Consider the following 72,089-nt stretch of genomic DNA (forward strand, 5'->3'; position numbering starts at 1 on the left):
TGCAAGTGTTCTTTATTCACTGTTCTCCAGTATTATTATTCCAACACATTTACATGGTCACAGCCTTATTGACTCGGCCTGTAAGCCAGCATACCACTGGATCATCACCCGCACTCTTGTCCATCTTAATTTCTAACTGTTTGGAATAATGTTTGCTCCACTCTTCCGCATTCATATCCAAATCTTCTTGCTTGTCGCCATAAAACACCCCCCCCCCCCCTCAAAAAACAACAACAAAGAAAGAAAGAAAGAAAGAAAGAAAGAAAGAAAGAAAGAAAGAAAGAAAGAAAGAAAGAGACAAACAAACAAACACTGTTGTATAAAAACGTTCATGAACAAACCTGCTGGCTCCCTCAGATCCAGGACCAGAATATTGTGTATGACAACCTGCAACACAGATATATTATTCATTAAATGTCAGTAAATGACTATGACACTTTGAAAACTGATAGTCCTGCTACATTTTTCTGAGAGAATGATGCTGAGTTCGTTGTTAGAATGAAATGCAATGGAGTGAATGTGTAGACCATGAGTGGTGAATAAATGGCACATGGCTGGTGGGTGAACATGAATTCGTACAGCAAGGAAACTTCCAACACAAAAAACCACTGTCTGCATGGGACCAAGCACGTCCATCACAGTTTTTACACACATAGCTCTCCATTTTCACAGTAAAAGTGAAAATAATACAGTTACACTGTCACTGGGTGCTAGTTTTGAGGTGTACAAGTAAACTTAAGGATATATTTATAGGCCCACAGTTAGGACGAGGGGAAGCTAGGCAGGGTGAGGGCTAGGGCGTAAGTTACCATACTCGGTCTAACTTTAGACTAACGTTATAGTTCTACACTAGCTTAGACTGGGTTAAATTTGAGCCTTGTTCATCTAGGCAGCTAGGGTTGAATTTGGGGTTAGAATCTGATTTTGGGCTGAAATCTTACTTTGGGTTGGCATTTAGGGCTATGGTTTGGATTAGGGTTAGGGTTAGGTTAGGGTTAGGGTTTGGGTTAGGGCTAGTTAGGGCTAGTTAGGGCTAGTTAGGGTTAGTTAGGGTTAGGGTTAGTTACGGTTAGGGTTAGGTTAGGGTTAGGGTTAATAGGGTTTTAGGGTTAGGGTTTTAACAGCTAGGGTTAAATTTGGGGTTAGAATCTGATTTGGGGCTGAAATCTAACTTTGGGTCGGCAATGGATTCAACTTTAGGACTATGGTTAGAGTTGGGTTAGGGTTTGGGTTTGGGTTTGAATAGGGTAAGGGTTTTAAAAGCTAATGTTAGGGTTAAATTTGGGGTTAGAATCTGATTTGGGGCTGAAATCTAACTTTGGGTCGGCAATGGATTCAATTTTAGTTCTATGGTAAGAGTTGAGGGCAATGGCTACCTTAGAAATAGGACTACACTTGTTTACTAGTGGTCTGACTTACCCCTTAAAGAATATTTCCGAATTTAAGCTAGCAGGTACCATGGCAGTAACCCCGGGAACCTTCCCGTACACTCTGCACGCCGTTTGCTGGCGAGAACATCGCATTCTAGCAGACGACTCTCATGCCCACTGCCTACCAGTCTCACAGTATAGGCCTCACGCTCCTTTTCCGGGCTCCCATATAAACCTGTGTTAAATGCAGCATATTCCATGAATCATGAAAAATCAATCGAATCATAGAATTTTTTTAAATTGAAGTAGATGAAGGGAAATTTTCTCTGCTTTCAAGCAAACAACATATTTTGGGATGTTGTCCAGCTCTAAAAAAAGTTAAGGGCCTCCATACGAGACTAGTCATCCAGTCACTCTCAAAAATGATAAAAATAGCAAATTACCTCATACATCAATAAAAAATCATTAAAAATACAAAAACCCTGATTCATTCAACTTCTTTATAACCTGCAGAAGCTCCTGTCCTCAAGCAATGTCAAACACTACCAAAAGTGGCAATTTTCTACTTGACTGATTTTTAATGATTTTTTTTGGTAAAAAATAACATTACCTCATCTTTGTACTGCCTTCCCGGTAGGCAATGCGCGAGTTGAATTAGGAGCGTGAGGCCTATAGGGACTATAGTCTAGACGAATTAGCAATGTCGTGGTGTGCCCTCAGATCTCCAAGTGGATGCGTCCAAAACCAGGAACACAAAAGCAAGCAATGACCGATCTGTCGAAGTGGCCAAACACTGTGGACTGACTCCTCTAATATAGGGTTACCGAAAGAACAACTCATATGATACAATGTACACTTAACAACAACAAGAACAACACTAACAACAACAACAACAACAACAACAACAACAACAACAACAACAACAACAACAACTAGATCTGTCGTCTTTGGGACACGATACATACATGGTTTAGGTTTGAACTTGATAGGCATAGCACTTTCTGATCTAACCTCTGCACAACTTTTGGGGAGAAATAAAGAAAGAAGAAGATTAAAGAATCAGTACAGATACAGAAGGTGATCCGAGAGGATATTCGGATCACCTAATTAACAACCGAACGAACCAAGTCAGTGGCGGATCCAGAGGGGGCGCACCGAGAGCGCGTCCCCTCTTTTTTTTTTTTTTTTTTTTTTTGGTTAAATCAAAAGAAATATAAAGAGAAAAGGGGAGTGCGCGTGCGCTCCCTTTAATTTCGTAAAGGCGCCTAGCCTTTACGGAATTCCTGGATCCGCCCCTGCAAGTCATACACTGTATGATACACGGACCAACAACAACAACAACAAAGAGGAAGGGGAAATGTTTTAACTGTAGGATAGTTGCAAAGGTAATTATAGGCCATTGTTTTGGTGATAGGTTGCTTCGTGTGTAAATATAGTTATAGGCCCTACTTCCTTTTTTAATGTTGGTAATTTTGCTGTACTGTTTTCATTTCATTTGTTGCAAAGAAAGAAAAAAAATGAAATGTGTGTTTTCAGCCATTAACTTGTTAATTCTTTTTTATTTCCAAGTGCGGAAATGCTATTATATTAAGGATTTTGTTGTTGTTGTTACGATGTACAGTGATACCAAATTGATTACTGTTTTTTCATAATGTTTAAATTGAAGTGAATAAATAGTATTGGGGGAAGCCGATCAGCATGGTGATGAAAATGGAATGGGGAGAGGTTGTTGGTTCTTCACGAGTGTACCGCTTTTGCAGTGTCACTTCTTTTATCTCATCTTTTTGAGTGTTTTGTGAACAAATAACTTTTGACCAGCAGATAGGCCTACGTAATTTGAGGCCTCCACATTATGTCTTTTCTAGGATAAAAAGTTTTAAAAATCTACATTTTTGGGGGAAAGAGAACTATTCGCACAGACATACACAGATTATAAAGTGCACAAATGTCAATGATAATGTACACTTGTACTTCTCACATGCATTTGGAATACACAGAATTATCTGGAGTAGCGTTTATTCTCCATCATGCATAAATGCAGTCATTTTCCACGACCGCGCTTTAAAACGAAATGAAATCGACAAGGTACCAATTCAACCATTACCAATCATCAAGTTATCTATTATGCAGGCATATACAGAGGCTATAGTACATGTAGTAATTGTGTCTCTGTGTGTGTGCGTGTGTGTGCGCGCGCGCTCAAGTGTATTTAGTGTCAGACTTGTGCCAAGGAAGAGGCCAAATTAATCGAATAAACGTAAGAGGGGAAAAAATATAAGGGATAAACATGTCAGATACTAGTGGTTGTAAACGTCAGCGGTAAAACATTTTTGCCACTAGGATTTTTTTCCTCTGAAGTCAAACAGTAGCTGGATGATACTGTTGCTAACTTATCTTACAAAGAATTCTGGATTCTTTTTAAAGAAAAAGAAATAATCCCATTGGCAAATTGCACTTATATCGGCAATTAAGGTGACACTTGCTCAAGAGGACGGCTGCACCTTTTGCTGAATCATACTAATGTCATCAATTGATATTAGATCAAAATCTTCCCCCAAATACTACAGAGGCTGATTCTATCTCTGTCCAAACACCGATTGAAATCGGATTTTAACTTCTGGTGGTGTTGGGAGCAGGAACGAAGGGCTAAGGAGGTATAGGGACCTATGGGTCCTCCATGGTATACTGAGAAGTGCTGGCACGATGCTATCACCAATCCACGCGACTAAGCAGATATTTTGTTCCTCTGTTTCTCAGTTTGATTCAGCTCGTCTCAGCTTTTTTATCCCTTAAAAAAAAGAATGCTGTAGAGGGAATTATCATGGTTGAGCATTCCTTAACTCCCAGATTACCACGTGGAACCATTTTGTTTTGTTGTATTTTTCATCGTTTGATTCCATCTCCTTTCACTTTCTTTTATGGCTATATTTTTCTTCTTCTTCATTTTGGATCACAAGAAATTCTAGCCATTTAAATCAATTAAAATACGATTCTATGGACATTTAAGATGCATTCGTATAATCAATGCGTCAGAAAATTGGAAAATATTTCATGAATGGGCATGAGGCGCTCCACGCCAGCAATATGCGTACACATATTGACCCTTCACAATTAGTGATCGCATGATCGGGTCAGTCGCGACACATACCCTTCACAACTGATTGTTCGTCTATGGTCAGTTCTTGGTCAGTCGTATGGTATGCTGCATGTCATCGTTGTTTAGCAGCGAAGAAATCACGCGTGACCCGAGAGACCCGGCGTGCAGTGCGAGTCTCTGCGATGGATCATTGAAGAAGGTCTGAAACACAATCGCATGCAAACAATGCCACCGAATATATTGCATGAGGTTCACTCCACACTAAAATAGGGCATTATACATTACTCTAAATCAACGTAATGATGTAGAAGATATCGGCGACGTTCGTGAATGCCATCCTCTAAAAAGCTATAACTGATATTGCAAAGACTGCAAACTGCGAGGTCAGTCGACGCATTCTTATAGACAGAAAGATCCGTCTGTCCGGAGGAGTCTTTTATTTTTTTTAACGTTATCGCTCTCCTATTAATAAGGAGGGGATCCGTGAAGCCAGACGCAGTCTCCGCGGAGCATTTCCCCGACGACCAGATACAGACCGACATCTTTCGGTCAACATGTTCCTACACTAGCTCTAAGCGGGCGCTGTGATGGTGAGTGTAATCACGTACTTATGACATCTCGCTTGGCTTTTTGAAATGCCAGAATAGAGTATTGTGTTTCACATACGTATCTTACTTTTTAATTCCCTGAAATTCATTCAATTGTTTTATTATTTCCACATTAAGTATACAAAGCAATATACATAACGCTTACATGAGTACATAATATTTTAAGGAATTTTGAATCACATATAAATTTCAACAAAACATGGATACAATTATAATAATATAGTGAAATATCAGAATGTGTTTGATATTGCCAATATAATTGGCATTTTTCACCGCCACACGGAGTTTTTAATGAGACGTTGCTAATGAGGATGCTTTAGTGTATATAGTGACAATATTAAACCTTTATCGTTGGCGTGGTTTTTTGAACGGCGGCGGCGGCGCGATAGAAGAATATTATGATGCGTATAGATAGATTGATGTGCACTGTATAGGACCTGGATATGGAGGCGTGGGTCAACTGTAACACGACATTTTTATAATGCCTCGAATCGACTGCCGTATTCTCCAAGGGCCTACTTTTATACCACTTTGATTCTTGATTTGATTTGATTTGATTTATTGATTCCTGTACTACTCATTGTACATGAACATACATGTACATGTATATATACATACATTATTGGAGCCATACATATACATATACATATACATATACATGAACATTGGATTGTTGCTAAAAAATATTTTTTCTTCATTGCCTTTACACAATTAAATATACAGCAGAAACGTATCAGCAATACAACCGTACAATGAATAATACAGTATAGGGCTTGATTTGCGTGCAGCCCTCGTACATAATACACATAAAAATAGGAGGTAGGTTGTTGTTGTTGTTTTTAAGGAAGAGGTGAAAGTGGGGCCCTATACATCAAATAATTTGCCCCAAATTTGCCTCTCCAAAAAGGAGGGAGGGATGACTTGCGTAGAGATAGAATAGTAGAAAGAAGAAAGGGAAAGGAGCTTAAGGTTTGTCTGCTTTCACTAAAGGCTTACACAAAGACCCCGTTTACAGTGCGAGGCTCGGCCGCGGCCGAGCCCGCCTTCATTTCAGTGTCAATGCGCAAAAGGCCAATTAGTCTAGCTTCTGGACTCTTTTTACTCGTAGCCGTAATTGTACGCGACAAGCCGTATGAGGGCGTGACACCCGAGGATTGCGATACCCTTGGGCGCGCAGTCTCTCGATTATCGCAATAAGAAAATTTGCGCCCTCTCTTGGTCGCACCAAGGAAAAGGGGACGGAGCCCAGACTAAAGGCCAATGTGCGGGGCCAAAATTGGCCGCGCATTTGGCCACGCTCTGGAGGTGGTCTCGGCCGCGGCCGAGCCCGGCCTTTTCTCAGTGTAAACGCAAACTGGGCCAAATGCGCGGCCAATTTTAGTCTGGCTTCCAAACCTTGTGCCCGTACTATTTCATTATTCAGGATATTAACCCCCTCAACGTCGAACACTAGTATAACTTAAGGTGGTTTTATCCTGCAAAGGATTTTTCCTTCGGCAAAGGCTTTCGCCCGAACGGCGACTTCGTCGCCACGGAATCCAGTTGGTAAAGGGTCTGAAAACCAGACTATACCAAATTGCGTTTGTTTACAAGCAGAGCGCCACTACGACAAAATATTGAAAGGTTTGAATTAAAAGCGCGGCCGAGCCCGGCAGTGTAAACGGACAAAATTGCGGGGCTCGGCCCCGCAATTGAGGCTGGGCTCGGCCGCGGCTCGGCCCAGCCCCGCACTGTAAACGGGGTCTTAGTCTTGATATCAACCAAATCCATTCGTCCCTGCTCATTCATACCAGCAACGATTACTCTACTGCTCCTTCATTTACACCCTGTCATTGTGCACCGCCTCCCAGCCATTCTCGTATTAATTTATTTTCTACTCAACTCATATCGATCATCCTCTTCCACAAACTTGTACAAATAATGTACTCCACCGAAACTGGCTTCTTAGATTTTCGCGACGCGGATATTCAGAGGAAAAAACCGAACAGACAAAACTTTCTGCGCATGCGCAAAATTGATCAACATTGATCTCGTCTAGTTTGCACGGTTGGTCAATATTCACGACGCAGAGAGTTACTAACTAATGCAATGATCCTATGGGGGCGCCATTTTACTTTGAATAGGCTGCGTCCTAGCGTTATATAGTATACAAATAGTGAATGGTCACGAGTGCAATGGTACGAGATTTCGCACGAGGTGAAAGATAGAGGCGCTCTATATTCAGCGAGGCGAAGCCGAGTTGAGTAGTGCGCCTCATCTTTCACCGAGTGCGAAATCTCGTTCCATTGCACGAGTAAAGACCATACACTATTTGTTTTATATAACGTCCAAGTAGATCTTTTTGGTTGGAGGATTGTTGGGTAGGTCTAAGTAGGCCTAGAAGTCTATATATGTATACAAAATATAGCCATACTTATATGTGGATCCACTGCGATTCTCTTTCTGGCTTGTGCAGTCAGTGTAGATACAGGTCACAGCTAGCGCTCATACACGTACACTAGCACTACGTAGGCCTACATACGCGCATGCATGTACCGCACACGTACACTGCGCTAGCTGCATGCGATCCTCAATATGCAACACACTGTACATGCAGTACCGTACAATTTCTCGAACCGTGGAATAGAACGAAAAAATCGAACCAAGTTGCACACAAAAATAGAACCAAAATTGCACGGCGCGTTGAATGGAGTACTTATTGAATATCACGTCACCAACAATCCTCCAATCATATTACAAGGATCTACTTGGACGTTTTATAATATAAAATAATCTAAAGCTACTTTGCACCACGAAAGAGGAGAACGCAAGACTGTACCGTATAATGCCCCCCCCCCAAAAAAAAAAAAAAAAAAAAAAAAACAACGGGAAAAGAGAAGTGACGATCTTTGGATAGAGCATTTTACGAATCCCTTCCCTCCAAGTTTTGCCCATTGTGTTCACAGTCCAAGAGCATCCAAGTGCTGAACTTGGAAGAAACATCCCCATGACATGCTTTACAACAATCCATATATCTCTGTGACCACGTAACCAAATTTAATGGGGTTTTCTGCAAAATGTAGGTGAGAAATTATAGTTCCATTCCCTGAAATAGCATTGAGATTGCTCAATCATTTTGAAAGTTATCAATGCGAAAATCTATTGTATTTTTTTTGGGGGGGGGGGACATACTGTATACTTTTATAGACAATGTCTACCAACAAAGTCACATTTTGTTTCTTCTCTTTTACTTTCAGCTTTGTCTTTTCCTTTTCAAGGCTTTTTTTTTCTCCGAAAAAATAGATTCACAAAACTCATCTTATCGGACCATTTTCTCATGCACTCCTCCAGACAAGCAGTGATACATGTAATCAATGGCGATCTTATAGTGGTATCCGTGTGAGATCTTTAACGCAAGTGACGTCACCCTAATGTGACATAACAAGGACAAATGTTTAACAATCTTCAGAGGACATCGCGTTCAATGACTCACCGTCAAACAAGCTGTAAATATTATACTTTCCATTATCATTTCCGTCGAGACGTCAAAAAATGTGTCTGATGGTTCATCCCAAACTTGGTTATTTCCGTACTATCATAGACCTACCTGTCCATGCCTCTACCAATACTATACCATCCCTTCAAAGGGCTTTGTAGCAAGTCCTTGCTGGCTAACAATGTTTTCTGTGACCTTGATTTTTGTTTAGCAACGATATCAAAGGGCAAAGCACGTAATCGTGCCTCTCCGTCTGTGTTTTATTGGTTGTTCAAGCGTCGTAACGACTTTATGCCGTATAGTGTAGAAACTATCAACACCTGTTTTCATCAGTTATAAGGATGGTTGGGTATCCTACTGATTGTTTGAGCTTTGCGTTAGGAAAATAGGCTGACGTGGGTGGCTGGCTATTTCAAAAAGGTATATCTATCTGTCTAAATATTAAACTAGGCAAGCGTACGAGTTTACTCAACCGCATCGGTTTTGATAAAAACATAGTTGCCTTCCTTTTTCCTGTGTGTCTATGGTTCCTTTCCTCGCCTATGATCCCTCACAACGAAAAAAAAATGTGATTATAGAATGATAAAAGCGGTTAGCTTATCTCCTGTATTTGCTGCACAAAGGGGAATACTACACATCGTGATCAGCATGTGATCTTCATTCTGTGCCTTCTTCTTTTATTCATTTCGAAACCAGTTCTGTTGTCATGAGCATGAAGTTTCAATCTATCCTTATTCCTTCCTCTTGGTCTAAATTTCTCTCAGAGCTTCCCGCGCTTGGCTAAAAGGTAAAATCTCGCCATCGGTCACGTCTGCCGCGATGACTCGTGAGAACTGTGAGCGAGATGAGGCCCCGAAGGAAGGCTGGCGATACGTCGTGCTTCTGGCTAAGCTTGGAAACCACTTTCTACAACAAGGGGTAATGAAATCTCTGGGAGTTCTCATTCCATCCCTTGTGGTACAGCTGGATAGTACCTACTCTACCGTTGGCTTTCTTCTCTCACTGCAACTGACTATGACCTTCATGGCATGTGAGTTATGTTAAGCTCTAAAGGGATGATATAGTTCTAGTTGAGATGGGGGCTTCCGATTTCCAACTTTTTATGTGAGATAATGAGAAACCTCTTATGAAATAATAAGAGCATACAATTCCAAGAGGAATTCGAAGTTTCTTCGATGAAAATCGATTTTGAAATGGCTGAGATATAAAAGAGAGGTCCTAAAAAAGGTGGGATTCACCTTTTCTTACGACCACTTTATTTTACTTTGATTTTAGATATCTCAGCAATTTCAGAACCGATTTTCATCGAAAACACAAACTTTGAATTCCTCTTGCATGGTTTCTACTATTCTAGGTATTTTGCAAAAAGGTACATTGTGAATCCTACATCTCAACCAAAACTATACCATCCCTCTAATGACTTTGTTCCATCAACATAATTGCAGAGTATGATCAAATCTATAAATCATATTCCGTATGCCCCGACTCCTAGGTTTATAACTTGTGTCTACAGGCCTACCTGTCAGTGATCCTATCGTCGAGGAAGATTCATATTATGTGATTTAAAGAAGAAAGAAGCTGTAGCTATGCAGTTTTTTTCCCTATTTATGTGAATGTCTATTCACAGCAAGGTGTGAGAGATTGAAGAAAATACGATTTTACAGAAGATTCTTCATCTTCCTCCACTATTTTTAGCCTTTATTGATCTTTAGGTCTTTAAAGATATTAAAGAGATCAAAGGTTTATTTTTGCAACTAAATTAATTTCCTTTTACGTTACGTTTGTGCAGATTCTAACTATTCTCCTTCTCTGCTTCACGCACGTTTTCTAAGATATACAATCTAAGCAATGAAAATAACGTTTTATTCATTTATTGCCAAGGTCACCGCGATATTTCTTCCTGATTCTTTATTTCATTCAAAATAATGAATAGGATGAAATACATTCTCTTCACTTAATCATGCTATATCAATTACCATATTATCTTTGAAGGAAGGGTTTGCATGGTGCATGGTACATAATATGCTAGGTTTGCGGTTCACCATGACGTGAGTCCTGAAAAGGACTGTTGGAATGAAAGGAGGAATAAGAAGATAGGAGAGGAAAAGCAAGAAAGTGAGAGGACGGACAGTCAACTGTCAGAAACGTTGAGTCCTTCTTCTTGCTCCATACTCCTCTCTGGTTCACAGTCCTTTTCAGGACTACACACACTCTAGAAAGAACTAATACTCTCGCTCACTTTCTTGCTTTTCCTCTCCTATCTTCTCATTCCTCCTTTCATTCCAACAGTCCTTTTTCAGGATTCACACATGGATTCACACAGGATTCACACAAACAGAGCATAATGTTATGATGTATTCATTACGTACAAGCATTTGATATGATGTGAATGCGGAGTTGAAGAATGCTATAATTTGTCGGCACCTCTGCCATATTTTTTCCTCTACTTATTGTCTCTATACTTCTGATACATGCGATACCTTTAACATTTTGTCTCTTTACGTCTGCTTTAAATTTCACTTCTGACATTCTTAATCTCTGATATTTTTGCCCTCTACATTTTTTTTAACCGCTGACATATTTAGTCTTGCCATTTATCCCGTGCCCTGACATTTTCCCATGACATTTTACTGCCGACTATAGGCCTATATTTACCGCTAAAAGCATTTCTATATCCCCTGACAGTTTTGCCCGCGATATTTTTTCCCTAACACTTTTATTTTAGGCTCTATACCCTGGACATTCTAATTCATGACATTTTACAACTGACGTTATTACCCTTGACATTTTTAACCGTAACATTTTTACCCGTGACATTATTACTGCTGACATTTTTACCTGGCACAAAGTGAAAGACTGATTGTGTTTTGATACTGATATTCGGACGAACGGACGGAAAGTGATAAACCACGGATATCTTGCCCGCCCGACTCCCATGAGATAATGATTTTAAAGGTGAAAATCTGTAAACAGAGCAAAAACTTGTCTAAAAAGGTTCCATGGCATTTGCTCCGATAGCAATTGCTGTCATGAAATATCTGCACGATAAGCCAAACGTAAATTCTACCCACAAACCATGGCACAAACCTAACCCTCACATCAAACTAAACCAAAAACCCCATCACAATCCTAACATTAACCCCAAACCCCTGGAGAAAATAAGACCGGAGCAGTTGTCGCAGGAGCAAATGTCGTGTCGCCGTCTAGAAAAGAAGAACAATAGAAAGTATATAAGAGGTAAACTACATTCTTAATTTCATCAAGTGAATCTTGACTTCGTCATCAAACATTAACCCAGAAATATTATTTATTGTTTCCTGCTTCGGAATGTTCAATAACTGTAAAATGACAGTATCATGACCGCAATTCACTACGGACTGACGGATGTCCGTTCTAGAGCGGTGCGAGAAGTCATCAAGATTGTAGTGATAAGCAATGGCTCTGGCTAAATGAACCTCAGCTTGTGCTTTCTCGTTGCAGCCATTTCTCGGCCTGAACTTGTTCAAAAACTCGCAAGATGTCAATCCATTTGAAATTCTCTTGATCACTCTAGAAGTATTCTGATGGTCATTTAGTATGGGTTTTGTGTGTGTGTGTGTTTTTTTGACTTGGTTTGGACCCATGACATTACTCCTCCGACAATTGTTCCCATGAAATATCTGCTATATAAGCCAAACATAAATTCTACCCACACCACAAACATAACCCTAACCCTAATCCTAATCCTCACACCAGGAGGAAATAAATCTTATTTATGTCGTATTTCCATTGCCTTATGCAGCGCTTGTTCATATTGTATTTAGAGCTGTCATGAATAATACAGCGTGTCCGAGAAAAAAAAAACGAAACCGAGGTTCCGTGCAACTTTTTACGATCAAGATCATACATTTGCTGTATGAGATGTATATGAATGGAAACATATACTTCTCATATTTTTGATGTGCAACTCAATGTTAATGATTCATGCATGACTGAGTTTGAACAATGGACAGAGGTGCTACCAAATCTTTATTTGCAGGCGCAAATGGTGACTTTGAGTGAATTTTACCTTTATGTTTTCGAAAAACAAATTTCACAACCCAAATATCTATAACTTCTTCTTTCAAGTGACATCTTATGCGTCAAATATGAATAACGCGTTCCAGAGGAAAACTTGCATGAAAACATGCTTCATTTCTACAGATGGTCGAAAAACAAGCATTCAGCTTTCCCGACTTTGATAGCACTAGACAATGGGTTAATCTGAGCGATTGAATTCACACAAAAAAAAACACCAACAACAACGGCAGTGCTATGGTGAATGTTGTTCGGGGGGGGGGGGGTATTTACAGAGAATGCTGTATGGGAACGAAAACGACCTTTGTTGAAATTGCCATTTATATGGAAGTATAGTAACGTGACTATTCTCAGGCCGCATGGAGTCCAATGGCAATGGGAAATCAACGTCACAACAATGGTACAAATTTTGATGATTTTGTACCTTAACCTTATCTCGGTGTTTTCATACCTCGCTACATTTCACGGGCAAGCCTGTTTCATCCTTCATTACTGACAGGGTTTTGAAGTTTTTGAAGTTTTTGAAGGGGGAGGCGATGCAAAACAACAACAACAACAACAACAACAACAATAACGCTCCCTTCTACCCCCCTTCTCTTCATTGTGTAAATTCACTGAAGCATGAAGACCATTGTTATCTGTCAAGTTTGGATAGCTATACTGGCTCCTTATATCCATCTATATGGGTGAAATTGAAGCATATCTTCAAAATGTTTTCTCGAGCAGGCGTAGATTATTATTGTTATTATTTGTTTTTACGCATGAGCTGTCCTATGAAAGGAAAACTTCACAATGAATATTAAGGCCATGATTTTTATTTTTTATTTTTGCGAAAGATTGCAGAAAAGGCCTGAAAACTCACTCAAATGCAAATACAAATTTGTTAGTATTGCACTGTCTATTGTTTTAACTCATTCATGCATGGATATTATGAGCATTGAGTTGTGCATCAAGAGAAGCGTAGATATACCCATCTTTCCATTCATGTACATCTCATGAAGCAATTTATGAGTACGATTGTAAACTAATTGCAATGATAATCGGTTTCGGGTTTTTTTTTTCTGGGACATTCTGTATGACCTGTCAGAGAGGTTCAGTCCAAACTGCATGTCAGACCAAGCGAAATATAACTCGTCAGGCACTTTTAATTAATGTTTGTTCATGTAGCAAAAAAGGCTGCTGAAAACTGCTTATCCAATAAAGGCGAGCCAATGGAGTAAAATGGAGTCAAATGTTTGTTCATGTCACTTTTGATATTCATGCTTTCCCCGTAGGTCCCATCGCACAAATACTAATAAAGAAGTTCGACGTCCGACGCGTATCGATTCTGGGTGGAATCGGGACTTCACTGCCGGTTATTGGTGCTGCTTTCACGCGGAATCCGGCCGTTCTCGGAGCGATTTTCTTCGTATCAGGTTAGTCAACAACAGAACTCGCTAATGCATCACAGATGATCCAAGTAAATGCAAACATTTTGATTGATTGGTTGATTGGTTGATCGATCGATTGATTGGTTGATAATTGATTTATTAATTTTTTGTTTCAAACAATATTTTATTTCGATTTCATCATCCATCATTGATTACAATTCAATATTTAATTGTGTTGCTTGCAGCGTGACATTTCAAACGTATATCAAAATATTACAAAATGATTCTTAGGACTGTCATTGTGTAAATTTCCGATTGTTCTACTACTAGTATACAATACACAGTAACTGCTTCACAAATATAATCATCTCCGCAATAATTATAAAATCAATTGTTAATGCCTAATGGGTCAACAAAACCAAAATGTATGTACAATACACATTACAAAATATACCCATTGACTGCGTCCGTATACTCGTCACAGCAGTGATTATGAGATAATGAAATCAATATTGTTAAGGGGGTCAAACACAAGGTCTGCATACCTATGCATCAGGTGTCAACAAAAAGCCTACATACCTATGTACACACAATCCAATATACAAACATTTTACAAATCTTCATGATCAATGTCTGTACATAATTCATACCTATAAACATTACCCCTTCATCGCTCACCCGTATAACCTCAACAACACTTCCCCCTCTAAATAGGCATACTCCAGGTATACCTCACTCCAGCACAGATACACACACATATTTGCACGCACACACACACACACACACACACACACACGCCCACAAACATCGAACCTGTTCACCAAACACTCAACAACAAAAAGCACAAAAAAGGTATCAAATAGTAGTGCAGTAAGTATCCCGTGCCATTAAATGATTCCATTTCCTGCTGTGCAGGGCCAGCGTACCTCGTTTCATTGCTAATTTCCTTTCTTCTTCTCTACTTTCTAACATTCTTTCTCTAATTTCTCTTATCAAAGGGGGCCTGCTCTTTTCCTTCGAAAATACAAATATCATCCATTTTATCAATAATATCAAATGGTTTATGAGTTGTCCTTTTCCAATATCCTGCGTTTTAATACCAACATGAACAGATTGCCAATCTAACTTTTGCATCTGGGGTAAAACAAAAACTTCACTACACAATTTCCAAATCTGATTGACTTTCCTACAATGAAAAAACAAATGTTCATAAGTCTCAACCTCAGAATAACAAAATGTACATTGATTATCTCCTACAAAACCAAAAGAAAATAACTTAGCTTTTGTATATATTAAACCATACAACATTTCATATTGAAATTCACGCAGTTTACAATCAAGAGTAGACTTCCGAGGCCTCAGAAAAATCAATCTAATATCTATTTCCTCAAAATTATATAAACCAACTAAATTATTATATGCTGATGATGTTTCAATTCCATCCCTCATCAATGCTTTATAAATACGTTTTGATGTTATATCCTGTATATGATATATTTTATTCTGCAAATATAATTCAATTTTCAGTTGAGTATCCTCCATATTCATTTCTCGCTTTAATGTACCTTTCCATGATGACGGTAAAGCTAAAAATATTTCAAACATTTTTCCAATCATTTCTTCACTAAATCCTAATCTTAAAAACTCCCTTCTCCCTTTAAAGTCCCCATTTACATCTACCAAATGATGAACTTTATAAACATTCCTAAGAAATAACTCTTTATCAAATATTGTATGTCCATCAATCAAAATAAATTTATTATTAAAAATTACCTCATTCCTTTTTGAATCCTCTTTCAGAATCAAACTTCTACTTCCCATCCAAATCTGCAACATATCATTATAAAATTCTGGTAAAATTAGCCTCAACAACCCTAAAATTGCCTTACTATAAAAAATCAAAATACCTCCCACCGATTTAGTGAAAAACTTAAAACATAACTTCCACTTCATACTATGATCCCCAGAAATCAAACGCTTAATCCACATAATTCTTTGTGCTTTAACAAACACTCGAAAATTAATGAACTTTAATCCTCCCCTATCATAATCTAAATACAAAATATTCCTTTTTATTTTATCTCTACCCCTCCAAATAAAATCAAATACCACCCTATCTAACTCCTCAAATACCCAATCAGGTGTTACCATGAGTGAAGAAATATAAATCAACTTTGGTAAAACAAAAACCTTTACTAATTGAACTTTCCCCATCAGCGTTAAATCTCTCTGTTTCCACCATAATAAGAATCTCTTTATCTTACTCAAAATCTCCTTATAATTCATAACTTCTTTAACATCAGGGTTCAAAGAAAAATGTATTCCTAATATTTTTACCACCTGTTCTACTCTACCAAAAGGCAACACACAATCCTCCCTCGGAATACCTAATAACAACACATACGTTTTATCATTAATTGATTTCTTTGATCGATTGATTTGAATTTGAGTTACGATACCATGATACGAGCGCTAAATAATCGAATAGCGAGAAAAGAAGCAAACATAAATAAAACAACTGGTAAGTGGAAACATGATAATTGTGAAGTAACAGGTCCGATTCTAATGATCCAACAAATTCATTTCATTTTACTCAATTTTAACGTAGGTTGAATTTTCACTAGACATAGCTCAATATCTCCTAATTTTTTTTTCCAATTTGCATAACATACAACATCTTTACTATTCTATATATCAGAAATGTGGAACGTTAAGATAAGCACGAAATGTTATTTCATATCATCTTTAAGAATTTCTAATTTTCATCTCACACAAAAATATTCCATCCTTCTTTGTAACAATTATGTTTATACCCATCGATGTTTGCAACAAGAGAATTTAGCACACCTATGATGTGTTTCAAGGAATCCTGAATCAGTCACAAATTGGACATAAAACATGTAAAAGGGAAAGAAGTAAGGAACATTGAAATGAAAAGTGGAATTATAATTTCAGTTGTGTATATGTATTATGTGGGAGCTCGTAGAGCTAAACTCATCACTTTCGATAATAATAATAATAATAATAATAATAAGGTCTTATTTACCCAGGGAAGCCTCTTCAGTGTTGCCACTGCTCTAACAGAGGGCCCTGCTATTATTATTACTCTAGCGTCGCCAGGTACCCATTTATACACCTGGGTCGAGAGGGACAGTGTGGGTAAAAACATCTTGTCCAAGGATGTAAGCACTGGGCGGGATTCGAACTCACGGTCCTCCGTTCGGGAGTCGGAAGTCTTATCCACTATGCCACAGCGCCCCCACTTTCGATGCTGAGTGTCCGGGTGCCATTTGTTTCAAGTCAATATCATACCATAAGCCAGGGACAACCTTCCTTACTCCTAAAATTCGTTTGGATGTTTGAGTTTCTGCATGTCATTAATATACATTTCCAGCAAAGCTCCACAGCCAAGTTCGTAACTTGCTATAATTTGTAATTCTTCTCACGCACAGGTGTGTGCAGTTCTACACTATGTCAGGCATCCGTCGTGCTACTGCGCCAGTATTTCGGTGAGCAGTTTGGCTCAGCCAGCTCTGTCAGCCTAATAGGATCTCTTGTTGGCGGAATGTTGGTGCCGTTGATAGGCGGGAAGCTCCTGGAGTCCTATGGTCTATTCGGTGCCCTTCTCTGCCTGGGCGGACTGTTCCTCAACAGCATTCCAATCGGTGCAACACTGAGACATCCAAAGAGTTCCCGGTACACAGAGATCAAAACTATTGCGCTTGTTAGTCTGAATAGTCCTAGCGACGCCTTGGAGGTGGAATGTAATGGAAATGATTCGGAGTGCAAGGTGAAGGACAGAAAGGAGGGCAGACGATCATGCAGGATGATCCTCGACCAAGTCCTGAGAGTCCTCGGCCTAAAAGTGCTTTGCATGGAACCCTCCTTCACGTTGTTCTTTCTGTCCAGCCAGATACTCTACGACACCGTCTTCATCGGTTGGGCACTTTTCATGGTTTCTTACGCCATCGACGTCGGGATCGACGCCTCGTCGGCTGTGTATCTCCCGATAGCCGGGGCACTGGGTGGCTTCGCCTCCCGTGTCATCCTTGCCTTCGCCATGCGGTGCAAGCCCCGATGGAGCCCGGAGGTACATGCGTTGAACCTTGTCATCGCCGCTGTGGCGCTCTTCCTGTATGAACTCGGCAACAGTTTGTGGCATCTTCTGCTGTGCTCATTTGTATCTGGCTTTGGGCTCTACGGTGGAGCGTGCACCTTCCCAGCCTGCATGGCGGTGATCGTCCATCCAGATAATTTCTCAGGAATTACGGCCCTGTCCTTTATGCTCTCAGGAATCGGATCAGTCAGCGCCGGATTCGCGACAGGCAAGTTTTATATTTTCGTAACCAAGAGTATCCTCTTTAGTATAAAGCGTCCCCGTTGTTCTCATAAAGGACCCTGCCGTTGTCAGTACCCCAGTTCAGCAAGGAATTGCCCTTTATAAACCCGGGGAAAGGGAGGGGGTGTCCAAAGGTGTAGGATTCAATCTCCTGTTTGCGACAAGAGCTTAATCCTTACTCAACAGGTGCCCGTCACGAGACCGACACCCGCGAGTCATATAGCCCACGAGTCATACAGCCAATGAGTTCGAGACTAAGCAAACAAGGCCCACGAGACCGCCACATTAAACCTTGTGTTGTATCTGTAAAAACTCGTGGGTTGTTTTTATCTAGTGTCGAATTCACGGGCTTTATTTGCCTAGTGTCGAACTCGTGGGCTGTATGACTTATGGGTGTCAGTCTCGTGGGATGACCCCTACTCAACATGGTCCACATAGATATGAAAGCTGGACGTCACGTGACATTTATTTTTCTTCCCTTTAGACTAGGGTGTGTCTGTTTGCGTTAAAGGGATCGTATAGTTTTGGGTGAGACCTAACTTCAGGTTTCTAATATTTTTTTTGTGTGTGAGAAACTGAGTAACCTTTTATGAAATATGAACAAATATGTAATTTCAAGAGGAATTCAACGTTTATTTGATTAAAAAATTGGTTTCGAAATGGCTTAGATATCCAAAACATAATAAAAGGTGTGATCCACCTTTTATTAGGCTCGCTTTTGTTTTACTTTGTTTTTGGATGTCTGAGCCATTCCAAAACCGATTTTTAACAAATAAACTTGAATTCCTGTAAGAATGGTTTGGTCTGTACTATTTGATAAGTGGTTTCTTGATATGTCGCAAAAAGTTAAAAGCCCACTTCTCATCTCCACCAACACTATACCATTCTAAGGTGTGAGGTAAGATAAAGAATGCCACAATGAAATGGAATTCTGGTTTTAAAAAAAGTGAATGAAAGACACAGAAACAAAGTGGATGATGATTAAGATGAAGATGCTCAAAATCATGTGATATAAAGTAATCACTTCTATCATGACATAAATTCAGATTACTTAATGATCTCGCTTTATACCAACAGGCTACATTTACGACATCACACAGTCATTTGGAATGGTCTTTCGTATTTTTGGCGGGCTGATGTTGGTCGTACTTCTCCTTGTCGTCGTTTACATTTTCTACGACAATTACGTCGAAAAGCGACAACGATCTCGGCCGTCATCTTCCGAACGACGTGCATCTGTCTCGGAAGAATTCCAGAAGCAGGTCGCGGAAAACTTGGTCCCATCGTTGAACGTGTGATTTGAGTCATGGAGTGCTTGTTGACAGTTTCTTGTGACACTTCGAGTGACCAGCCAGTGACCAACATACCCTAGCTAGCTTTCCAAGAAGCAAACTAACAGAGGAAAACTATTTCCGACTGAATGCAAGACTATCGGAAATAAATCATGCAATATCGGCCTCTCGGCCTATCATAACGAGATTTGCGCAAGATTTTCTCAAAGGTGACCATCTCCTGTAACAGGGCGTGACAGAACCAGATGCTGCATTTGAGTCCAAACAGGATAAAATAATTCCTGATTCTCATCGCGTACATCTCATTGACTCTTTCATAAAGATAAATTGTTCAGAAATCATGACTAAAGCATGCAATGAGACACTTTGTAGACTTATGAAAGAAATGTGGTGCTTATTTTGGGGGTATACTTAAACCTGCCGATAGATTGAATTATGTACATGACATTGTCAAAAATGTCAATCTAAAATATGTACTTCTCATTTGTAAAGGTGCCAAGACTGTAAGAATGTCTATGTGGTAACGTGTAGCTATAACAGTCTCCTCGCTCAATAAAACTATCAGAACAGTATTTATACTGACAGTAGAGAAATCGGTTTTAAAAGGAAGTTCATTGTCCAAGAATATTTTTTTTTCAAATATATATATACATATGGGTCCAGGGGAAAAAAAGAGATTTTTAGCTGGTTGCTCGACGTATCTGATATATTCTTTGAATGAAAAAGTTGTATGTCAGGTAATCATGAAATATCAGTCATGAAAGAAGGGAATAGTACTGGTGCAGGGGCGGATCCAGAAATTCTGTAAAGGGGTGGGGGAGCAGCTAATATTTCTGGTGCCACTTCCGGGTTTCATTTCTGGTTTTTTTTTTTTTTTTTTTTTTTTTAACGAAAAATAAGGGGGGCGTGCGCCGGTTGCGCCCCCCTCTGGATCCGCCGCTGCTGGTGGCAAAGGATGATGAAATTAAATACGAAGACACTGCTTCCAACAAAGTTATTGTGCTTGACTGTATCTATTAATCATTTGTATAGATTTCAACTTTTCTAAACAAGCTATACTCGGTTATAGAATAGCCTTGTAAGGAGTTACAGGGTTATAAACAGCAACTTGTGTGTGCGAATGTAACTGGTAGTACCTGCACGGTTAAAATCTTTTTATTACAATGTATGTTGACTTCTAGATGTCGTGAGAGGAAATAAGTTATTTTGGCTCAGGATAACCAGCTATAGTCTGAGCTATGTAATGATTACCAAATCAAGTTGTTTAGGGTGAAATTTCATGCAATTTCTAGTTTACAGTCATAGAGAAAAATAAACAAACAGAAAATGTGAAGTTTCATGAATATCCAACCCCATACAAAAGGAGGAAATTTCCTTGTTTAATGAAATAGCGGTATCGGTGACAATTTCATGTTGAAATTCCGTAACGATGTCATTGCATCACGTATGTTGTTCTTGTGCATATCACTTTGTTATATGCGTGCAAAAGTTATTTACTTTTCTGTTACTGATGGAGATGAAATCAGTTCAATTCAATTCAATTTAAGTCAATTCAAATCAATTACATTGCCTCACAAGTGCCCTATTGACCTGCACACATCATTGATTTTCCAATTACTTACTTACACGTACTTACGTACTGTCCGTTATGCTGGGCGGCATGTAAAATAGGGCAGCAACGAAGGTTCTCCACCTCTGCCTGTCTTAGACCATCCTTGTCATCGTTCAATCCTTGTAATCGTTTCCAATTACATGGTGTATGAAATAAATTTAACAGACGAAATGGCATTTTCACGTCGAATTATTAAAGAGTCACATTGTTTATTCTCTTTCAAGCTTATATAACCTCCCCGAACGCATTCAAAATGTGCCTCCGTATGACTGTGGATGCATAATGTTCAGAAGGAAACGGCCATATACATACACACTAACACGCGTAAACACACACACACACACACACACACACACACACACACACACACCCTCGCAAATGGCTTTCATTGGTAGAATAGATGTCTATATTTCAACATAATAGGCCTATCAAAGAAAAATCATTAAAAGGCAAGAATGTATTTTTTTTTGTTAAAAAGATACAGAGCATCTTAAATCTTCGATGAGATAAATTGTCGATAAATTATTATTCCCATTAGTTGTGGTACGCCTAACACACGAATTGCATGCAACAGATGTAGGCCTATACAAGAACATCATTCTAAACTTATAAGAGAATGCAGTTGTATCTTCCTAGCAACTTGTACATCTCTGCTTTCAGAATTTGATGGGAATATTGTGGAAGGTTATTATTGTCATTTTCGGGTCCCAGAGGTCGAGAAGACGAGATTTCATATCTCGCCATCACGATTTCTCGACAAAAAAGGTCGAGGAGAAAAGGAGTTATCGCGTCTTCTCGGTGGCACTTACTGGCTTTCGTGTAATCATAGTACATTGTATCAGATTATATATAATGATCGTCGCACAACAACTTTTTAGCTGGGGCCATTATAAACAGACAGTGGATCTAACAAGGACAACGGATTCTATTGTGAATCACACTCGATAAGCATGATAAGTCTGCTATCTTACCCCGGTATATATCTTACAGATAATGCTGTTTTTGTAATATCACACAGCCTCGCCAGGCTCATTATCACGTACTCGAATTACTTGCAGGAGAAAATATACAGTAGTTTGCAAAGATGTACGATGAATAGATTGAAATAAAATGGGACACATTTATGGCCATACGCAGCTGGGGAGGTGTGTGACAAGAAGGGCAGTACATATATATATATATATATATATATATATATATATATATATATAGTGTGAGAGATAGTTCCCTGGGTCCCGAACGTGCGCGGTGCCTCATTTTTGGTTGCATATTATAATTACATTGAAAGAAATTGGACTGAGGCGGGACGTTGCTCTCGATCTTAGTCTCCCTTTTATTTGTCAAGCTTTCGGCCCGTCATTAGGCCTTCGTCAGGACCTACCAACAGAATAATTATTATATGAATAACCTGATGTGTCATATAATATATAATGCAATTTCATATATTACCAATCTTCTAAATCATTTCCTTTATATACACAAATCAATCATTCAATTCAATACAAATATCCAATCTAACCTCAAATCATCATCAGAATAACATCATATATCCAAAAAAATACATATATATAGATTCTTATAGGATATGTTGATTTAGATAGTATTATATCAACCGGAGTTGTGTGTGTGTGTGTCTGTGTGTATGTCTGCTTATGTGTGTGTATGTGAATAGGCTCCTATGTATATATGTGCGTATGTATGTGGGTGTGTGTGTGTGTGTGGGTATGTGGATGTATACATTACGCAATGCAAATAGACATATGAATATGATATATATGTATATGATTCTGTTTGTGATCATCATGCTAAGAATTATAAGACGATATGATTATTATATGGCAGTATTATGATACTACTTTAAGAATCTATTCATATATTTTTTTGGATATATGATGTTATTCTGACGATGATTTGAGGTTAGATTGGATATTTGTATTGAATTGCATGATTGATTTGTGTATATATAGGAAATGATTTAGAAGATTGGTAATATATGAAATTGCATTATATATTATGACACATCAGGTTATTCATATAATAATTATTTTGTTGGTATAGGTCCTGACGAAGGCCTAATGACGGGCCGAAAGCTTGACAAATAAAAGGGAGACTAAGATCGAGAGCAACGTCCCGCCTCAGTCCAATTTCTTTCAATATTGGGCCGTGACGCGAGAAAAGGGCCCTTAGAGCCGCTGCGCGCAAACGCCACAAAACGGCGCGGAAGTTTGACAAAGCAATACGCGCAAAAAGAGATCAACAAGCTAACCGTGCGCACATGCATAGACGCATCAAAAAGTGACAGGATTTAGACAAAACATGTTTTTTTTCAATGTCGTAATTGGGGCATTTAGGACTGGAATTTTAGAAAAAGGTCTGCATATCTAAATTCCTCAGAGTTCCTTCTACAATGTGGAGGTGAAAAATCATTTTCCGTATTTAATACCCTAAGGGCCCTTTTCTCGCGTCACGGCCCAATATATATATATAATATTATATATATACATATATAATGAACTTTTTTTTTTCTTTACACTCGGAAATCACAGATTTTAAAAGAATTTGATTAGTACATAGAGAAAATCTTGTAACAAGTAAAGAATTCTGTTCTCTTTACATCAGTAGTTTGTCATTCACATTTCTCGGTAACCAGATGTGAGAATATAAGGCATTATTATCATGATATCTGACACCACTGCAATCATTGCCGTAATTTTGTCATAGCAGGTAAGCAGTCCACATCACAGATTTTATGCACAGTGAAGACATTACACGCGAGCAAGATGTGATATCCACCATGACTTAACAGCCTTCACGTTTTCCCTGAACAATTATTGTTCTTACTTCTTTTCTACTTTTCCGAATATTCAACCAAAAGTGTGCACCATGATAGTAGTATTTCAATTCTAAAGATACAAACGCTCCCATTTATTGTGTGGGAGAGGGGATGCACCCCTCCCACACCCTCTCCCCACCCAGTCCACGTCGATAGACAAAGTACGCTTTTTTTTTAAAAAGATTGAAAACAAATGAAGAGTTTGTTCGCAAAAACCGATAAGTCCATGTTTGCCAAATGGAGATATTTGCGATTATAGGTCAAGAAAATTATAGAGAGATAAGTTTTTGCTTCTTTTGACCGTAACTTCAAAAATATACCTTTATATGTAGTGACCAATACATCATTTAAAAGGTATTATTTTGTACTTTATGACAGAGACCGTACTGAGAAATCTTCAAAAATGGACGTATCGGTTTTTGCGAACAAACTCTTCAAATATTAAACCCAAAGTGTCCACCAGTTTGCTACAATGTAAAAGTTTCCTCGCGTGGGAAGGGAATACCTCCGGGGATACCTCTACGCCCCCTCCTCCCCCCCCCCCCCCCCTCGCTTTCATTTCCATAGACGTAGTAACATTTTGTTACAGATTAATTTTCCAATCAGTATCCCCCAAAAGTATGCTCCAGATCGTTTGATTTTAATTTTGCAAACCCAAAAGATTCCTTGTGTGGGAGAGGAGAGGGTACCTCCAATCAAACCGCGCTCGGTCGCTTCGATCCGAACCCTCACATCCTCTGAGTCTCTCAGCACTCCCCCCCCCCCCCCCCCCCATACCTACAACGGATCGATGCCCCTTATTTCTGACAAGCTGTCATGAATACCCTGCGTGCTATATAAATCAGATCATGGCCACCTATCACTATCTCTCCATGACCGGGTGACTTCCAAAGCCACAAGGATACGGAGTGGGGGGAGGGGTGGGGGAGGGGGGAGGGGTGGGAGTGTGGAGAGAAGATATACCCCATCTCTCCCCCCCCCCCCCCCCCCATATGAGCTCTGATGTTCGCACTGTCGTAAAGTTTCCCTCTAGGATTGTGTCGGGTTTTTTTTTATCAAAGTGTCCAGGGTATATATCAGAAATATCTATCATTGTTCCATATTTCACATTCTCAAAACTCTAGCAATTTATTTAGGATAAATATGCTCAGTCTATTGTAGGATATTTCGTCCTTGAGTTCCAAAGTGACTAGAAAACGTATTCAAAGCGAAAATTGGTTTACTAACATGCATTGTACGTGCCAAATGTTACCATACAGCGGTGTTATATTATAGTGTTTGAAGAATATGATCAGACGCTTACTATACACTTTATACCTTGGACCAAGGAGGTACTAGGCGAGCCTCGCCTAGTACCTCCTTGCTTGGGCACAACGGACCTTCCTAATCATGTATTGTCCCCGTTTTTCGGGGTCTTATGATTTTCCCCCTGCAATACCGCCAGCGGGAATGTAAACAATTCAGATCATTAAGAATACGATAACACGGGGCAACCATGACCGTTGGTCTTTAATTGGCAAGAGTAATAGTGGGGAGGGAACAGCAGTCGAATTAATGGAATTTAATTGTATCCAACATTGCGAACGTCGTTTTCTCCATTTCTTCTGCGTTGGAAGTACAATACATGATTGAGGTAAGTGTAGAGTAAGCTGGAAACATTACATTGCACCAGGGAGGGGGCTCTTCCCTCCTCCCTGATTGCACGCTATGGTCTAATCATAGGCGAGCTCGCATAGTACCTCTTTGGTCTAATTGGATCACGCCTATCCAATGCAGTGAATGACTTGTATGTCCCGTCCCTACTGCTCTGCAGGTGGCCAATTCAAGTTGATTTCTTTCCGTGTTTCGCTGCTTTTCAGCTGATGGTAAGAAAGTGTTGTTATACCATTGACCTGCAGGTCAAAGATGGTTATACCAACAACCAAATGTGGTCATGTTAACCTTGAGCTGAATAATACCCCTGATACACTGTAGTATCCATCGCGCATAGCACAAGTCAAGGTAAATGTCCTCCAAATATTTCAACGTCCTGTTTCTCTGTGTTGTGCGGTACTACTACTGGTGCTTGTTTTGTTTTTGTTTAAAGAGGTTTTGCTTGTCAAAAACATCGTGGCATGATGTGTGTTTTACCCGTAACTATTGTTGTTGCAGCTGCTGTTGAAGGAACTTCGTGATAGGTAGAGCGTTCCTATACCCTTGCCTCATTGTAATGGAAACAACACCGTAAATGAAACGACCTTTTGGACCTCCACCTGCCGAACAACATACGACTTATCACAACGAACATTGCCCCTGAAATCACTGGACGTAGTCTACATGTTGTAAAGGTAGTGCCTACAGCCCTACAGCTCTCCGTGATGATCCCGAGCTACGGGGTCTGTTCAACCATGGACCTAGCTAGGTCCATGGTTCAACCAAGGAGGTACTAGGCAAGCCTAGTACCTCCTTGGTTCAACGGGGCAGCTTCGATCAGTGCTGTTGTGTGCAGCTGTGACCGCTGTTGATCCAATTTGCCCCGCCCACTGATCTCGTCTCGCTGTGTCAGGGGAGACTCCCATAATATGTGAACCCACGTGCATTACTTGCAGTTATTCACGAGTCGCCCATTACTGCTAGTCAATCAGTTATTTCGTTTGAGAGGCGACTTGAAAGACCAAAATAAAATAAGGCGTCTCTATAAGGCGTTTCGAGACGTCTCCAGGATCTATTCGTCTCGGCGACACCCACACGTTAATTGGTTCTTTAAAAAAACACGAAAAATATGTAAAATATTCCAAAAACACATACAACAAAATGACCCAAGGTTCAGCGGGGGGGGGGGGGGGTAAATAGCTACAAGCACTATACCCTTTATAGGGAAGATTTAAGTCTTGGTTAAAATGGGGCTTCGGGTTTCCAACTTTTTTGTGAGATAACGAGAAACCTCATATATTATTATTGATAAAGAAAAGAGTAAACCATTCTAAAAGAGATTCAAAGTCTTTTTGATAAAAATTGATTCTAAAATGACTGTAGATATCCAAAAAACTAAAGAAGCGATCATAGTAAAGGTTTGACCCACCTTTTATTAGGATCACCTGTTGTTTTACTTTGTTGTTTTGATATCTCAGTCATTTCAAAACCAATTTTCATCAAATAAACTTTGAATGCCTCTTAGAAATTGTATGCTTTATAGTATATATTTAATAAAGTGGTTTGAATCCCCATCTCTACCAAAACTATATCATCCCTTTAAACCCCGACCTGCAATTGTTCCATACAACACACACACTGACACACACACACACACACACACCCACACGAACACTACAAAAAACGTTCCGTAGACCTTGCAACTCGATGATGATGGTGATGATTATGACAAGAGTTTGACCACTGAAATACTAGGCCTATCTGGCAAAATTCATGAACTTCCTCAAAGCTCCAAAAGAGGGTAAAAAGTAATACCGATGTTTGGGGGGGTTTTTTCTCTTGCAAGCTACTTGCTGCTGGCTCTGTATAGAAGTAGGAGATGGGGGTTGCGAGTCAAAGATGATGGGGGGGGGGTGAAATGTTGAATGTGCGTGGACAGCTCGATGTCCAGTCCTCATGAAACAAATATAGAGAAATGTGGCACAATTAAAACTGGCATAATAGTAGATGCAGTTTTCGTGGTTGATTATTATTGCTCATGCAAACTTGCTTATCATTAAGACAACAGCTACAAAATCGCATTGGAGAAAAAAAACAAACCCAGAGAGAAATATTGCGCATGACTTTAGTGAATGTCAATACAATTATATCATCGTTCATCACTGTCTTATAGAATAGATAGTTCAACCATGCCGGAGATTGTGTTCATCAGCGGTTGCTCCTCTGGCATCGGGCTGGCCACGGCGATGCTCTTGGCTCACGATCCGCAGAAGAGATTCCTTGTCTATGCAACTGTCCTCAAGCCTCCTGCGGAGGAGGCAGAGTTCAAGAAGAGAGCTGAGGGCGCCCTCAACGAGACGCTCTTTCCAATTCAAATGGATGTCACCAAGGAGGAGATGATCGGCGACGCGGTTGCCATGGTTATGAAGAAACATTCTCGTATTGACATTCTGAGTAAGAAACTCTTTCTCCATTGGAATAGCCCTAATCCCTCCAAGCACAGGATAGGGAACACATCACTGACCAATAACATTATTCAACATTATTTTATCACTTTTGATTCGAAGTCGCAGTTAAAGTTATTTGTCATATCACACTTGTGGTTAATTGCTGATGCTAAAACACAAGATAATCGAGAGCTCTTTGAAATAACTATTCGAAAACTTATATTCTTTTTTGGAATATGATGCAACTTCCCTTAAACTGTGTAGATTATCTACAAAAAAAAAAGGTCAAAATATCGATGAAATTCGTCACAAACTACATTTACCTTGTAACGGTTATCACAACATGATACCCATTATGATTAAGCAATGTACTAAAACTCTTTGGTAGACAAAATAATACAGATTTTTCCAAGTCTGTCTTTGATATCTCAGTCGTCCTTCTTTTTGACATAATTACATACTGAGGAATAATCTCCACTGTTCATACAGATGTATTATCTAACATTTGAACATACTCGCATGGAAACATTTTGTGTAACCTATATCGAGGAGAGGACGGACTCAGTGAACACGATGATGGAGTTTGAATGAGAAATCAGAGAATTTGTTATGCAACTTGTTCGGTTTTGCAGTCAACATCGCTGGGCTCAACCTATTCGACATCACAGAATATGTTAGCAGCCGAGCTATGAGGAGGGTATTTGACGTCAACTTCTTCGGAACAGTTCGCGTGACACAGGAAGTACTTCCCATCATGAAGCGACAGAGGTCAGGCAGAATCATCAATATGGGAAGTGTACACGGTCTTGTTGGTGAGCGCTTAGCAGATTTCAATTTTTGATCACATCACTATCCCCCTCCCCCTCTTCTGTATTACAGTTGTATGTCCATGTTTCCCTTGCTTTCCTTGAATTTGTATCGACAACAAAAATGTGATATTGGAAATAAATTTTGATTTGAATTAAATTGAATTGAAACTGAATGTAATTTTGTTTTGTTCGTTCTGTATACGTGAGCATGTCTTTTTTCTACTCCGGAAGAAAGATATAGAATGCCATTTCCTATTGCGATTTCACATCTGTGTGATTAATTGAAATCGCTTATATCAATTAAGCATATGTTTTTCAAGATGTAGAGGTGCACCTTTTCCATTAATAGGGACCGGAACAACTTGAGAGAAGTTGGACAATGTTATGAATGATGGTACCATCATCAGAATTCGTGTCCATCATCTTAAAATGTGTCCTATGGGTACCTCAGAAGAACGATCTCTTGTTACAACGTCCAAGGAATTGTGACATCCCTTGGAACACACCTGCACACTCAGTGTACGTTTAGTAGCAGTAAATGTAGACACTTTAATACATTGAATACATTCAATCAGAATAACCCTTGCGGAAGTGACGTATGAACGTGCTGTTATTCGTCGTTATGTAGTTAATTTTAAATATTATCAATTTTATTATCAATACCTGTATCTATCACCATTACATGATAATACAATTATGCTTATGATTATGATTGTGATTATTACCGTTATTATCGTTATCATTATTATCGTTATCATTGTCCGTATACCCACCGAAGCCTTTCCGTACATGGGTCTCTATGGTGCAACCAAGCAGGCGATCGTCGCCTTCAGCCAGGAGATAGCAGTCATTGGACGATTCTTTAATATAAGGTATACTATAGTGACGTCACACTTGTGAAGAGTTAAACATTCATCATAGTATACTAACTTGAGCTTGGTATCGTGAGTCATTCTCTTTCATTTTTAAGAAACAATATTTTGAAATACTAGTATGTTGTATTCTAGCAGGATGCTCTATGATGTTCTCTGACGTGACGTGATTGATTATGACGTGATTGATTATGACGTTAACTCTGTGTGCTGATTGTGGTAAAAAAAAATAGATGTTTAAAAATACAATTGGTTTAATTTCGGGAAGCTTCCAAATCAGGGAGTTTTTGCTTTTGTTTTCTTTTTCGATGACTTTGAAATTTGGAAAGCTTCCAAATCAGACCGTTTGTTTAATTTGCCTTTCATTTCTGAATGACTTGTTTTTATAATCTTTTTTCTTTTTGTTTAGTCAGAGTATAAACGACTGTGACAGGATGCTATGCTAATATTCTTTCTATCTCAATGAATGTGACATCCTGGCGTATCGTTACTCTCCCTTCATGTGCTCCTTTTTATTTTGTTTTATTTTGTAATCTTTCCAAAGTCCATCACTCTTCGGCTCAGCGTGACAGTGACAAATGAACGAATTCCCTTTGTCGTCATATTTTTTTTTTGTGTGTGTGTATAGTAGTAGTAGTAGTAGTAGTAGTAGTAGTAGTAGTAGTAGTAGAAGTAGTAGTAGTAGTAGTAGTAGTAGTAGTAGTAGTGGTAGTGGTAGTAGTAGTAGTATAGTAGTAGGCCTAGTAGTAGTAGTATAGTAGTAGGCCTAGTAGTAGATACGGCATCTTTGACTCACGTTGAGAGTACAGGGTTTACTTTGATTTGCAAATTACATCAGAAACTCGTGATTAGGATACTGCGACGTGTATACCTACAAGAGGACACCCTCTCAATGAAATAATATACCCTATCTCTTATCCTTGTGAGAGATAAGACACTAAATGTTACTTGTTCTCACAACATCCTGTTTTAAACAATTGCCTACGAGAACGTTGTAGTTTCCCTATAAAATCTATTCCAGGATCTTGATAGTACAATTGCAAGGGTTAGATAGATAGATTAATCATTAATGTGCGTGTTTTTTTTTTTTCAAATCATTCTTGATTAGGGTCAGTGTGATTGAACCGGGAGGCGTCAACACCGCTATCATGGAAAATATGATCGCCCAGCAGCTCGGTGGGGAGCAAAGTATTCGTTCGCACCCCGACGTCGGCGACATCGACCGCACGCTGTCGACGTGCTTCGATCATGGAGAAGATTTCCACAGCGATTTGCTCAGCCCGAGCCAAATACAGGAACCCGAGGACATCGCGGAGCTCATCCTGAAAGTAGCCACTGAGGAGAAACCGCACTTCCGATATCAAACTTCCCAGGTGTGTGACTTTATTTTTTCATTCTTGAGTAGATTTCTAATTTCAGCGTTTCTTTACTCACTTTTCTCTTCCATTTTTATGGCACGCGATGCGAATAGTTGATACAGTATACTACTGCCTCTCAGGGGGTCTATCTCCCGCTTTTTCCCTAATGGCGCGCGGGACTGACCAAAGTTGATAGATCGTAGAGTTCCAAAATGTGATGTCATGGCCATTCATCGCCATGGAAAGTAGTTCTAGATTACCTCACCTGGCCTGAGTGTTGGGTTCCAACCCAAGCTGTAACAAAAGACTGTGTCATAATTATGATTATTACATCATCGTTTCGGTACTCTAACAAACTATGATGATAATCATAGTTGGAAGAGTGCTTTTAAAAGTTTCCTCACAAGGAGCGTGATTATGATATGATATGATATGATATGATAATAAATATGATTATGATATGTGATAGGATATGATATATGACGTGATGTGATATGATATGATATGATATGACATGACATGATATGATATGATATGATATGATATGATATGATGATATGACTAGGGTATCATTTTTAGTTGCCACTGAGAAGATTCTGTAATACCAATTCCACAGAGATATTTTTTCTCATCTGTCACTCGTCGGATACAAAATTTGGCTGCTTCCGGCCACCCACCGAAGTATATGGATTGCAGTCTGATGAATTCTACTTGTGTTAGCTGACTATCAGGTCAGTGTCAGACATGTCGAGCGTGATCCTCATCGGACGATCTTGCCTCATCGGATCACCGCACGACATGTCGACACTGACCTGATAGTCGACCAACGCAAGTCGGATTCATCAGACTGCAATCCCATACACTTTGGTTGGTGGCAAGAAGCAGAAAGCTTTGCGTCCGATGAGTGATCGATCAGAAAAAGTCTCTGCGGAACGGGGTCATCCCATAGGCATAAGACCGATACCCACGAGTCATACAGCCCACGAGTTCGACATTGAAACAGGTCCATGAGCCATACAGCTCACGAGTCATCACAGCCCATGAGTTCGACACTATAGGCAAATAAAGCCCATGAGTTCGACACTAGGTAAAAACAGCCCACGAGTTCGACAGATACAACACGGGGCTTAATGTGCCGGTCTCGTGGGCCTTGTTAGCTTAGTGTCGAACTACTGGGCTGTATGACTCGTGGGTGTCGGTCTCGTGGCGTGCACCCTATGGAACAGGGTATAAGAAAAAAATACGCGTTGTTTGACGCACGTGTCTGGGAACGCCCCCTGAAGCTGCCATGAGAAGTTATGTACTTTCGTATTTATGTTCCATCTATTTCACTTTACTACAAAGGAAATAATCCAAGAGACAGTGCGTATACTGTATTATTGATAATGACTTTTGTTGTATCAGTCTTCGATTTTAATGTAGAATCTGTGTCATTGTTATGATTGATATAGTGTGTGTCTAAGGGCATTTTTGATATTATTCCTCCACAGGCTTGTCGAAATCTGGCCGAACGTTTCTTCAAAGATGTGACCGGAGACTCGTTCATCGAGTTTCAAGTCCGAGAGCTAGAGTCCTTCCGCCGCAAGGTCGAAGAATCTGCTGGAAAATGATATATGTCCTGTTTATTTGTTTTTTTAAGATGCACAGCGCTATATAAAAAAGGTAGTCGGAACAATGAACGGTAATAATAGCAAAGGGAGTTTGAAAACATTTCCGGGTGAAGTCATCAGATATCATCACGCATTGTTCGAGGGTAATGAACCTTGAACGAACCATTCCGAATTATATTTTAACACCACTCGCACAAAACAGTACATTGCATTATCCAGGGAGGTTGTTCACCTCCCTGATGTACCATATTATCTATGTCAGATTTATGTGACATTATAGGTCTCGAAGCAGTCGCTTTGGTCACGTGACTTTGTTGTTGTTTGTGTAATACTCCTTCATTGGAAAAACGAGATTGTTGATTGTGGTAATATGACTACAATCAAATTTTCGAAATATGCACCTTAAGATCAGTCAGTGATGACATGTCTGTCATTCTCTCTCTCTCTCTCTCTCTCTCTGTCTCTCTCTCTTCTCTCTCGGCACTACTTTCTAAAAAAAAATCGAGTGAAAATATTCACTCTTAAAGGAGTGAATAAAAAAAGAGTGAATTTAGAGTGAAATTGGAGTGGATTTTGAGTGAAAATGTTCATTTTCACTCGTTTTGGAGTGACCTCAGGGATCACTCCAAAATCTTCGAGTGATCCCTGAGGTCACTCCAAAACGAGTGAAAATAAACCACCCTCCGTCTTTGCTCCTTCTTTATTCTTTTTCTGTCTGTTATTGTATCATTAACAAGCAATACAAAAAATGACATTGTTAAAGTGCATCTGAAGCGCATTAGAATTTCATGGCGAGACGAAACGCATCGGAGTGAGCCGATTGGTTTATACATCAAATAAATCGTGACGATTTGAAAAAAAAAAAACACCACTGTCTAAGAATAGACTCTACTTTGTCTGAATTTCATTTTCAGTTTGATGGATTTACCACTTGCGCGAACTACTGAACTTAAGATAAAAGATATAAGATGATATACTATCCAGTTTGTGGCTGCTCGAAATTCCGGTTGACCTTACAAAGAAGTCCTCTGCTTGTTGGTGAACATTTTGCGTATCTCAAAGTTCGTTGCAAAGTACCTCATATCAACTACCTCATATCATGTGACTGCTGTTAACTCCATGTCACCGGACTTTCTTATATTCAGTGTGTAACCCTGATCTTGCCACCAGTCACATGATATGAGGAACTTTGAGATACGCAAAACGTTAACCGACATCTTGTAAGGTCAACTGCAAGATCGTGCAGCCACAAACTGTAAAGTATATCATCTCCTTTTTTTTTAAATTTTAAATCCGCCTCACATTCTATATAACGTCTTTATAGTGCAACCTTAGCTTCAAACTCGCCGCTGCCCTTTGACTAAACAACGTGCCTGAAAAGGTCAAATTATCATGTAGTATACAATGTCAGTTGTCTAGATTAAAAAAAAAATGCACACAACTGGTCAACTGTATGTCTTGGATAGTTTGGGATTTAAAAAAATGATATCATATTTGAATGATACAATAAGCGCTCTTGTTAACGGTTCAGAGGTAAAGGGTAAAACTTCGGTTATGTTAAAAGTTAGTCCTATGATAAGGAGTAATCTCTTAAAAGATCAACCATGAAAATTTGATAAAAATCGGGTACGAATTAAGGAAGTTATGAAATTCTGAGGTTTCGCTAATTTTCACAAAACACCTCTCGAACAGTCAATATTATGCAAAGGAGTTAGTTGGTGGTGTCATCTTCTTACACCTTGCAATATAGTTTGTACACAAGATCTTGAAATTTGTAGGTTTTTATTTTCTTGTAATGCAGATGCTCCAGTCTCATATCCGTATCTTTTGTGTAACTGAGTGATAATTATTCTGAAGTTATTCAGCCAAGAATAATATCATGTTTTGTAATTTCATGGCGCAAATCTCGAATTTTTGCCACTTTTTTTTAACATGATCAACGGAAAATTAAGATGTGATGACATCATGAACTCACGCATTATGCATATTTATATCGACTGTTTGAGAACAGTTTCGCAAATGATTGGCCAAAATTTACGATGTCGTAACTTTCCCAATTTTTATCCGATTTTGATGAAATTTTCACTGTTGTGCTTATACAATTTTACTCTTTTTCTTCAGAGTAACTTTACCCTGGGCTGAAATCACTCTTTAAGTCCATGTCACCAGACTTTCTTACACTCAGTGTGTAACTTCCTCAATTCGTACCCGATTTTAATCAAGTTTTCACTGTTGAGATTTTAAGAGATTACTCGTGATTATAAGACTAAATTTAAACATAACCAAAGTTATATCATGTAAATCTGAACCGTTGACAAAAGCGCTCAACGCATCATCAAAATATGATTTTTTTTTTTTTTAAATATATAATCCCAAACCATTCAGGACATAACAGTTGACTGGTTGCATGCATTTTTTTTTTAAATCTAGACAACTGACATACTACCACGTGATATTTTTCCCTTTTCAGGCACATGTTTAGTCAAAGGGCAGTGGTTAGCTGAAAGTTGAGATTGCACTAATGAAATGAAGATGGTGTCTATAGGAGACGGGGAATATTGCAAGGAAGAATAGAGTGAGAATCAGGTAAAGGGTTTGGAAGAGAGAAAGATAAACCAGAAAGGAGGGAGGAGATGGAGGAGGAGCTGGTTGAAAATCATGGAGAAAGAGAGAAGTGCGGTTCACTGTTGCCCTTCGACTGTCACTATTTGTCACTATTTGCCCTTTGACTGTTACTATTCGCCCTCGACTGTCACTATTTGCCCTCAACTGTCGCTATTTGCCCTCGACTGTTACTATTTGCCCTCAACTGTTACTATTTGCCTTCCATGCACTCTCCATATGTCGTTTCCTCCCTCTCTCATCTTTCTTCCGAGGGTCTTTTTTTTTCCGCCAACCAACAGTCCTTTTATCTGCTATACATACAAATGTACATGTATTACTAAGTACCTCAAACCTCTCTTCCTCATTACATCACCTTGTAAGCTTTCAAACAACATATACCACAACGGGTAAATAAGCCTACAACAATGTTACCGGGTGACCGTGAAAAAAAAAAATCAAGCCCCGGATCATTTGAATCAGAGAACTGAACATCTACATTATATTTTGCTTCCAACAAGTTGGCATCGATTCTCCGCATGCATCCATTTGCTGCGGCTCATCGGCGTTAGCTACACAAGTCTTTATGACGTCACGCTGCAAGTGGTCGAGCGTGTGTTCTCTTTTGTTGCGAAAGTACATACTACGCGATTGTCACTGTGACGTCACAGTCTAGTCGCATACACGCGCAACTCACGCGCAGGAAAGGAGAGAGAGGGAGAGATCAACAAAAGAAAGGGAGACAAGAGAAAGGCACTTCACGATGCAGTTTCTATGGAGACACGGCAGAGATATCAACATGTAATTGCTTTGTCCAACCACAAGCATACAACATCGGTCACCAAAACACAATGAAGAGAAACTTGTAAGCAGTGCTCCTCTGCTACGACAAAACCCACTCGCACGAAATGGTGAGTAGGATTCATTGATGAACTTTCGGTTAAACGTTATCATGACTCTACCATGCCAGCTTTTCTATGCCTCCGCCTAAAGGGTGCCGGAGGCATTATGTTTTCGGGTTGTTTCTTATACTCTTTTCTATTGATAGCCACAAACAATTCACGTGGAAGTGTGATCTAGCATGTCAACATTGGCGGGCTGTGACCAAACCCTCCTTGTCATGATGGTATAATTATGAATAAGATTACTCACGCCTGCGCATCTTTATGATTTATCAATTCGTTATCTTGGGTGATAAATAATACATGATAGCATCATGTTGACTTTTAGCTTTCTAGCATAGTAACTGTTGTTTTACCAGAAAGTGTCAATTTGCCACTATATTGCTTGTTATGTGACAGCAAAAATTATAATTTCTTCAACAGTGTCTCATTCCACAGACAAAGAATTAATTCAAAGCACACTCATCAGATGATTTTCACCATGCGTAAAGCATTGCTAGTCTACTTATGAAAATCATTTCTTTTGGGGGAAATAATAAAACTTACAGTAATCCATATGAATTATAACTCAACACATTTCCCAGTGCTACATTTTGATCAGTTAGCTGACGATAAGAGTGACCGGTCTCTATGCCAAGTAATCATGGTGCAGACATTTTTCCCTACATTTGAAATAACACAGGACAGTGAGAGTGGTTTGATGAGTGAACTGGTGTCCTCCAATGACCTCTTCGATGTCGATGACGTCGATGTAGATGGAACGGAAAATAGCATCACGGAGACATCGGAGTACTCGGTAGACATCAGGGAGATCCGCGGGTGGCGCAAGTCTCGAGCCTACAAACAGACTCTCCGAGACTTCAGATCCACGCTAAGAAGCCAGCTCGAGCGCGCTCAGGCCAGGCGGTTCGACAGCGACGATTCCGCCGACGAGACCACGCTGGAATGGCTCGAAAGGCTGCGGGGAATGAGAGGCGGATTGCCTGCCATCGGAGGACCGACAAAACGTGCGAGCGCAAAGCCGGAAGAAGACGATGGCAGGCTTGCTGTAGAACAGCGCGCGATACCACAAATTACGTGTGTCGACCCAACATCATCCACTCATACGGAGGTTACGTCACAATGCCCGAGGTCGATGGCATCCTCTTCGATGTCCATGTTTGACCACAGCGAGGATGACGTTGCTTTTCCATCCATGGTAGATGGACCGCAAACCTTTGATATGCTGTCATCCGCCCGAAAAGACAAAACACTAAAGGGTAAAGATGCACAATGTCAAAGCTGTGATGGTCAAAGAAAGGAGGGTGCACTGAGGGAAAAATGCGTGAAGGAACAAAAATTACAAAAAGTCGTACAAAGTGGAGGTAAGGATAGTTTGCAAATATTAATTTTTTTAGCCCTTCAAACTAGATGGTTATGTGACATAACCCTGTAGTGAATAGGCATTTGCTCCTGGTTGAGGCGTTGTTGAATGTCAAGAACGCTTCTCCAAATAAAAATTCCAAATATAGCATAAAAATCACATCAAATTCATTTATTCATAATGGCTCGCTATGTTTCCCGTCCATCTTCGTCGTCATTGCATTCAATTTTTTTTTTTCAGAAGGTGTTTCCAATTCCGTTCTTGGCACTCCGTCCTTGGAATGCGCGAATGCTCGTGTCACATATTTTTTTGTCAGTCAATTTTTAAACATTTTCAGTCGATTTCGTGCTTATACAGCCATTTCCCCCAAATGCAATTTAAATTCTTCGTTCACAGTAGCTGCAACGAGCACGAGACAAAAGAAACGATATCGTCTGTTGGCATTCATTTTCGTCGGAGTGCCTCTCAGAATCGTCTGCCAGATACACGGAATGCTGTAATTATCATAACCTTAATCGAATCGTTTTCTCTTCACCTTTACGTCACTTTAATCATGCGTAAAACACATTTTCCTCTCACAACACTCGCTCACCTACTCACACATTCACTCAACTGATACACATAAAAGTTTCCTTAAATATGAAATGCATCATCACACATGCAGTGCAAGTGCGTGGAGTGAGCTGGTTTACCCAAGAGTTCACCCTCTATAGGACCCATATAACACAACGAATTTGATGACAAAATAGTGAATTTGTTTGACAAAAACCAAAATACGAATTTGATCCAGGCAGTCCCAAATCGCAAACAGCAGAGACGAATTTCAGTGACAAATTCAATTGACGAAATTGACGAAATTTAATGCTAAATTTAAAAATTTGATTGATCCAAAAATAAAGAATATGAGAAATGACGGAATAAAAACGAAATTGACAATTGACGAAATTTAATGCTAAATCAAAAAATTTGATTGACAAAAATAGAAAATATGGAAAAATGACGGAATTAAAACTATACGATATGAGCGTAGTAAGCGTCTCAAGAGGAAATTGAATTGAATTGAAAAGTGATGAAATTGAATGAAGAGGTGACGAAATGAGCGGGAAACGCTAAATTACCCTGAAGGCTTAATAAAGTGAAGGTGACGAAACTGATTTCAACTTTTGTTTTGGAAATTCGCAGAGTTATCGATCAATGAATATCTCATCTTATATTAGGTTCGACCACATTAAGGTGAACTGGAATTTAAAAAACAATATTTGCTGAACTGTACCTAGTTTTAATGTTTCAGAATAAAGTAAAAAACTCGTAAAATTTGTCAATCCTTTCTTCTAGGTCAAAAGCAGTCGGTGCAGATGTACAGACGAAAAGAAACCAACAAAACTGAAAAGACGAATACGACAGAGACCTTCGAACTGTTTGAGGAAAGGCGAGAGATGTCTTCAAATGGAAAGGAAAAGTGTCTTGACCGAGAAAACAGACCGTTTTCCTCTCATCTTTCTCCTGTGCGCCGAAAGCAGTTGAGAAACACGTTGATGTCAGAGGACAAAGGTGAAAGTGGTAGTTGTCACTCATTGTTGTTCGGCGGCTCACTCAACGATATTAGCTCAACCAAACTCGAGTCACCATCGTCTACTAACCAGCTACTACCTGCACTAACTGACAGCGTACAAAACGATGAGAAAGATAAGGAGGTTGCTAGTTCCAATGGCCAGCCGGTAAACCCGCCAACTGCCGCAACTACCATTGTTGATAAACGCCCAGTCAGTAAGCGGATTGAGGAAGGAAGACAGGGCAACACTGATGCATCCCTTCAGCCACTGACAGGAAAACCCCCACCCGTGAAGATGTACGGGAAAATCATGTCTGGTAAACGACGCCTTCTAAAAACAATTCCAAGGAAGATTCGTATGAGGCAAACCTCATCCACATCAGAGAGCGAAGGGGATAGCAGGAGAAACAGCTTTGAAAATATGTTGCGAAAATTTGACAAAATAGACAAGGCAAACGGAGCACCATCATCCTCCTCTACCGAGTCTCTGGGGTCGGCAAGAAGAAAGATGCTCAGATTAGTGAAGATGCGAAAGCGCTCCCGCGAAAATTTCAAAAACAATGGAGGGAGCGCTTGTGGAAGCGGGGATGACGAGACATCGGCCGGTCAGTTGCCGTCACGACCGAAACGTTTCAGGCAGTCTGGTTCTGATGCCATGTCGGCCGTCACAATTCAGAAGTTTGTTCGGAGAGTTCAAAAGGGTGTTACCACTTCCACCGCCAGAATGTACATTCGCAAACATCGCAAGAGAACCTTTGTTTCGCGAGAAAATCCCAGACAGAAAGAGATCCCAGTGGAGGGCACCAGTCTTCCAGGAGATGGCTCTGTATCTACCCCGACACAGAACCAAAATATCCAGCAACATGCAACAAGTACCTCAGAAAAGCATGATGTACCTCAGCGCAGTTCTATGCTTACAAGCCGTCTCCGAATTATAGGCAAATGCCTTGGACGTCTAACGATGTCACGGAAGTCGACTCAAAATTCTGCGTCTGGCGCAGCCGATGCTGACCAAGCAGCGCCGATTTCGCATTCAGCGACAACTGCGAAGCCCGATCAAAGCAATCAAATTCAATCAACGCCCACTGTGGCGTCCCAATCTCCTCCTGTTGACGTTCCTCCACTATTGCAAAGACTTCAGTCCGCAGCTCGCAGAGTTCGATCAGTACGCCATGAGAAGCCTCCCTCATCTCCGTCTTCCGGCTCAGAAATCACTGATGATCATTCGAAATTTGTGAAATTCTCATCAAAGTTAACAATATTAATCTGGGTGGGTGTAGTCCTTTTCCTATCAGCTGCTGCGGTCGCCATCAGAATCGTCTTTTATTGCAAAGCAACCGATAGGTGTCTAAGATGTGACCTAGAACTCATAGCATATCGGATGATAGAGAGTCATTCGGCCGTGTATCACACAAAGCCACCACCAATATGACAACCAATGAAATGAGGTCAACATGCATCATTTTAAATCACCATCATTCCGTCGAAACGTTCTTTTCGTTGAGGCTGAGCAAGGCTTCATTGGTGGCACGCAATACAACACCGCGTCAGGCTGCTCAAAAGGTCAAGAAAAATGTGTCGAAGAGGATTGACAATAGAACATTGTCGGATACATTTTTTTCTATTACTTCATATTCATTATTTTACCTTTATTTATTCATAGAATATTCGTGAATTATATATATGTATATATATATATATATATATATATATATATATATATATATATATATATATTATAATATTAAAGAAAACATCTCTAAAATTCATTACGTTTGTAGCATGAAGAAGATTGGGAACTGTATGCTCTCCTCACGACGTGCATATTTTAAGTAACAAAGCCTGGTTCTTTAGATGAGACAATCCTTGCATCATCAGATTGATGAACGAAAATGTTGGAATTATTGACAGCCAAAGAAAGGACTTATTTACGTAACGTAAAGAAAAGAACTCTGAGATGCTATTCAATTGTTAATTGTTACCGTCTTTCGAGTTTACCATTGAGTTGCTAATGATTATATATGTTATCATACAACCTTCGAAAAATAGCACTCTTTAGCATCGTTATTTTTAGCTTTTACAAGTTTTATCTGCGGTGGATTCGAAACAAATAAAGCTGTCGTCAATTCACATCTATCTTATCTTTTTCGCTGGTACAGTATCATCACTCATAGGACGGTGTGATCATAATGTATGAATACAAGTGTAATTTCGTTCATTCCAACAACATACTAACGAAATACAGCTATATGTCAATATTAGGTGTATGCTTAGATTTTGTCGATAACTTTTATCAACATATAATATCCCTGTCATAAACTGACTAATCAATAATAAAGAATAAACATGAACATAATCATCTTGTCCAACTGTCCAAATTACCTTTGCGAATGTACAGCTTTCAGTTTCTTCAAATCAGTAGGACTAGCCAAGCAGTCTATGTTATACACACAGAACACACAGGCGCGTATACTACGGACTAGGTGGACCAGGGGTGTTTCATAAAGCTGTTCGTAAAGTTACGAACAACTTACGAGTGACTGGTGATCAGTTCTTGTGCTGAATCATTGAAATTCTGGGGGGTGTTTCATAAAGCTGTTCGTAAAGTTACAAACGACTTACGAGCAACTGGTGATCAGTTTTGATGTGCTATACTTATCAGAATTTCCATAATTCAGCACGAGAACTGATCACCAGTCGCTCGTAAGTTGTTCGTAACTTTACGAACAGCTTTATGAAACAGGGCCCTGGTAAGTATAGCACATCACAACTGATTACCAGTCGCTCGTAAGTTGTTCGTAACTTTACGAACAGCTTTATGAAACACCCCCAGGGGTGTTTCACAAAGAATTTAAGTCGATCTTAAAAGTTAAGATCAACTTAAAATGATGAACTACTGTGTGTGTCTTCAATGATATTATAACTTCCGAATAAAAATTGAAATTTTGGAGATTTCTCTGTGCAGCCATTTTGATAAACAAAATGAAATAAATCGGAAGGATTCTTTTTCTCAGTTTTGATGACAATTTATGTTTAATTCTGAAAGAATTAAATAAAATTGGACAAGGAAACCGATAGCATACCATAATCTCAAGTTGATCTGAACTTTTGATATCAATTCAGATTCTTTGTTAAATACCCCAGGTATGTGTGCAAGACAGTGTGTGTATGTATGTGTTTGTATTTATGTAGGCCCCCTACTATTTGTGGGAAAAAACACAGATACCGGTAAACGCCAATTTCAAAGTTTACACACTAAGGTCATCATCAAATAAAGAAAAAATAAGTATGATACTTGTACATTGCACTCGTACATAAAAAGAAAGAGATGGAGAGAGTAAAAGGTATTTGCAATATCATTTTATATACAAATTGTATACTTATGTATTATATCGGTGACCTACTGGGACGTTACGAATGAGAGAAAACTGATACACTGCACAAAAAATTGTACTCAACTTTGCTCTTTCATTTTACTGGTACGTATATTTCTTTATTTTTCATAGTCTTATTTCTTAGTCTTTCATTTTCTTTTTCCTCTTGCATAACCCGTTTATATTTGCATGGACCTAATATGTTTGTAACCTCGCAGAATCATGATGCAAATTGTGTCCGTCCGTATTGCGCAACATGATTGGATTAACTTGACCTTTGAGTGGATTAAATCCGATTTTCCTCAGCTCTCACTCACATGTGTTCTACTGATATTGCTGCATTCACTAAATTCAAATAGCCATATATTAGGCATAAAATCCCCTCTGATGAACAGTTTCACACTTGTCAGTTTTGAACATAATGGAAAAATATTTTTGTTTTAGGATTGTAACATCTTGTTTGGCATATGCGACCTCTTTCCTTGTGCAGTCAAACCTGTCTATAGCGGCGACCCGAAGGTGACGAAAAAAAGTGACCGTTGTAGACAGGTGATCATTATATACAAGTGTTTTGACATGCTTTTTCTCTGGGAGGGAATGTTTCTAGCGGCCGTATACGGCAGGTTGCCGCTATACACATGTGGTCGCTAAGACAGGTTTGACTGCTCAGCTCCAGTTGCGGTACAACAAAACACGATCTTTTTGAGCTGGCGCCCTCTCTCAGCCTAGTGCTAGCTCCGAGTCGTGCTAGAAAACACAACATGGACAACGACACGGCAGACACCCAGAAAAAGCGGACAGGTGTTTCCTTTGCCATTGCTAAAAAGAAGGAGACTAAACAGCTAGATGTATCCAAAGTTGCTGAGGTCGATACTTCACAACAAAAAGCCGAGACGGACCTGATTTTGTCAGTGGAAGAAAATAAAATAACCAGGTAAGAGCACGATTCAATGAAAGTATGTACAGTATTGTCCCACGTACTGGATTCTATGTTAGTGGCATGTTAAGTTGGACTCTAAGCACGCGCACTCACAATTCACAGCAGCCACTCACCACTAGACTCGACTAGAGAGTCCCTCTAGAGTAGACAGGTCTAAAAAAATGTTTACATGCAGTCATATGAAAGTGTAAATTTATACATTTTCGGGTATATAAACTGTATATTGTGTGGGATCTATCTGTTGACGTAAAGATAGCCACTGAAAAACTTGTTTGAATTAATATACATGTAGATTCTAGAATATTTTGTTTCCCCAATTTTAATCACCAATCACCATGTGATCACAGCTATAAATAGCTTGCTTAATACTAGAAATTTAAAATTTTGTATCATTCAGCTCAACACATGAATTTTAAATTTGAATTTACTGGGAATGGAATTGCTGTATAAACATCATGTGATGTAAAGGTGTTTCCTTGTTTTGTTTTTTGTGGGTGTTTTCCAGATGAAATCATTGACTTTGTGTCTCCTGCCTGGTTCAGTAATTTTGACTTGATTCTTTCAGTTTCTTATACACCAGTATAGCACTGCTTTGTGCTTTCTGTACATCTATTTCTGTGTAGGGACAGCAATGAAATCAACTTGAGATTATATTCATGTGAAGTCAATTCACCATCCATGTTGACCCTAGATTTATACTACTAGGTAATATACTAATACAGCAAACTCAGCTCCTCTTGCCGTGTCATTTTTTTTTCTTTAATATTATAAGCACAAACAGACTTCAAACAAGACAGATACCATTCTTCCACATTAATTTGCTTCTACTGAGTTCTAGTGAAGAAATTTAACTTTAGGAGTGCCTAAAATTGGACCTGACACTTGGCATTGAACGTGTGTCAACAGATTTTTGATTTTTCTATTTCATTTCTTCTTTTTTCCCCTTGAAATATGTTGTAAACATGTAAAACAACTCCTGGGTAGAATTATTGTAGTTGTGTGATTTGAGTCTCAAAAAAGACAAAATGCTGTAGAATTTTGTTTTTCTCATCTGCCAGACTGATGGTGTGAAGTAAGCAAGAATAGTGTTCCGAGGTTCAGAACTCTGGAGATGTGCAGATTGACCAATCAGTTCGTGCAAAGTAATATTTTGTAATTTGTGCAATTTACTATTACCCATGGAGTGGATGTGAGTAATACTGAAGACACTTTATATCTGTACATATATACAATTTTAGTATTATTCAAGATGTGTAGAAGCTTCCACACAGTAGACCTTTAGTATATCTTTTACACCGTAATCTATCTAATATTAGATTGATGAGTGCTTATAGATTGGTGTATGTAGCCCAGTCAGACTGCAAGATTTATTTTGTTGCCTTCTGTTTGGTGTGTTTTATTCTTTGCAAATTATTGGTGAGGCTATCTGTCATTACAGTGTCATCCCCAAGGAAGCACCAAAAGAGTTAGTAATTCCACTGATCCAGAGGAATGCATGGCAGGTGAAAAGAGGAGCAGATACTCCAGACCAGGCCCAAGCAAAGAGGCCGAGTGGGTCACTAGAGGAAAAGGAGCAGAATTCTCATGCCAAGAAGAGGAAGAAGGAAGATGGTGACCAAGCCCAAGTTGGTGATGCTTTGGAGAATGAAGCTGTGAAAGAAATCATGAAAGGTCAGTACACTCTCCTGAAACTTGAAAGCAATTTTCAGACAGAGACCTATTCTATTAGGAGGAGAACATTTATTTATTAGTGATATGATTTTTCATGTGTCATTGGTAGCCAGGAATGTGCAATAGTTGATCCACATTTGCACTTGAAAAGGATTTTCAGGCAATGTGGCAACAAGATATTGGTATCTGTTGTTTATTTTGGATTTGTTTGAGAGGTGGACATTACATTTGTAGGTGACACTAGGTACTTATTTTTAACACAATTCAATTGTGAACATGATGGCTTTCATGTAACAGATCTTCAAACAAAATATCGGCAATGACCAATGTAATGTGTTCGCAGCACCTAAATTAATTTGAAAACGAGGGGAAAGATGCTTGAGTAATGGTCAGATTATTGGGACTCAAGAAAAGGAACCAGAAATCAATATATGGACTGCCAGGTAATTAGTATTTGCAACCTGACAAGAAAGGTCTTTTCAGAGACAACTGGTTTATGGAAAGCCTTTTCAGCTATTGAGTCGAGCTCTGCTTCCAGGATTGCAAATGATATTCACCAAATTTGTATTCGAAGGATGGGTTTCATCAGTAAAATTTATATTTCATTCACCATCAGATGTGTCCAAGTACAACGAGGATTGGGCCAGCAGGGACACACAAGACCTGAACATGACCATCCCACTCCTCATGCAGAATAAGGTTCCAGATGGCTTCGAGACGGACGACAGATTGGATGTCTCCATCCGCCCAGATGAGGTATTTAGAAATGAATCTTTAAATCTTTAATATCTTATGGGCAGGTCATATATTCTCTAGATTCTTTATAGTGCACTGGTACCCATGATGATGCGACAACATGTACTTTGAAGAGGTGTTGTTATTTGATTGTTTTTAGACTTGTTGATGTGCATATTAATTTTATATTGTTGATATACATTATAATCTTTCAGTATATTGTTAATATGCATATAATCTTTATATTCTTTGCGAAGTGGGAAGAAATTCCTTTGCAATCTTTTCATTTCAGTTAACTTTGTATCAACAACAAGTTCATTTCTTGAAGTTAGTACAATATGGCACAGAAGTATGAAAGGCATTACAATTATTCCCTCACCTTTTGCATGCTGAAATGTGCTTAGGTAATGAATTCAACTTAGTTTGTTCTTTATACCATTCACGTCTACCCAAACGTAAGGGAGGTTTTGTGATTATCCAGGATCCTAATGTTCTTTCTTGTGAGTGTATGACCCTCTGTTCATGTAAGCTGGTATGGGAATTTATTTTGATGCAATGCATCATCAATTATGTGTAGACTAATGATGTGTGCCAAGCTCATTTCGCCCTCAGAAAAAGATGTCAGTGGTGACTTTCTTGCTCATTCTCCTAATCTAAGGGACTTTTTGAAATGCCTTGATTATTATAGGCTTCTGCTGCGGACTATGATGAGGTTCCTATTGAGCAATTTGGAATGGCAATGCTTCGTGGAATGGGCTGGAAGGAGACAGAAGGAATTGGAAACACTATGAAGAAGTGAGTCAGACCTGCCTAGGTGGTATCATCAACTCATTTGTCATGTGTTTGTACAGCTTTAGAGTTGGAGTGAGCCTGCAAAACTCGACAGGTCTTTCTTGATCTTCAATAGGAGTGCGCAACTCTAACCTTGAAGTACAAAAGCTGCAGCAAAACCCTGGCCTCTCTTTTTAATGTATCTGAGTGCTTTACTTTTGTTGTCATGTTTATTCAAAGAGGGAGGTGGAGATTACTCCATCCAAGTGAGTATTTGAAGGTGGGACATGGTGATGTTCATAAGGAGGTGTTAATGCACTTAGATGACCCAGCAAATACATATAGTCACATCTATGCATACAATGGAGTTGTATCACAGCACAAATCAAGTAATGGTTGCTACAGTTGACGTAGCATCACACATTTTGTTGTTGAGTAAACTGTCACAATGATGTGTTGCATTATTGTAATCAGAAAAGAAAAAAAAATATGTTGTATATCTGATAATCAAGTGTCACACATCTACTTCATATATTAATCTTTTTCAATACATCCTGGTAACTTCCATCATTACATATCTTGTGATTACATAAGTTTGCTTTTTAATGCTTGCTCCAGCATCTCAGTCCCCCCCCCCCCCACCAAAAAAAAAAAAAAAAAAAAAGAGAGAGAAAAAAAAAAAATCAGTGACGAACAAGCAGTCCTTGTGAATACTTTAAGGGCCTTCATTTGCAGAGTATTGTAATGTATATAGAATCTATTCCAATACAGAGATTTCTCTCTTAGAAGCAGTATGTGTCATATGAATGTGGATTCTGCAGAACTTCAGCCAGCAAGAATGCATTCTTTCCAGTGGTCTGCAGTCTCTCAGTGCTATCTGGAGCTATTCACAGCAATTTGATGCAATATTAGATTGCACAATATTTGATTGCACAACCTGGGGTGCCAAATGAAAATTAACCATTTTTAATTTTTTTTTCCAGTGCTGTACCCTGGGTTACAAAAAAAAAATGTTTAAAAAATATATATATATTTTAGTATTATTATACAAAAAATTAGAATGAGTGATAATGACAATGGGGTGAGTTCTTGGATTATCTAATGATTGTGTAATAAACGGTAAAGTAAAAAAAAAAATGATGATGATGATACATTTTTGAATAGTTACTCAATGAAATTAGTATTATCATCGAGATTAGATTACGCAAGTTGAGACAGAAGGAAAATTGGCGTTGAGATCATTATTGCCACGCCGATTTATGCTGGCGCTGATGATGAGAAAGAAGTCACCATGACAACATTGCACAACTGTATGATAATGGACATGAGATGGCGCTGCACAATGCCGTATCCTGGGTGCGTTTTTTTTTAAGACGGCACAGATTGGGGCATGGCGCGTGTTAAACCTATGGGAAAAACGTTGGGTTAGGGTTTTTGGTTATGGTTATGGTTAGGGTTAGGGTTAGGGTTGGGGTTAGGGTTAGGGTTAGGGTTAGGGTTTGATGGTTAGGGTTAGGATTAGGATTAGGGTTAGGTTTAGGGATAGGGTCCCCGATAGATTTTTAGTTTCCCTAATCTGCGCCGTCTAAAAAAAACACGCATCCTGGGTTATGATGGTACAATGCCGTATCCTGGGTTATGATGGTACCCCAGGGTACGGTGTGCCAAATCATATTATATACCCCGCCCCCAATCTTTACAGATGGCTTCTTTTCGGAATGTTTCCTAGTATTAAAATCATGAACAGTCTTGAACACTTCTGCATATGTTGCTACTGCATACATTAAAGGTACCTGTTATACCAATCAAGTTGACTCTCATCTGAAACTTGCAGGGCAGTTCAGCCCATGGAAGTCACCGTAAGACCGAAGGGTCAAGGACTTGGGGCGGACAGACGGAGTGGGGATGACCTAGAAAAGAAGAGGATGGTCAAGAGGAAGCCAGGGGATCCTGCACCAAAGGAAGACACGGAGCCAAAGGGATTCACCAAAGGTGGCGCTGTTCTTGTTACCAGTGGCCCACACAAGAATCTCTATGGCAAAGTATGTTGAATTTTTCCTCATATTTGGTTTGATTCTTTCCTTCATGTTTCATCAGTGGCAAGAGACACCCACATTTGTTTTCTATTTTTCATTTTTTCATTTGTCACCAGTGCATCCAGTGAGTTTTAAGCATATGAACACTTTCATAAAAGGTGACCGTGCATCACAAAATGAACAAAAAGTCGCATCCATTGATTGTATGTGAAGACTCAAAAAAGGTAAGACAGGTCAACTGAGTCAATCTTGAGTTTTTCATTTTTTCTGAAAGAGCTATTATTCTTCAACATTACTTCTAAGTATGGAATCATAAAATGAATGGGAAAGTGTGTTTTTAGCAGTTTTTCTACAACCTTTTTTCTTGCAGAATAGTGAGATCAGGTACATCCTAGAGGCCCCTTTTCATTTCTTGAAAATCCTATGTTCACTCTTCACTTTTAATCGTAATAACTTTTGAAAGGATGATGCTACTGCTTTGAAAGTTGGTATTAGGCATGGACAGACTGTGTTAATAAAGCATGCTCAATTTCAGCTTAATCTGCTAATGCCTTCATTGTTGTTCCGGTGGTTTACATCCTGTTTTTTGTCACATTCACTTTTCCAATTCCTTTATTTCCAATATTTAGATAGGTTAGGAGAGTCCATTTGAAATGAGTTATACATCATTATAAAGCTTAGAGTCTGTTCTTTCAGAATCTGCCCTAAACTAAAAATCCATGTCTGGCAACTTTTTGTTCGATTTGTGATGCAGGGTCACAAATAGTGTAAGATCCTAGGTAGACCTGGAAGGCGGCCTGAGCCAGCTTTGCGAACCATTTACACATGAATTTCAGGCCAGCTCAAGCAACTGTGCTCCTCATGGACCTCAAGGACCCCTGTTTAACATGGGCTGGCCTCATATTGTCATATCTTAATCTGCCGTGTGAGTGCCCCTTCAGTAAACGGCGCTTATGGAATAAAAGTTGGTATAACAACTTTTATTATATCAAGCTTTTGAACTCAAAATGCTACAAAAGATAACTCATTATCCCTGCAAGTAGAGTCAGGTGAATAAGTTTCTTGGTAGAGCTTTCCAATATAATACCAGCAAAAGTGATTCAGTGAAAGATTAATTTTGAACTCTTACGAGTACCACTACGCTGTTTTAGCTTTAATTCCTACCCGAGGCGTGGAGTGTTTAAACCTACCATTCCATGAATGAATTTCCACCGCGGACATTTAACAGTAATTCAGTGTGCACATCCTACATGAGTCATCCTCATAATTACCATACCTATGCTATTTGTTCATTTTATTTATTCTATTTTTTCGTATGTGTATCACAGATTGAAGGTGTGGATGAGGATAATTTACGAGTAGTCGTCAAGTTTGCCCTGAGCGGTCAATCTGCCACGGTCAGCCAGTTTGCTGTCCAACTGGTTTCCAAAGAGGACTACAAGAAATATGCAAAAGATCTTGGTAAGACTGTCTGGAATGTATGTATTGTAAGTGACAGAAAGAACCAAAAATTACTGAAAACCTACTATGTAATAAGTGTGTGGGGTCATGCTACTTTGAGGTCACTTTCATAGTCACCACTGATGACAAAAGATTGCCTGACTCATGGATGATGAAGAAAAAATCTTTCCATTTCTCATTAGTTTAAGTCTGAGGTGACTGATAGCATACATTGATCTATTTTAATAACTGATAAACATGAATAAAATGTTCTACATTTGGGGAGGGGGCTGAATTTTACTCAAAATGTATGCATGGATATATTGAATATGAAACTCTCTTCAAAATGTTACAACTTACCGTAAATGTTAGGTAATAGTCCAAATTTTACTGAAAAAAGAAATTATGTGCTTCATCTTATATTCCTTGATTTCCTGTTCTTTTATATCATGTTACATTTGTACTTTAAAGAACTGTCAGCAAGTTTTATGATGTACATAGACTCCATGATCAGTTTTCTACTCAATACATTTATTCAAACATTGATGAAAACTCCTGAGTAATTACTTAGAGATCCTTTATGTATGTTTATCACAAATAACTTCAAGGATGCTTCTTTTTCTAATCGTGGCATTAAACTTCTAGGAAAGTTCAGCAAGGGGCATGATGAGCTCAAGAAACATGCGGAGAAGAAATCTAAGAGTGATGAAACTGAGGAGAAAAGGCAAGATAGACACCGAGATGGTGATGGAAGGAGTGATTCAAGAGATGACAGACATCGAGATGGTGATAGAAGGAGCGGTTCAAAAGACGACAGACGATCCAGACATGGTGGACCAGACAGAGACGAATCTGACAAATATTCTGACAGAGACTCAAATAGGAGTGATAAAAATAGGAGAGACTATGAGAAAAATGGAGAGAGGCATGCAAGCAAGCACAGACATTCTGCTGAAAATGAGTCGAGGGGGGAGGGATCCCGTTCACACAGTAAAGACCGCCGACGTGAAGGGGAAGGAAGTAGAGGTCGTCACGGTGATGAGAGACGAGAGGACAAGAGGAGTATCAGGGACTCACAGAAACAGAGAACAGATCATGATAGATCAAGGTATGCACCCTGTGCACTTCTTTGTGTGTTGATTATTTGATACATTATCAAAAAGTTGCAAAGAATGAAAATGCTGCAAGACATTATGTAATCAATTTCACTATTCAACTGAACTTGCCAAAATGTTTGATAAGTAAGGATGCTACTCCCTTGTGTTTGTAATGTGTATGCATGCAAACAATAAAATAATTCTGTAAGTGGACAATAAAATGAAATAGAATAGAATAGAACAGAATAGAATTGACTTGAATTGAATTGAAATGAATTGAATTGAATTGAATTGAATTGAATTGAATTGAATTGAATTGAATTGAATTGAATTGAACTGAATTAAATTAGATTGAAGAAGATGTCTTTAAACCTGTGATTTAAAGACCCGGTAGCATGCCCGACTTGAATATATTCAAGAATCTCTGTAACGAATCTTGTTCAACTTTATCACTGATCTCAATGTAAGGACACACATAGTGAAGAATCTTGATTGGAGTCGACCATTACGGATGAGCGTACCCTGTGATGCTTATATTTGCTTACAGGCTCTATTCGTGGTTTTCGAATGTACCGTAGTGAGCAGCAAATAGAAAATCTATTCAATCGGGCCAGCCATGGATTCCAACTCTACCAGGTCTTTAAAATGATGAGGCATCAACTGTAGACTGAATGGCCCGAATTCACAAAGGTGGTACAATCTTTGTCCATGGTTTAAACCATGGACAAAGATTGTACCACCTTTGTGAATTGGGGCATATGAGTCACACAAAAAGTGTGTTAAATTACAGGCACAAGAGAACCCTTTTGTGCAAAGCTCTCTATGTCTGGCAAATTCATGTATGGAGTAATGTTTGTAATGCTGCATGAATCAAATTCAGGCTGAAGCTTGTGATTGGCTGTGGCAGAAAGGAAATTAGATATTCTCATCATTTCCAGTGATCTTTTTTTTTTAAACGAATAAGGCATCTTCCAATCACTTTCAGACAAAATATTTCTACATCTAAACTGACATCACGAGAGTAAATTTGATGATGTGTTAGCTTTACCCTCTGAGTTGTCTTTGGGGCTGAAAAGAGCTCATTTCTGCTAATATTGCCTGCTATGTATTGCAAGTGCAGACCACTGCTGCTATCTTCAAACATTCACCTCAAATGCAAGGCAAAAATTTAGCATCTATATTCAATGTTTTCATCCCCAATTTGCATGATGTGAACCCAGCATTGTTAGAAGCAGAGTATCATTCTCTTTAAGACGATGCTACGGCTATCTCTCCACAAAGATAACCCTTTGTTCAGTGTATGGTCAATATGCTAATATACATGGAAATAATGTAGGCCCCATGCTGTACTTTGTAAGGCAAGCAGTAGATGCCACGGTGCATTTTAATTTAGAGAGTAGAAAAGGTTTCTATTGGTAACCCATTGTGTATGAAGTAAAGTGTAACTTTCACATTCATAACATTCTCTGCACCTGGATGCATTGTGAGAGATTCCAATCCAGGGATACTACATGTTGGAACATATTTGATGCTGAGTTAAATTGATAAATTCTTCTTTTCATGGGATCAGCTCCAAAGGTATGGAGAGTACTGCAGCATACTGGCTTCGTCCTGCCCTCAGGGTTCGCTTCATCGATTTGTCCTACAAGAAAGGGAAGTACTACAATGCCAAGGTCAAGGTCATTGACGTCATCACAAGAGACACCTGCACTTGTCAAACGGATGATGGCAAACTTCTTGAAGGTGACTTTGAATATGACTTCTCCTTCTTGTGGAGATTAGCAGAGGAATTGTCTCATTCTGTTTTCACAAGCAGTATTAGAGATTATGACTTCTGTGTTACATGCAACCGTGATTTTTAGCTCCACAATTTGTTAATATGGCAGGTGTAATATTCAAATATTCAGAATCCCAGAACTACGGCAGATGCATTAGCATAAAGAGAGTATACATTTTTCTCCATCCACACTTGTCAAAGTGTATTTGAAAAATCTGCAATGGAAAGTTATACTTCATCTGACATACAAATGTTGATATTTTTAATCAGCAAATCTTAATAATGGCTTTGTTTGGCCAAGAAATAGAAAGATATGCAGATGTAATTTAGTCAGGAGTACAGTGCATGTATGTCTTATGATGATGATAATGTGGTTGTAGACAAGACAATGTCACACCAGCTGGAACATGAGATGTTCTGGCATTGAAAGTAATCTGTAGCCTCCTGTCATCATGTGGCCTTGTAACTGGGCTATCTACATGGGCGAAATTTAAGGGGCCTCAAACAAGGGAAATATCATTTCTTTCAGTTTTCCAATGTGCTACCTGAAAAGTATTTCCATTTTTATGTGTGTGGTAGTAACTTTATTGGTTACTTCTGTGGCAGTCGTCTTGGTAATCCTTCAAGTTTTGGCACTGTTCAAGAAACATTTTTTATTCTTCTCAATTATTGTTTTATATGTACAGACATCCACCAGTCGATGCTAGAGACATTGATCCCTAAGGTAGACCCAGCCTATGTCATGGTGGTCAGTGGAAAGCTGAAAGGCCAGGTGAGTGTTCTCATATAACTATTCTTATCCAGTTGTGATATTCGTGTAATACATTACAAGAGACCCAACTGGCAACCATATTTCAAACCTTACCAACCTTTCCATCCAGAAGTTGAATGCTGCTACCAAATGTACACAGTGTGCCAAGCAGGAATGTTAGGGAGAGTCATTCATTTGTAAAACACACAAGCTGATTGAATGGTATGTTTTGGGCCAAAGCAAATGGCCATATTCTGCTGGCATGTGACAGTGTACTGTTGGTAATTGGCTATCTGAGAAGTTCAGTGACCTTTGACTATCAAAGGATTCATAACTTAAAGCTGATACATTTACATAGTTCTCAGAAGTGCGCAAAAATTCATCTTCCGCCATTTGGAATTTGCTTGCAATACTTTTTTGAATAGTACATGTACATCCTAAGGGTCTACCAAGAAATTTACCTGGGTGATGCAATTTGCCAGGAGGATGAGTTGTTTTGAGATCAAAAGTGTGGAATAATTGTGGGACTGTAGAACATTTATTTATTGATTGATTGTACCCTTGCAATCATATTTTCCAACAAGCTGCATGCAATTTGCTTAGTGCAGAAGATCACTGTGGCCTGATTTGTCGATTATCGATAATCAATTATGAAAAATTACATAGCAACCACCTTCAGGTAAGTTCTGAGATTGTGGACTTCCAGTGAACCTTTTGGCTAATATTTTACAATTTTGTCAATACCCAACTCTGAAGTCCTGTAATATTACAGTGTTTTTCCACACATTTCTTATGCACACATACATTTTGAAGCAAAATTTGACAGTTCTGCAGGCATATAAGAACTATGTTTTGGCTTTAATGTCTTACTATGTTGAGGACGAGTCCCAAGTATACTTGGGCAAGTGTCTATGGGAAATGTGTGTTGTAGCAAAATCAGTCCATCCTCAACGAGTTAAAGGTCAGTGATTAAACCAAGAGCATCACTGCACTGTCTATGCTGTAAGGGATAGTATGGGCTTATCACCATTCATGTGGGTTAAAAAACTAAACTGCAGTGGCAGATCCAGAGGGGGCGCACCGGGCATGTGACCTCTCTTCATAAATCAAAAGAAAAAAATGAAATGAAACCCGGAAGTAGCACCAGAAATATTTTTTGCATCCCCCCGTTACGGAATTCCTATATCCACCCCTGAACTGATATATGAAGTGTGAAATTCCAACCATTCGATTCAGTCATGAAGAGTCATCAGTTTCATTTGTTCATGATGTTTTGTTTGTTTGTTTGTTTGTTTGTTTGTTTGTTTGTTTTGTTTGTTTTTTTTTTGGGGGGGGGGAGGGATTGCCATTGGCAGCTGTTCTAGTATAGATTTTTACAATCCCACAAGCTCCTATATCACATTAATTGATAATAGAAATATAGGAATTCGAGAGACCAGCATCTCAAAAAGAAAAGAAATAGTGAGCAGTGGTTATAGTTCATGGTCAGACCATGTGTAATATTTATTTAGTTGTTTAGTTGTTTATTTGTTTCTTATTTTGTTATTGTTGTTTAACCTCACATCCTCTGCTCTGTTCGTCTATCTATCTATCTATCTATTTATCTATTTATCTATCTATCTATCTTTCTATCTATCTCTCTATCTATCTACCTATCTATCTATCTATCTGTCTATCTGTCTATCTATCTATCTATCTATCTATTTCCCACCCCAGCTTGGCACGGTGCTGAAGAGAGACAAAGTCAGGTGTATAGCTCACGTCCAGCTCCTGAGTGACAGGGAATCAATCATAAAAATGGACTATGACACCATCTGTGAATACGCTGGAAATATTCAGGATGAGGAAGACTATTAGCCAAGGATGAGACTAATGTCCCCCATCTCACCAATTTTTTTACCTCGCCTGATAGACTGTGATTCCATCTTTAAACTAAAATGGATTGAAAGCATGGAGACCAAGGACTACTAGCTGGATGCATCCTCTCCAAGGACTAAAAGCTAAATTACAGTCCTCTAAAAAGGCTTTTCTTCCTCTCCACCCTCTCCCTCTTCTCCCTCCTGCCTGCCCCCCAGAGACTCCAACTCTCCCGCTTTCGACGGGAGATCTCCCGCTGAAAGCCCATTTTTGCAAAATCTCCCATTCTCCCCCTTGAGATTTAATTTCTCCCACCCTGGTTCTGTGTCTCCCGCTTGAAATGATTTCTTACTTAATGTCATCGTATGTTAAAAAATAAGCCTGAGATAGCACAAGAGAGCATCTAGAACCCTAGAGCTTCCAGGGGCCCGTTGCATAAAAGTTACAATTATGGTAACTTTGCCATCCAATGGTAACTACCATGGCAACAATACTCAACAGCCAATCAAAATCAAGAATTCCATGGAAGTTACCATTGGTTGGCAAAGTTACCATAATATCAACTTTTATGCAACGGGCCCCAGGGCCCACCTAAGGGCCCTGGACCCCGGCTGCCAGGAACTTCGCGCTCGTGATGTGCGCTTTGTGCACATCAAGTTGGAGTCAGTCTCCCGTTTGCTAGGGGTTTCAGGTGGGAGAATCTCCAGATCAGAAGGTGCTTGGGGTTGGAGTCTCTGCCTGCCCCCCCCCCCCCCCCCCCCAGTTTGGTACATGGCATGATAGACTGTAACGCCACCTGTGAGCTGATAATATGTGACCGTGCACCTCAAAACGAACATAAAGTCGCACACACTGATTTTGCGTGAGGACTGAAAATAAGTGAAATGGGTCAACCTAGCCGAACTTGAGTTTTTCATATTTTCTGAAAGAGCGGGTCTTCTTTTACATTATGCTAAAATTTGGTATCATAAAACGGGCAGGAAAGTGTGTTTTTTAGCAGTTTATCTTGAACATTTTCGGTAGAATAGTGTGATTATGTGTGTCTTTAGAATCCCTTTTTCATTTCTGAAAAACCTTGTCCACACTCTTCACTTTCAACTCTAATAACTTTTGAAAGGATAGCGCTACTGCTCTGAAAGTTGACATTAATTATGGACAGTATATGTTTATGAGGCATGCTTAATTTCAGTTTAATCTGATAATTCCCTCATTGTTGTTACTCTGGTGGTTTACTTCCTGTTTTTTTGTCCCATTCATCGCACAGCCAGCACGGTTTGGTAAAGATTAAGCGCTTGACTAGACACTGTAATTCAGAGCCTCTTTTCTCAGTTCACACTTTTCCTGAGTTTGTGCTTTCTTTCCAATATTTAGATAGGTTGGGAGAGTCCATTTGATTTGAGTTATACATCATTTTAAAGCTTAAAGTCTGCTCTTTTAGAATATGGTCTTAACTAAAAATTCATGTCTGGCGACTTTTTGTTTGTTTTGAGGTGCAGAGTCACATATATACATGTATATATACATGTATATATACATGTCTATGCCAAACCATTTGGTGACAAAGAGTATTAACATCCATTGTATCATTCTCATGGAAGACAAATTGTTATTTTTGTAATTCATTTATTTAATTTTTCTTTATTTAATTCATGATGTACCATGAATTCAATTACCCCCCTTTCTGTGTATGGGTATATTGGAAAATATGGACATGAAATATGGAAAACTGTTGCATTATGCCATCCTTCCAAGATCCCCCCCCCCCCCCCCGAAAAAAAAAGAATGTTTTTTCAGATCAGCACATTATTCCCTCGTTTTCAGGGTTCGGCATGGTTTCATATAGCCCATGTGAGTTTATGATGCTCATTTTGGTATGTTAAAGGGATCATATAGTTTTGGTTGAGACCTAATTTCATGTTTCTAACATTTTTTGGTAAGATAATGAGAAACCTCTTATGAAATATGGAAGAGCATGTAATTCTATGAGGAATTCAACGTTTATTTGATGAAAATTGGTTTTGAAATGACTGAGATATCCAAAAAAGAGTGATTCTAATAAAGTGTGGGACCCACATTTTATTACGATCGCTATGTTTTACTTTGTTTTTGGATGTTTCAGTCATTCCAAACCCGATTTTCATCAAATAAACTTTGAATTCCTCTTTAAAATGGTATGCTCTGTACTATATCATAAGTGTTTTCTTGATATCTCGCAAAAAGTTAAAAGCCCAATTCTCATCTCCACCAATACTGTACCATCCCTTTAAGTGGTACCATCGCACCATCTTTTTTAAAAATGCAGTATGAATATTTTGAATTGAATGGATGTTTATGATTTCTCCTAACTCCATGGAGTTAAGCATTTGTGTCAATCTTCTCTTTAGTATTGCACTGAAATTGCTTTCAATGCAGTTTCACCTGTTCTGTATTGTTTTTAGGTGTAATTCTTTTTTTCTAGCACTTTGTAATGATAAAAATGCAAAATACAAGGCATGGAATCCCCGTATTTCTTGTCCAGGAATTTCACTAAACTTATAGGACATACATGTATATGATGAACAATCCCATTATACTTAACCTTGTGCTTACCATGATGACTTTGACTTATGATGTCACAAATGGAGATATGTATCTTCAAATTTATTCATTGGAAGAGTGCAAGGTTTTTGTCAATCTCCATAATGTCTATATATATATTTGTTAGTAAAGACATCTTTTATACATTGAAATCTTTTCGGTACACTGTAATCTGTTTGATTGAGTGTTATTTGATGTACGCCTGTGTGATAATTCTGTAGACTATCAAGGATTTCACAAGAAGGATAATGCTCTTAGGCCATCATAAACCAAAGCTTAGATTAGGTTTTGAAAAAAGCAATTCAGGGCAGGACAATAATTCAACTTTGCTGCAACAAGTCAAGCCATCATGTAACAATTTGTTACTACGTGACATCCAAGTTGTAGATAATCAAATCATTGGCATGACAAAAGTTGTTAGAATCTAAACAGATAAAGGCAGTGGCAGATCCAGGTGGGGGCGCACTGGGTGCGTGCTCCCCCCCCCCCCACCCCTTTATTTATTTTTTTATTAACAGAAATAAAAAGAAAAAAATGGGGGCGCATGTGCCCTCCTTTAAGTTTATAAAGGTGCCCCCCCCCCCCCTTTACAGAATTCCTGGATCCGCCCCTGTAATGGTGCTATACAAAGCAAAAATCAAGTAACAAAATTTATATCTTAACCAAGATTAGAGGGAGTGGAGGTTATACAATGTGGACGTGTGAAAATACATGTACATGTATATAGCCAGTTATAAGGAAATTGCCACATGGTCCAACCTTCAGTCCATTTTGTCAAGCATACACACCATAAACAGTAATTGATAGCAATTACTGTACACATACCAGGGAGGTCACCTCCCTGCATGCACATGGGCAAGGTTTACAAGGCTTCATCAAATATCAATTTGAACAAAATTTGATATAGATATTGTGGCATAAAAGCATGCCTATGTGTACTGGTATTTATACTGCCTGTACACAATATGTGTGTGTACGAGGTGTATGCGGTGTACCTGGTATATATTTTGTTTTAGTGATCACACAACATCGTTTTTCAGTGAAACAATGGTGAATGTACGTGTTTGTTTGTTTTTAATATAAACCCCTCTGAAAATCAGCCCTTGTTTTGGTTGAAAGGGAAATTAAGAAATTAAAAAAAAACAAAAAACAAATAAACACGTGGGAAAAGTGCCTATGTGAGAGAAGTAATTTTGTATATTTGACCAGGGTCTTAATTGATGATTATGTGGGGCTTCTCTGTTGATATTGTTCTTCTGTTTGTTTCTAGTTGTCACTGCTTTGCTGTTTTATCAGTGAATTACAAGAATGTTGCTCATTCTCAGGGCTGCCAACACTGGAAACTAGTTGAGAGTGAGACTCCCATAGGCCAATGCTATACCGTAATTAAGGAGTCAAAATGAGTGAGATCAATAGAAATGCATTCAAATGAAATAAAGGTTTAGAGTGAGAAAGGACCAAAATGCGTGAGTCTCACGCTCAATGCGTGATATCGAGAGTTGGCAGCCCTGCATTCTGATCTCCTGCAGTAATATTTTATAAACTCAGCATGCGACATGAATATCACAAAGCACAACAGATATATACTCCACATGTATTGGTCGCATTTGACCTGAAAAAAAAAAATGTCAGTAGATAATGTATTGGAACTGCAGTTACCAGGTACCACTGCTGTGTACGCTTGCACAATTTCCTGGAGATGTTTGCACTAAGAATTGTAAATGTAACTGCCTTTGCCAAGGAATTTAAACATTGATTATTGCATACATAGAACAATGAGTTCTTTTCCTCCATGAACAGCAGCAATAGGCTGTGTACATTCTAATTCATTTGCAACACAATTGATACAATTTCTTTGTAAACAAAATAATGTAAAACTACATGTAGGTATGTGTGTGTGCATGAGTGTGTGTATGTGTGTTTGTCTGCATAATTTCTTGTGTGTTTATGTCTCTATTTTCTGAAGTTCAAGCTATATTTTAGAAAAAAAAAAAAATTAGCACCACTGTGTCAGAGACTCCAACCCCAAGCACCTTCTGATCTGGAGATTCTCCCGCCCGAAACCCCTAGCAAACGGGAGACTCCAACTTGATGTGCGCGAAGGGCACATCACGAGCACGAAGTTCCTTGCGGTCTAGGGTTCTAGATGCTCTCTCACGCTTTCTAAGGCTTATTTTTCAACATATAATGAAATTAAGTAAGAAATCATTTCAAGCGGGAGAAATCAAATCTCAAGCGGGAGAACGGGAGATTCTGCAAAAATGGGCTTTCGGCGGGAGATCTCCCGTCGAAAGCGGGAGAGTTGGAGTCTCTGCTGTGTTCAATGCATTCAGCTGTCTAAAATATTTCTCAATTCAAAGTATTATATGACAGAATATTGGTTATTAATGAAGTTCTTTCTTTTTTTTTTCAAAATTTTCATATGCATTGTGTGAATGAAGTACCGGTATTGGTATAGTGTAGTGACAAGTTGAAAGCTTGGAGGGCTCCTAAATCTTTTTTACCCAGCCTATCCTTGACCAAAGAATTAAAGGAATAAAAGCATAATGAAATTAATAAATCAAAATAACCATGAAATCTAGACGCAAGACAGTACACTGTATTAAGGAGAAAACTATAGTATAGTCTTCAGATCATTCTGGCATTTTTCACATACATCGTATTTAATCACCTACAGAATCAAGTACCGGTAGGTCCTACCGGTATGCTGTACATGTCTTGCCTTTAATCCACACAGCTGAAACAGGCTTATAATTCAAGTGATTTCAGAGCTACCAAGTCTCACGCATTCTGAGTGAGACTCAAGTATTTAGGGTCTGTCTCACGATCTCACGCATGACACCCATTTTACTCACGCATCGGGCAAAGTCTGCAACTTAATGGGCCTACAATAAGGAGCATAGCTCAAACGATTAAAGTGATAGTTGCAATTGAAGGTATATTTTCCTTTTGTCTTTCAAAATAAGTAAAATATAGTCACTTAAGTATGCACCTGATCACACCATTAAGAGCTAAAAATTGAAAAAGTTCCCTTCCATGGGAGGCCACAGGGGGAAAACCCCTCCCACACCCTCGCTCGCGCACACATTCGCTCGCCGAGATGCCGAATCATGAAAATCTCACTCATAAATTTTTTTTGAACTTGGCATCCCTGTGATTTGTTGTACAGGTGTACCGGTACAGGCAGTAAGTTCACATTATATCAGTTGCAAAGGCCACTATATCAGAGACTGTTTTGGAGATTAACCCCTGTAAATGTCAACAAAGCATGGATTTAGATCAAATAACTAGAGCATCAAACAACACTTGTTCTTGCTACAGCAGGAATAGATGACGTTATCATACGAAAGTTTCAAGACTTGTACTGGTGTGCCTGATGAGGCCAAACAAGACAGAGTGAAGCTAGGGTAAATTTACTCAAGCCATTGATACCTGTACACCCCTCAACTCTGCATTTTATACACATTTCTTTAGGAAAGAGGTACAAAGGCCTACCGGTACGAATTTAGAACTGTTGTTCGGACATTCAGAGTACCGGTACCGCAACCAAAGAATGCCCAGTTGTCAAATGTCTCCCCCACCCCCCGCAAACACACTGGCATATCTTACATTGCTGTCGATCGTAGGGTAACTTCACTGCGTATCAGTATGCCATTTATAGTGATATATCACGCATGAGATGAGTTTGAGTTTTGGAGGTCTTCTGGCAGCTTGATCAAGAGACAAATTTTATGTTTGCCCCACTTCAAATACTCGAGTGATGCCACTTCAGTTCCAAGTGCATAATCACAGGTCAAAGTTGACATAATATTCGCCTTGGTGTCATCACAAGTGGCTTATAAAGATAAGATGAATTTGAAGGCCTTGTGAATCTAGATGAGGGAGCACTTCAGTTTGAAAACTTGGTACTCATCCAGATTCCTTTGAAATCTGTCCGTTCAAGTTGCAGGCGTCTTCACAAATGCATCACCGCTTCTAAACTCACAAAGCAAGCCCTATCAATTAAGTCATGAATTGATCCCAACCCTCCACAAGTTAACCCACTCTTTTAAAAAGTAGACTCTAACAATTTTTGCCGCACCCAATTTGGTCACATGAATAAATTGAAGTTGGTCATACCAGGGAGGTGAGTTTGTCTCACCTCCCTGGTCATACTCAGCATGAATACCCTGGCCTGAAAGAATTCACTCTGAGAAAGAAAACTTTAACCTAAATTTGATTACAACACTACCCTATAATTTCATGCAAGTCCCAATTCCTGTCCCTGCCATGCCCTTAAGATGCAGGTATATTACTACCTCCCTGGCCAAACTGAGCTGCTCTGCCTATAACAGCTAGACCATAGCTAGCCCATGTGTGAAACACATGCAACAGAGTCTTTTTTACGCACGCACACGCGCACATAGCATGAGCGAGAATGAATGGGACTACAGTTACTAGTTCAGTGAATGGGACCACCCACCACACGTACGTACAGAACTCTGTCGTGCGTGTGGGTATTATGGGTCAACAAACTTTCATGTCTCGTCAGTAATTTTTGCATCTCAAGATTTTTATAAATCATAAGCCGTGAATTATTCAGTTATATTCAAGTGTGTATATACAAGTTGAACATGAGTGTTTTATATTTATCAAAACAATTTATTAAGGTAGAAAAAAAATCACAAAATTGTAATGGAGTTATTGAAAGATCCATCGAATAGTTCGTCAACCCCAAATCACAAGAACATCTCGAGTTCTACTACACACACACACACACACACACACACGTACATGTACAACGTCTTTGGTATGCATGCTATGATACTTGGTGAATCACCCGAATGCGAAGTAAAGTGTAATTTGTGAAGCCTCCACCGTGTTTGTGTCGTTCTGTCTTTCACTATGAAATCGACGGAATCGGCAATGTCGTACTCGTAGTACCTCGCCTCGAGTACACGTACGTGGATCCTGACGTGACACGGGTAAGCACTTTATTTTGTGATATGCATCTGTATAATGTGTGAATGATTTATGACCGTATGTTTGACGTTTTCGCTTTTACATGTGGAGATACATGCAGGACTTCGTGAAGGCCCAACACCAACTTAGTTCAGTCCCATATATTGACTTTGATGCTGCATTCCCCTGGCTGTGGTTACTAATGCATGTGCATGATGAAATGACTGACAATGAAGAGTGAACATTTCAGTTGTGTTGATCCCTACAGTAAAAGGTCCGCGGGAACTTTGGCCAGAAGATTCTGTGCAAGCGGGAGTAGATGTGTTTAATATACAGATTAACATTAGATCGTGACTATGATCTAGACACAAAAGGGCATAGAGTCGAGTCTACATCGATCATGTAGGGCCATAGGGTGGAACATCCTATTACCGGACGCTTTTCTTTGTGGCTTTGAATTCCGTACTCATAGAATGAAATTTCGGCTAAAAACAACACCACTTATTCACAGACTCATGGAAATTACGAATTCAGCCAACTTACGTCATTTCTTCGTTCCAGTTTTTAGAAAATATGCTTCAAACATACCCCTCTAAAAATAGTGGTTTTTTGCGCCGTGCAAAATCGCATTGTATTACCGGACGCTATTTTCGTAATCGAATAATCGAGGTCTTTCGCACCTAATCCTTGCACCAGAATCACAATTCATCCCACAAATCACCGTACACATTCTCACCGAGCGGATGACACAAAAAAAAACCTGCAAATGAAGCTCAAATTTCGTATTTTACAGTAAAATGTCTGTCTTGACCATTTCGAACAGTTCACGCAATAAAACCTTGTGAGAAATCGACAACTGGTTAAAGTATACGTGCTTTGTCTATGGGAGCTGCACGCGCGGGTGATGAGTTGCGTGCCCCTTAGCGCACAACTATTCCGCATCGTTCGCGTTTGAGGACGATAGCTACAATTTTTCCGATATTGATCAGTGAACTTTTGGTTCTAATAGAATCTTCAGCATTTTTCCTGTATGTGAGTGGGATTTCATAGAATTTCAGTCGCGAAATGTGATTCAAACATGCATAAATATTAACTATAAACGAGGTGCGGGTCACTCAACTATAAATTTGAGGTAAAATGTGAATTTTTTCGTGTTTTTACATTTTTATGTGGCGTTTTTTGCGATTTCGGTCCACACAGAGTTCTGTGAGGCTAATCTACGAAGTCTCGCGCGTACAGAATGTCATTAGTACGCAAAAATGTGCGTGTCCGGTAATACCATGGTGTCCGGTGACACCATGCTTGCCTATACACGTATTCGACGTAATGACTAATTAACGTTACAAATAATTTTATGTCAAATTTATTAGAAATTCTAATTTATAGTCGGAAAAAGATGCACCAGGTCCAGCAGAGTCTAGAGACTCCAATCCCAAGCACCTTCTGATCTGGAGATTCTCACGCCTGAAATCCCTGGGGCCTTGCAAACGGGAGACTCCAACTTGATGTGCGTGAAGTTCCTTGTGGCCAGGGTCACAGGTTCTAGATGGATGCTCTCTCATGAGTCATGCTATCATGCTATCTATGAAAGCCTAAAGGCTTAGTTTTCAACATACGATGGCAATAAGTAAGAAATCATTTCAAGGGGGAGACACAGAGCCAGGACGGGAGAAATCAAATCTCAAGTGGGCGTGGGAAAATGGGAGATTTTGCAAAAATGAGCTTTCGGTGGGAGATCTCCCGGGGCAATTCAAAAGCGGGAGAGTTGGAGTCCCTGGTCCAGGCCAGTTGCAGTTGTAGACTTGTTGAGAGCTGAGAGCAAGAGCGAGATGAGAGTAGAGTCTACTAGAGTGACGTGTGGTAGGTAATAGGGAGCTTTAGATTTTCGCGACGGGGACGTACGTTCAGAGGAAAAAAACATGTTCTGAGCCTGCGCAGAAGCGCGCGTCAAGTTGATCTATTTATAAATTGCGTTGCCTGGGTTTTTCACTACGCGTGCAAGGCTATTTTTACGTTGGCTCAATTCATGATGTAGAGAGCTACTTCATGCACCGATCATATGGGGGTGCCATTTTCTTTTTTATACGTTACATCCCAGGGTAATCTAAGGGCCTCATCATTTAAGCAGGGAGATCTTAGTAGGGAAAAAGGACTGGCTGAGGGGTGCTGACACAGTGGAAGATGTAGAACTGCATGCCATGACTGCTTTTGCTCTGCTATGGTTTATGCTGGACAAGTGCCATAGATGCTTGGACATCTAATCCACTTCTCTCCACTGAACATTTTGAAGAGTGTTGTCAGTCTCTGATGCATCAGAGGCTTCCATTGTTCTTCAAAATGTTCAGCGGAGAAGTACTACTGTAGATGTCCTACAATATAATGTACAGACTTACAGTGTATGTTGCTGTCTTCATGACTGCTAAATCTTTGCAATGCCCAATAATTTGGCAAGAATTTATCAGTTTTAAACATTACTGATGTATAGTTTAGCCACCAGCCAGTCTTGAGCATACTTGTGTATAAATGTCTCCCTAAAATTTACACTTTTATAATCTGCGTAAACTTGGCTTAGGTTTATATTTAGCCAGGAATCATGAGTCAAGCATATTTATTGGAGTAAGTGTGTTAGGGTTAGAGTTGGGGTAGGGTTAGGTTCCAGTAATTATGGAATTTAGCCAAAACCCACTCAGCTATGCCTTTTAGGTTATGTCATTCCATAGTTATCGTATGCACACAATTCCTACTGACACACTCATTAAGAGACCTGTGCATCATTTGTATACAGTGGACTCCCTTTATAACGAAGTCCTCGGGACCAGCAGTTTTCTTTCGTTACACTAAAATTTTCATTCTGACTGAACAAAATAACAATAAAAATACATAGAGGGGATAATGCTGCAGCCTCAATTTTTACTTCATTGCAACCGAAATTTCGTTATAACCATGTTCGTTATAACAGGAGTGCACTGTACTGTCCAATTGATCGCTGGTATTACATGATTGCATTCTTTCTTTGCTTTGAATTACAGGTCTTATAAGAAAACAAGCTGAGACTGGTGATCACCTTTCTGAAATTGTGGTGATAAAAGAAGGAGGAGCTACAGTATGGCAGCAGAAGAGAGATCAGCCAGTGATCTCACTATAGGCCTGACACTGGCCATCTGTTCAACCGTCTTCATAGGCTCCAGTGGAATCGTGAAGAAGAAGGCACTCATAAAGATTCATGCTTATGCAACTCGTGCAGGTATGAATTTTTTTTACTTCATTGTATGTATACAATATACACACTGTATATTTATGTACATATACATTGCAAAACACCCCCCCCCCTTAAAAAACAACTGATAAAAAGAAATTTTAACGGACAAGATTGCGTGATTTCAGATTACTGAATATCTCAGTGCAAGTGATGTTAATTTCATTTTGTCAGATGAATTTACTCAGGATAGGACAGACAAGACAAAACATTGCATCGTCCATGATACTGTAAAACATGATATATTCGCGGCACGAAATTTTCGCGAATTGGAGCCCACGGCCTTTTTCGTGGCAAGAAATTTTCGCGAATTGCCACTTGCGTTCAATGCATATAGTGTAGATAAGATATTTCGCGTGCATTGTAATTTCGCGAATCTTGGCACTCGCGAAATTCGCGCAATTAAAATGCACGCGAACATTCCTCGTTTTACAGTACTTGTTGGTAACATCTAGAAACTTATAGTTACAAAATGCTGCACTGGTAAGTGAACAACCAGCATTAGCAAGCACGTAGATCAGGAGTGAAATTTTCTTGACAGAAACTGATATGTTCTGACATATTTGATCTCATAAATGAACAAAATTATGTATATCTGTATACAGTTCCTATATTTTTGTGTATCAATGTTTAAGGTCACTTCTCTCACTTGCTCCCAACGTCAATCACTGTAATGCTTGATAGTGCCATGAAGATTGAAAGTCACATTGAATTTTGTAGTCTATAGACCTGTTATCACATGCACCCATACTGTGTAGTATTCACCAAAAGCTCTATACTATCAGTCAGTTTGGATGTGGGGCAATGCCTTATTCTACACCATATTATTTCCATATGTACATGTACGTTGTAGGCACCGGGTCTAGGGCAATTACCCCCTGGGCAAATACCCCAGACCCTTCCCCTGACCCTAGCCCTAATCCTGATCCTAATCCTAACCCAAACTCTAACCCTAAGCCTAACCCTAACCCTAATCTTTACTCTAACCTTATCACTAACCAGCATTAAGCTGGGGGGTAATAGTCTTCGGGGGGTAATTCCCCTGATACGGTTTGCACCAATAGTAATGGGGTTTCTTTCCTCCATGATGTTCTCAGGTGATGGCGGGCATGCCTATCTCAAGGAGTGGCTGTGGTGGGCCGGCTTTGGGCTCTGTGAGTAGACTGATGCTGCAGACAAGATACAGTACCTGTCTTAGCTTTTGATATGAATGATTTCTCATTATTCTGCTTGCCTCCATATACTGTAGATCCAGTCAGAACAAGGAAAGTGAGGAACAATTAGCTATGTAGCATGTTACAAGAATGGCACTGGCTCCTCAGATGTATAAAACGACTTGAAAGTTTGCTAGCATTGAAGCTGCTTTTAGAGCACATTAATAAATCACAGTGCACTCCGTTCAAATCGGTATTTGCTCAGACTTCACTTCGCTATTACTGTAAAGTGTCCTTTCACCATGAAGCTATGTTGAGAAGTGAACAGAATCATGTTTGTCTGACATAATTTTCACCTCTTTCAGACAGTGTGGGACATTTCATAAAATTGTGTGTCAATCAAAAAATAGATTTAAAAAAATAGGATACTGCTAGTTAAAGTGTACAATGTACTTCATCAAACTGTCAGCCACGTCAAAGTATGTAAGTTTTCATACAAAGATCACCTCAGCTTGAGCATTTTCTCTTTTAATCAAAGATCAGCTTTCAAAGTTGTATACAAGATGAATATATCCCACTGCCTTTTAAAACTGACATGGGTAAAGTGGACACTCTCAGCCTTTCATGTTTATATTTTCTAAGTAGACTGAATGAGTGCTTAATATGTACATAGAGTAATTTACATCAACTTCCTTATGATAACATCTTTTAAGTCATGTTTTATGTCATGCACCCAATAATTTCACCAAAGATTTCTTTTATCTCTTTTGTTTTCTATGATAATGAAGTTGAAGAGCTGAAATGTGGTAGAATACTCAGATTGCAAACTATCTGCTCTTAGTGAACTCTGTAATTCACCTCAAGACAAATTTCTTGTTCATTGATGGAATGATGGGTTACCATTTCAATGAAGTATTCACATATTCATTTAATACAGAATAAATGAAAGGAAATGGAGAAGTGGACCGAGGGAATGTCAGTAGTTTATCTATATCTAATCAACTTTTTATTTGTTTTATTTACAAGATATTTCTAGACTTTGTGCCAAAAGATCCTTGTAGATATTCAGAGTTCTGAAAGCATTTTTTTTTCTTTTTATTTCTCCCACAACAGTGGCAGCAGGTGAATTTTTCAACTTTGTGGCGTACGCCTTTGCCCCAGCACTTCTGGTGACACCTTTAGGAGCCTTGAGTGTGTTAGTCACGTGAGTGTACCAGTTTGTGTCAGTCGTAATGTAGTTCTGTTAAAGATCCTTGAGAACATACTACATTTATGTCATTGTCAGAACTAGTATTCTGCAAATGCTGTCCATGTCGTAGAATGGAAGGAATCTGTTTGTAGTTTTAACCCTGAAAAGACTGGGGGGGGGGCCTAAAAGGCCCCCCTCGACATGTCGCGCGATTACTCTGCAACACGCAATGCTCTCGCCGCGATGCTCTATGACTTTTTTCTTTCGAGTTTCCCGCACATTTTGACACCAAATTTGTGACGCGCGGGGGTACGGTTCTGAAGTTACATAACTTTTTGTACATGCACGTGAGGCCGAAAATGGCTCAAAGATGTGATTTTGTGTACAAAGTCAATGTAAATTGAGTTTTTTCACATGGTTCATATAAATATGCTTAATTTTACTCTCAATGGCTAAAATTAATTTGGTTTAGGAGTATTATGCTTCAAAAAGTGTCTGCCACAAATTTTGTTAAAAAAACAACAAAAACAAAAGGTCGAAAAAACAAGGAAATACATAAGAAATTCATAAAACAATAGAATAAATAAGAAATTAATTTTGATACCAAATTTTTTTTCAAGTACATTTGCTAAGAATGCCACAAAGAATAATTAGACCAAAAATGAGCATTTTTGGAGCTTTATTTACTAATTTAGATCAAAGAGTCTGATTTCTCGCATAAATTAGCATAAGTAATCAAAATAAAATTAAAGAAGACTATTTTGTAAAATCTAAATATACGATCTTGTAGATTACATCGCACACTGCCATTGTGCAAATTTCCGCGGCGATCGCGCGATCCACGGCCGAGATCTTAAGGGGGGGCCCTTTAGGCCCCCCAGTCTTTCGAGCTACCAAAATAGCCCAGTCTTTTTAGGGTTAAAATATCTATTTATGTCATTGTGTGTCAGCTGAGTGATTACTATTGTGGACATAATAATTGAAGCAGATTATGTAGAAATATCAATGAAATTTGACACTCAGACATTTGTAGTGCCATGAAGAATGGTATCTTATATGAAAGTAATTCCTAACACTGAAAAAAAAAAAATGTATTGTTAAACCTGTGAATCATTTTATGTACCAAACTGCAAATGAGATAACAATGCTTATGGTATAGCGAAGATACTTCCAATGTATGTTCAGTGTTTTGTATTATCATCTATATAGGACGTTTTAGCGGTGCATTAAAAACGCGTATTGTAGTCCTCTCTATTTTTACGGTTCAATATCAGAGCATATTGAACGAAACGCATAGGCCAACGTATTAATTCTCCAAAGGCTACCGTTGTTACTTGCCATTCAAGATCACACCATATTCAATTCTGTCTCGTCTGTCGCGCGAGCGCTTGCTGAATGTACAAACGCTTGCTACTAGTGCGCGTCATTTTGTTACAATTCACAAGCGCGCAAACAGTTGTTTGTTTCATACGCAGTTTTAGAGGCTTCCCCTTTTCAGCGCTGGGATGTGACTGCCGAGTCAACTTCAAAGACGAGTAGAAGCCCGGCAATTTTGTGCAGTTTATGCTTACTCTACTTGATTGTATAGATGATAATAATTATATTGGATGGCCTTGATTCATGGAATACCAGGGAATATTGCACTCGTTAGGGTCAATATTGCACTCATCTTCGATTCGTGCAATATTGGCCCTAACTCATGCAATATTCCCTGGTATCCCATTCATAGCCATCCAATATAATATAATTATTAGATATGATGGGAGATATATTGTCTGAAGGCTGGTCCAGGTTTTACAGAGTTTAATGAAAATTAAGTTTGCAAAGTCTAGGAATCATCATAATCACTCATGACAGATAATGATTTACAATTATGGATGAATTTGATTTGTTTCAGAGCAATCTTGTCGAGCCATTTCTTGAATGAGGCGCTCAATTTACTGGGAAAAGTCGGCTGCATACAGTGCATTCTGGGTTCCACCATAATGGTTATACATGCACCGGCAGAAGAGGGCGCTGATACATTAGAGGACCTTGCGTTACATTTACGAGATTCAGGTGAGTGTCAAGGCAGGCAGAATTTGACTACGGGTACTGTCAAACCAGTAACATATGTGGCATGAAACTTTTGTGAATTGTCACTGGCATTCAATGCATTGTTTAGGAAAAAGAAAGGTTTTGATGCATTTTACCTTTGTGAATCTGGCTTCTCACGAAATTCGCGGAAGTTTCATGTTCTCGAAAATGTCTGGTTTTACAGTAGTCAAATGAACAATAGTGAAATTCAAGTGAAAGATCATGGTATTTGATACACCTTAAGGTTTTCTGATCAGTACTAGTCTGTTATGAACCAGCTACCTGTGACATAGTGACTGTATAATATCGTTTTTGGTACATTATCATAGTCATAAGAAGTCTTCTGTGATATGCTTTAACTCTTTATGTGCCGTGGTGTAAACTCCCTGTATGCCACAATATTCAGACACAGCAAAGTAGTCCTGCTCTGGGAAAACATTCTGTATTTTCAAATTAATGTAACTTTTATAGATTTTTCTTACCCTTGACGTGATGTAATGAGCAAAGTTATAGAGAAAATGCACAACTTTGCTTTGATGCAAGTTGTACAACAAATCTATGATTATTTTTCTTTCAAATGATTAGTAGCTACACTTGTACATTATATTGTAAAGGCATTACTTTTGCACGTAAAACAGTGACAGAAAGTTAGAATTTACTCACAAATCCAGTAAGGAACACCACTTGATATTCAATCATCACATAAAATGCAAGCTACATGTGACAGCAATGGAACCACGAAAAACGCCATCATTATACTTGGCATTTGGAGATTTTTTGATTGATTTGGGCGGGTTTGTGCATTTGAGCAGAATATGCGAAGTTGGTACGCTGTCGACTGAGTCGGGCATGCGAACATGGCACATAAAGAGTTAAATTAACTTTTGTATACTTTTTTTAAGTTCAACTGCACACTTAATAGTTCTCTCTGACCAGTGGTGTATTTTACGGAATGAAGAAATATTTCAGTGGATATACATATTTCAGAAGATATAAGATAAAATTATTCAGAAGATATACATTTCTGCTGTCAATTGCTTGTTTCTAGGATCATCGAGTTTAGATGCAAACTGATGACGGATTTCTTTAAATGACTGATTTTAGACTGTCTGATTTTGTACTTAATGAGTGTTTGCATTTCTGTATTGTGTGCATCACATGCTTAGCACTGAACATCTGTTGACTGGAGTGAAATTTCATACTTGGTTTGCACAGGCAAAACATTGCACACAGTTTGTAGACAACCTGA

The 72,089-nt window shown here is 39.1% G+C and overlaps 4 protein-coding genes across 4 annotated transcripts in view; all 4 read left to right on the plus strand.

Moving 5' to 3' along the window:
- The first annotated feature begins 9,369 nt into the window (after nt 1-9,369).
- On the plus strand, nt 9,370-19,613 carry LOC139717710 (monocarboxylate transporter 3-like). The gene is made up of 4 exons (XM_071629211.1): nt 9,370-9,580; nt 13,881-14,021; nt 17,429-18,301; nt 19,393-19,613. Exons 1-4 carry the CDS (start codon nt 9,370-9,372, stop codon nt 19,611-19,613), a joined length of 1,446 nt encoding a protein of 481 aa, XP_071485312.1.
- An 8,260-nt stretch (nt 19,614-27,873) lies between these two features.
- LOC139717711 (retinol dehydrogenase 8-like) lies at nt 27,874-32,780 on the plus strand. The gene is made up of 5 exons (XM_071629212.1): nt 27,874-28,138; nt 28,764-28,943; nt 29,719-29,812; nt 30,921-31,185; nt 32,661-32,780. The coding sequence occupies exons 1-5, from the start codon at nt 27,874-27,876 to the stop codon at nt 32,778-32,780; spliced, it is 924 nt and encodes a 307-aa protein (XP_071485313.1).
- A 10,553-nt stretch (nt 32,781-43,333) lies between these two features.
- Nucleotides 43,334-55,647, plus strand: LOC139717712 (G-patch domain and KOW motifs-containing protein-like). The gene is made up of 10 exons (XM_071629213.1): nt 43,334-43,506; nt 44,951-45,183; nt 45,800-45,939; nt 46,607-46,713; nt 48,524-48,731; nt 50,054-50,186; nt 50,811-51,273; nt 52,833-53,005; nt 53,726-53,811; nt 55,507-55,647. The coding sequence occupies exons 1-10, from the start codon at nt 43,334-43,336 to the stop codon at nt 55,645-55,647; spliced, it is 1,857 nt and encodes a 618-aa protein (XP_071485314.1).
- Nucleotides 55,648-63,090: 7,443 nt separating this feature from the next.
- Nucleotides 63,091-72,089, plus strand: part of LOC139717688 (magnesium transporter NIPA2-like) — a 10,103-nt gene continuing 1,104 nt past the window's right edge. The window contains exons 1-5 of the mRNA XM_071629190.1: nt 63,091-63,188; nt 66,195-66,409; nt 67,519-67,575; nt 68,689-68,779; nt 70,662-70,822. Coding sequence (XP_071485291.1) covers nt 66,271-66,409; nt 67,519-67,575; nt 68,689-68,779; nt 70,662-70,822 — 448 coding nt within the window. The 5' untranslated portion in view covers nt 63,091-63,188; nt 66,195-66,270. The remainder of the gene's footprint in view (nt 63,189-66,194; nt 66,410-67,518; nt 67,576-68,688; nt 68,780-70,661; nt 70,823-72,089) is intronic.

The sequence above is a fragment of the Diadema antillarum genome, unplaced genomic scaffold, assembly GCF_040938485.1.
Source record: "Diadema antillarum isolate AM-2024a unplaced genomic scaffold, OU_Dant_1.0 scf00000081, whole genome shotgun sequence".
NCBI classification, from domain to species: Eukaryota; Metazoa; Echinodermata; class Echinoidea; order Diadematoida; family Diadematidae; genus Diadema; species Diadema antillarum.

Excerpts from the sequence above, each read along its gene's own strand:
- LOC139717711 (XM_071629212.1), top strand. The coding sequence starts at position 27,874 with ATGCCGGAGATTGTGTTCATCAGCGGTTGCTCCTCTGGCATCGGGCTG. Across the intron at positions 29,813-30,920 it reads GGACGATTCTTTAATATAAG|GGTCAGTGTGATTGAACCGG; the intron begins GTATACTATAGT and ends ATTCTTGATTAG. Across the intron at positions 31,186-32,660 it reads TCCGATATCAAACTTCCCAG|GCTTGTCGAAATCTGGCCGA; the intron begins GTGTGTGACTTT and ends ATTCCTCCACAG.
- LOC139717710 (XM_071629211.1), top strand. The coding sequence starts at position 9,370 with ATGACTCGTGAGAACTGTGAGCGAGATGAGGCCCCGAAGGAAGGCTGG. Across the intron at positions 14,022-17,428 it reads AGCGATTTTCTTCGTATCAG|GTGTGTGCAGTTCTACACTA; the intron begins GTTAGTCAACAA and ends TCTCACGCACAG. Across the intron at positions 18,302-19,392 it reads CAGCGCCGGATTCGCGACAG|GCTACATTTACGACATCACA; the intron begins GCAAGTTTTATA and ends TTATACCAACAG.
- LOC139717712 (XM_071629213.1), top strand. The coding sequence starts at position 43,334 with ATGGACAACGACACGGCAGACACCCAGAAAAAGCGGACAGGTGTTTCC. Across the intron at positions 45,940-46,606 it reads TCTCCATCCGCCCAGATGAG|GCTTCTGCTGCGGACTATGA; the intron begins GTATTTAGAAAT and ends TGATTATTATAG. Across the intron at positions 51,274-52,832 it reads ACAGATCATGATAGATCAAG|CTCCAAAGGTATGGAGAGTA; the intron begins GTATGCACCCTG and ends TCATGGGATCAG.